Source organism: Thalia democratica, chromosome 6 (genome assembly GCF_965202585.1).
Source record: "Thalia democratica chromosome 6, ktThaDemo2.hap1.1, whole genome shotgun sequence".
Lineage (NCBI taxonomy): Eukaryota > Metazoa > Chordata > Thaliacea > Salpida > Salpidae > Thalia > Thalia democratica.
The window spans coordinates 50,324,124-50,396,212 of NC_139170.1; the positions used below are offsets into that span (position 1 = coordinate 50,324,124).

Below are 72,089 nucleotides of genomic sequence, written 5' to 3' on the forward strand. Positions count from 1 at the left end.
AAAAAACTAGTTCAGGTGATAGGGACGGTTAATATTTAGTATTTAGTTAATACAAAGTACAACACTTAGTGTATAGCTAATACAAAGGGTATAAATATATTTCAAAACAACTGTTTATAACAACGACTTGGTGGCATAAAACAACAATTTATGCAAAAAAAAAAAAAAGGTTTTAAGCCAAAATGAATAAGGAAGTCATAAACAAATAAGAAATAAAAATCTGATAGTTAGATATGTTTTCTAATATATATGAAAATTAATGAGCTTTATAATATTCTCACAACAAACTAATTTAATTTTTTAATTAAGAAGCTTTATATTTCAAATGTTAATAGTTTATTTTAAAACGGCTACTGAACGTAACGTAATATAAAATCAACTAACTTAGTTATTTTGATGCTATGTTTTTGTCAACAAGAGCTAACATTGTAACAAATGCAGGTACATGATATCTCTTAAAAATGTTTAAAGTAGAACGTTTTAAAGTTTACATGAAGTAATTAACATCACAGAGTTTGGAATAAAGATTCCTTTCTAAGGTAGTACAATCGTCTAAATTAAAACTATTGTTCTCAGAAATATAAAAACTATGTTTAATTATAAAACGAGTTCTTATTTTTGCACTTCTAGCTTATGTGTTTTAGTTAAACTTTAATAGTATATACTGGCATTACAACTGATTGGAATACTTTTTTTATTAATTTTATATGTAAAAAAATATAGATTTTTGTATAAGATATATACAGCGCAGTATGAGCGTGGTATGAAAACTGCGATTATCAAAACTTGCTACTTGCTATTTGAATATAAATAATACAATTAAGCAATTTTTTCTAATAACAAACGGTTACAAATAATCTTTATTTTTCAAAAACAAAACTGCTCTTTATTTTAAAACTTTTAGATAGCAGTTTACTCTTGCATGTGACTTTTTATAAAGTTTAGGATTATTTTACACAAATTCTACACTTTAAATGAAACTTTTTCTAATAAAGTTGATCACAAAACAATGTTTCTTCATTGTTGTTTTTATTTTTTTAAAATGCTACACACCTCTGATGTAAAATTATTAAAATTATTCAAAACTGTTTTAAATTTTGTTCTTCAAAAACTTTGCTAATTTAGTGTTATGTTTTCTAGAAACCAGTTGAAATGCGTATGTTTTTATTCTTGAAATATGAACTGATAAGCCACTGAAAACTAAGACTTTATGATGTTTTAATAAGAAATACAATGATAACAGTGCTTTCAACAGATAACTATAATAAAACTTATAAGCAAAACTGTCAAATATATTTCGATGCTGACATGTTTAGAAATATCTTGCAATGTTTTAAAGTTTTATTCACAATAATATTGAAATACTTCACATATAAAAGTTAACACTGTTAAACCAAAGAAAAACTTTTAATATAATGTTCTCTAGTACATAAGTAAGTATATATAGTCAATTGACAATACTGTACGCTAAACAAAACTTTTATCATATAAATTTGATTTACGTGTTATTTTAATTATGTATACAAAAAAAAATTAAGTTTTGTATAAAAAAAACAAAAGAATCTTAATATTTAATCTGCATTGAAATAGTTTTTGCTGTTGCAAAAAGAAAAAAGCATTATTAATTCAAATTTCAAAAAATTAGTGTTAACGTGCTTATTAAAAATAAAACAGAGTTAAATAAAAAGTAAAATATGAATTTTTTTTTATTTTAAAACTATAATATTGATAACTATTTGAACTTTATAAAAAATAATAACTCGTTTATTGAACTAGTCAAGTTGTATGGAAAAGTAATATACAAAAAAAATATTTTAATCGATTACAAACCAGTTTTCGAAATCACAACTTTTAGTTTTCACAAACAAATTCACGTTGTTCAACTTCTGTGTAGTCCCACAGCTTTCCGATATTTTCAGGGCCTTGCGTTGGGTGACTTCTAACTCTCATGTAGTTGTCGTTTCTGTTACCATAACCAGGATACCATATATATTCCATGGGTGGAGTTATAGTAGAACCATCAACTCTCACCCAAACACCATTGACTCTTCTTACCCCTATAGTGTAGTCTGTATTCTGCATGTTGAACTGTGCGGCCAACATTTTTCTAGCAGCGAGTGTCTCAAGGCCATGGCTGGCAAGATTGCCTTGAAACACATCTTCACAATACTGCTGCGATTTAAGCCAAGACAACTTCTTGTTAACAAAGTGGTACGTTGGTTTCTTACAAACCACGTGACTTAAATCAACACGCCCGTCGCGGCAGTACACGCTAGACACGTTACTTAACAAGTACCCAACGTCGCATTTCATGACCGCTTTTTCCCCGTGGACCAGCGGCAACTGCACTGTGCCTCTGTCGAAGTTTTGGTCGACGGAAGTGCAATCGGCGTGGCAAACGAGAGGCTCTTCTTCGAAAGACGGAGCGATTTCGCTGCCTCGACAAGTTCTTTCGACGACATCGCTCGTCGTATAGCCGGCGTCGCACGAGTAAGTGATCGAGCTGTCAGATTTTACGTGGGTTCCCTGAGGGGCGTCTGAAGAAGCGTGGTTGATACCGGTTACCAAGCAACCTTGGATGCACACCAACGGGTAAAGATACAATGAAGGGACCAACCTACCCATGAAGCATCTTCTTGTTTTGATGCTCTCAGTGAAGTAACCGGAAACGCATTCATACGTCACAGCTTCGTTATGACGTATTAAAGAGGAAGCGTTATGGTTGGCGTTTGTTATTTGTTCGATCAGGCAACTGGAAAGATGCAGAATTTGCGCTTCGAACTCGGCAGTTTTGGCGAGACAGTCGCGGGCGGTGCAGGTTGTCCCAGGCTCCCCTTTTTGACCGGGCACGCCTTTGGGACCGGCTTTTCCGATGGCGAGCGGTCTGTTGTCGTCATGGTTGCTAGGAAACGATGTAAGTTGCTTGTTACCATCGCATCGCACTTCAAGTCGACACTGGTTTTCTGAATCGTAATCAGTAGGTGTCGCTCTTGAAGTAACGAAAACTAATGGTAACAAGAACAAGAACTTTAACTGAGTTTTAATTATATTCATTTTTGTACCTAAAATAATATTGATGTTTTAAAACTATAAAGGAATAAAAATTAAAATTAGGTATTTAAAATAGCAGTTGAAACAAAATAAAAACTATTCTTTAAAAAAGTTTAAGCTGTTTTTCATAACATTAAAGTTTTCAACTTTTTATCTAAATCTACAAAAACAACTTTTATTGTTAATAGATTAACAATACTTATTTTAATCTTAATATAACTGAAAGTATGATCGTAAAAAGTAATATTTTAAAAAATGAAAAAAAAACTTAGAGTTCATTTTATTGCAGACTTTTTAGTTAACTATATAATTTAATAAAAGAAATCTATTATTAGAAAACAAAAGGGTTGATCATGCCAATTTGATCATCATAATACAAGTTTCGGTAGACTGAGACCGGTTTCGTCCCTATTAGGACTCATCAGTCATTCACAAACGAAAAACCTGCAGTCGTCAATCTACAAACGGTTTATCATGCTTTCACATGAAGCAACCATTTGCTGGCAATGATCATTGACGTCAGCATTGTCTTTGCCGTGCAACGTTTAAAACATTGTCCACTAGGCAAGACATCTGGTACGCTCGTTTTAGTACGATCAAAAAAATCATCAGCGAAATTCTGCAGAGCAGAAGTCCGGACTTTCGTTTGCCGTGAGACAAGCTCAACGACTGCAAGTTTTTCGGTTGTGACTGACTGATGAGTCCTAATAAGGACGAAACTGGTCTTGGTCCGAAACTTGTGGTCTGATGATCGAATTGGCATGATAAACCCTTTTGTTAAACTTGAGCTTGGCTCACGGCAAACGAAAGTCCGGACTTCTGCTCTGCAGACTTTCGCCGATGTTTTTGTAAGTCTTTTACTATTGATATTTTTATTTTTACATAGTAGTAACTGAAATTTATTGTTTTAATTTTTAATTATAAGTTTATTCTAAGTTTTTCTTCTTTAATGGTTGTACAAAAAAAGCTTTAAGATTTAAAAAAATTGTTTGTAAACAGAAAGAAAAAGTTTGGTTTAAGTAAAACAATTAAAAGAGATAAACAATTTTATCAAGTTTAAAAAAAAAACGAAAAGTAGTGCTAACAAGAAATACAAATTTAATTGAGCTTTATTTTTAAACAATACTTTAGGCCTGAGCTATTATTTATAGTTAAAGACGAGTTGTTTTTCTACTCTCATGGTTTATTTAAGTTTGTACATACAATAGCGATAATAAGTAATATTTTTATAAGGAAGTTTCTGTTATAAGTTTATAATGATATTAGAATGCATAAATTTAACGTTAAGTAATTTTTTTTCTAAACTTTTACATACATTTCAATTAAATTGAAAAAGAAAACGATTGCTTAACATAGTTTAAATGTTTTTTTTTGTAATACAATGTCTAAAATGTTTAGTTAGTTAATGTATTTTTTAAAGAATTTTTTTTGACTTATTCTTTAAACATAAAAAATTTTAAAGTTGAAAAAGTTTTTAAAGTACCTATTTATTATATGTGTACAGTAGGTAACAAAAGTTTTAAAAATTATTCTGCGAATGTTTGTTTAATACTAAAATAAATAAAAAACTGACACTATTTTCCTAAAAATAAGCTTTAAAATACCAAATTAGTATGTAATACAATCTTTAAGTCTAAAAAAATAAATACGTTTTTGATAAAATGAAAGATATACATCAAATAATAGTAGCTAAAATTACTAGCATAGTTTATAAAATATTAATACTTTTAAACAAACTTTTTTATTCAAGTAAACTACTTAAATTTATTGTTGTATGTCATTAAAACTTTAAAAGAAAAATAGATATTAAGAAGAACATATAAAAAAATAGTAACTAACATGATAACATATTAAGTTTATTCAAAAATTTTATTAACATGAATCTAATTCTATTTATCAATACAAATTTATGCTTAAAGCGCTTTTGAAGTGATTAATAATGCTACTATACATGGTTAATAAACTTAAAACACGACTTTTTTAACTGCTTTAATTAATGATAAAATGTTTTAATAGTTAAATATCATTAAGGCTCAAAGTAAAAAGCAAATCCTGCCAAACAATTTATAAGTACTTACGTAACTAAATGTTATAAATAAACTAGTCTAAATAAAAACTTTAACTGATTTTAATTTGATTTACTTGAGCAGTTCACAAAATACTTATATATGCAATAAATTGAGCATGAGTTTTTATAAGGTTTTCAAAGTTGCTCGTTTATAACAACTATTAAAACAAAACAGTTTAATTTAACTAAATTATTTAAGAGTAAGTTTAAGTTCGATTATTAAGTATAATAAGAATTCCTAAATTTACTATTATTACGTTGCTTTTTATTATTCACCAAACAATTAACTTTAAACTATAAACATAGGTTATATTATACTCAGTTTTATTTTTTTTAGGGAACAATAGTTTACTTATAGCTCCAGCTACTTATTTACATTTAAAAATAATTAGAAAATGGTACTGCTTAAATTTTTTATCACTTTGACACATATGAATATAAGCATATATAGTTTTCGTGTAACTGTCTTTTTTTATCAAAAGTTTAGAAATTATATACAAATGTATGTGTTGAGCTTCAAATTACAGTCTTGTTATTTTTTTGTTAACATTCTTAATGATATTTATGTTCATGATTTTTAACCAAACTATTATAAAAAATTTGCAGTTAATTTTATAAATAAAGTCTATAAATCGTTTATTTTAACAAAATTTGGCCTAGGACTATGAATTCTAAAAAAAATCTGATGTTAAACCTAACTTATTGTTTAAACCGTAGAAATAGTAATACTAAAATAACAATATCAGCTACAAAATAATGTTTATTTGTGCAGAAATACTATACGACATAATATATTAAATACAATATTAAAAAAAACTCTATTAATATAAAAAAAACTCTAAAAATCAAATTTTGATGAAAAAGTATGCTGTTATAGAATTACCTTTTGTCAAATTAAACCAAAATCTAAGTTCTTAAAGCAGACGTAAACAAAACTATTACATTTACTTAAACCTGAAACAACGCGACTTAACTATTGGCTATTAAAGTACAAAAATAGAACATTCTGCTTCAAATTATTTCGTTAAAAAATTCCCTTTTTAAGTTTTCTGCAAAGTATTGCGGCGAAAAGAAACAAGTATCTGTAAAAAAGTTATTGTTTTTAAGAATTTAGGGTTAAATTGTTTCGATTTGGGCAGCTTAAAAAAAGATATGGATAAAATTTTTTAGACTATAGTATTTAGCTTCTGATTAACTGAAAATTACTAAAAAATAATGTTTTTAAAAAAGTGACATAAACAAAAATACACTTAATATTTACCACTTTTCCTGTTAAACTTACATTGTATATTTTTATTCTCTTTGCTGACAAATATTAACTTATCATTTTATTCGCTGTTTAATATAAGGGAATGAACTAATTTTAGGTTTTAAAACGATTACTTTTTTATGTGTTCTTTACATTAAAAATAAGTTTGCGTTTAACATGTTTGCTATAAATTTTTCATTTTTCTCTAGAAAAAAATCAATTTAGTAGTACAACCTATCACTTTGTAAGAGACACAAGTAAGAAACAATTAAACCCAAAATGTTCATAACAATTTCAAAGTCTTTAAAAAGTTTTATTTCTTTCTAATCTACAATTAGACACTATTTTCAGCTAGGTCTAGAACTTTAGCAATAATTCAGTTGTATTGACCTTATATTATTCATAATAGACAATGAACTTCACCGCAAGACCAACAACAACAGCATCCGAGACAACCTACAACTGATTTCGTCCTTTTTAGGACTCATCAGGCAGGCTTATTCGCAAGAAACTGCTGTTGTGATCTTAACCAAGCGTGCTTAAGTGCTTAATTATACAACAATTGATTGGTTAGAATAAACTCAATATTAAACGATTTTAGCTTAAAAAATAATGAGCTGTTCGTTTATTAAGTATGTTTTTTGAAATGTAATTTCTAAATAAGTTGATTATATCAAATTGGTATTGTGTATAATAGATAGCAATGAGTTTTGGTTACTGTTAAAAGTTTGTTTTTTATAAAAGTTTTAAGTAATTTATACTATAGAATAGTTAAAACTAGTTGTTATTAGATTTTTCAAGTAGTAGATTGTATACACAGTTTTTACTTATTTAGAAAGTTTGTTTGTTTTTACAAGTTTTAATGTGTTTGCTGTACTGCATAAACAAGCTTAGCCTTTGTTAATTTCCTAGTAATCTATTTAGCTTGGAAATAGACTAAGTTACTTTTTAGTATTAACATTCACTTAATAGTTCATAGTTGTCTATGCAGTTAAAATACTGTTAAATGTATGCTTGTTTTGCTTCAAGAAGCTTAATATTAACATGTTAATAAATAATTTTAAAACGTTTACTGAGTGCTTATAAACTTAAGTACACTGACTTGTGTAATTTGATAGTATGTTTTTTTCTACAACAGCTAAAAAATGTAACAAATGCAGATAAATTATAACTTTTAATAAAGTTTAAATCAACTTTTCAAAATTTACAGAAATTTACAGAGTTTGGAATAAAGTTTTCTTTTTAAGGTAGTACAATGGTCGATCTTAAATCGATTACTTTTAGAAATTTAGAAATTATGTAAAATCATAAAAAAAGTTGTTATTTGTGTTCTACTAACTGATATATTTTAGTATTTTTTGCTAACTTTAGTAACACTACAACTGGTTGGAATACTTTTTTTTCTATTAGTATGATAGGTAGAAGAATAGACTTTTATGTTAAACATTTACAGCGCAGTATGAAAACTGCGTTTAAACAAAATTTGCCATTTGCTATCTATCTAAAAATAAACATTATAGTTAAGCAAACTTAAGTTTTTTGATAAAAAGTGGATACAAAAACATTTTTTGTGTGAATGTTTTTTTAAAATATTTTCGATAGCAAATTTACTCATGTATGTGACGCGATATACAATTAAGGTGATTTTATAAAAGTACTTCATTCTACATGAGACTTTTTCTTACACAAAAGATCACAAAAGATTATTTTTTTTCAGTATTATATAATTCCTTTTAAAGGCTACACACCTCTAATGTAAAATTATTTAAATGTTCAAAACTGTTTTTAAAATTTTTTAAACATAAATTTTGCTTGTTTAATTTTGATTTTTCTAAAAGTTAGTCGAAATGTGTTTGTTTTTATTCTTGAAATGTCAGTTGTTAAGACAATGAAAACTAAGACTTGTTTATAATTATTGTAAGAAATACAATGAAAATTGTGCTATAAACAAACAATTATAGTAAAACTTATAATTAAATAATCAAACATTTAGATTCTTTTACATATTTTGAAATAATTTGCCATGTCATAAAGTTTTAATCACAACAAAATTGAAACACTTTCCATAAAAATTTTAATACTGTTAAACTACAAAACACTTTTTATAGAATGTTTTACAGTACATAAGTAAGAATATATAATCAATTGATAAAACTATACATTTAACAAAACTTTTATCATATTAATTTGTTATACCTATCCTTCTAATTTATATATACAATAGAAAAGTTAGTTATGTATAAAAATAAATAAAAACGAAGGAAGCTTAATGTTTAGTCTGCATTAAAAAAACTTTTTGCTTTTGCAAAAACAAAAAAGCATGGTTAAGTAAAGTCTCAAAACTGGTTAAACGTGCTTAATTAAAATAAGAAAAATATAGAAAAAAATAAAACAAAGTTTACTAAAAATTTTAAATACTTTATTTTTTATCTACAGTTTCGACTAACTGTTTGATTTTTGTTAATTTTTTTTTATTAAACTAGTCAAGTTGTATGGAAAAGTAATAAACAGTTTAAACAATAATAAACAAGTTTTTGTAAACATAACTCTTAGTTTTCACAAACAAATTCACGTTGATAATGCTCTTCGTTGTCCCAAAGCATTCCAATTCGTTCAGGGACTGATCTTGGGTGACTTCTAACTCTCATGTAGTTGTCGTTTCTGTTACCATAACCAGGATACCAAATAAAGTCCATGGGTGGAGTTATAATAGAACCATCAACTCTCACCCAAACACCATTGACTCTTCTTACCCCTATAGTGTAGTCTCCATTCTGCATATTGAACTGTGCGGCCAACTTTTTTCTAGCATCGAGTGTTTCAAGGCCATGGCTGGCAAGATTGCCTTGAAACACATCTTCACAGTATTTCTGCGATTTAAGCCAAGACAACTGTTTGTTAACAAAGTGGTACGTGGGTTTCTTACAAACCACGTGACTTAAATCAACACGCCCGTCGCGGCAGTACACGCTTGACACGTTACTTAACACGTACCCGACGTCGCATTTCATGACCGCTTTCTCCCCGTGGACCAGCGGCAACTGCACTGTGCCTCTGTCGAAGTTTTGGTCGACGGAAGTGCAATCGGCGTGGCAAACGAGAGGCTCGTCTTCGAAAGACGGAGCGATTTCGCTGCCTCGACAAGTTCTTTCGACGACATCGCTCGTCGTGTAGCCGGCGTCGCACGAGTAAGTGATCGAGCTATCAGATTTTACGTGGGTTCCCTGAGGGGCGTCTGAAGAAGCGTGGTCGATCCTGGTTACCAAGCAACCTTGGATACACACAAACGGGTAAAGATACAACGAAGGGACCAACCTACCCATGAAGCATCGTCTTGTTTTGATGCTTTCAGTAAAGTAACCGGAAACGCATTCATACGTCACAGCTTCGTTATGACGTATCAAAGACGAAGCGTTGTTGTCGGCGTTTGTTATTTGCTCGATCAGGCAACTGGAAAGCTGCAGAATTTGCGCTTCGAACTCGGCAGTTTTTGCGAGACAGTCGCGGGCGGTGCAGCTTGTCCCAGGCTCCCCTTTTTGTCCGGGCACGCCTTTGGGACCGGCTTTTCCGATGGCGAGCGGTCTGTTGTCGTCATGGTTGCTAGGAAACGATGTAGGTTGCTTGTTACCATCGCATCGCACTTCAAGTCGACACTGGTTTTCTGAATCGTAATCAGAAGGTGTCGCTCTTGAAGTAACGAAAACTAATGATAACAAGAACAAGAATTTTAATTGAATCTTACTTATTTTCATTTTTTGTACCTAACATAATATTGATGTGTTAAAAGTATAAAGGAATACAAATTAAAATTAGGACTGTAAATGCAGTAGAAACTAAATAAAAACTATACTCTAAAAACATTTAAGCTATTCACGACACTAAAGTCTTAAACTTTTTATTTAAAGCTACAAAAACACCTTTTAATGTTAATAGATAAAAAACACTTATTTTTAATTTATAATAATTGAAAATATGACCATAAAAACTAATATTCTTAAAAAACTAAAAATAAAAGCTTTGAGTTCTTTTTATTGCAGACTTTTTAGTTAACTATATTATTTAATTAAACAAATCTGTCACTACTGTTTTTTATATTTTTACATGGTAGTAACTGAAATTTATTGTTCCAATGTTTAACTTTAAGTTTGTTGTAAGTTTTTCTTCTTTAATGGTTGTACTAACCAAGCATTAAGATTTAGAAAATTTGTTGGTAAACAGAAAGGAAAAGTTTGGTTTAAGTAAAGAAATTAAAAAAGATAAATAATTTTATCAAGTTTTTTCAAAAAAAAAACAAAAAGTAGTGCTAACAAGAAATACAAATTTAACTGAGCTTTTTTTTTAACAACACTTTGAGCCTCAACTATCATTAACAGTTAAAAACGAGTTGTTTTCTACTCTAATGGTTAATTTAAGTTTGTACATACAATAGCGATAATAAGTAATATTTTTATAAGGAAGTTTTGTTTGTAAGTTAATACGTAATAAAGGTATAAAAAAATATTTTGTGAATGTTTTTATGATACTTTAACAAATAAAAAATTGTCACTATTTTCCTAAAAGTATGCTTTAAAATAACAAATTAGTGTTTAATACAATCTTCAAGTTTAAATAATAAAAATGTTTTTGAAAAGATAACAGATATACATCAAACAATAGTAGCTAAAAGTACTAGCATATTTTATAAAAAATTAATTCTTTTACTCATTTTATTTTTCAAGTAAACTACTTAAACTTAAGGTTTTGTATGTCGATAAAACTGTAAAAGATAAATATATATCAAGAAGAACATACAAAAAAAATATTAGATAATATATTTAGTTTTTTTTAAAATTTCATTACATGAATCTCTTTCTGTTTATTTATTAAATTTATGCTAAAAGCGTTTTTGAAGTGGTCCATAATGCTACTATACATGGTCAATAAACTTAAAACACAATTTTTTTAACTGCTTTAATTAATGATAAAATGTTTTAGTAGTTATATATCATTAAGACTTAAAGTAAAAAGTAAATCCTGCCAAATAATTAAAATGTACTCACGTAACTAAATATAATGAATAACCTAGTCTAAATAAAAACATTAACTGATTTTAATTTGATTTACTTTTGAAATTCAAAAAATACTTATATATGCAAAGAAGTGAGCATAAAGTGTTAATAATTTTTTTAAATGGGTCGTTAAAAACAACTATTTAAGTATAACAACTTAATTTAACTAAATTATTTAGCAGTAAGTTTAAGTTAATATGTATTAAATTCCTAAATCTTAGTTTAAAATAAATTAAAGTTGAGTTTTAATTGTTTAACTAAACTAACTAGTTTTAGTTTTTTTTTATATTAAAACACAGTGTTTAAATTAAAATTACAACAAGTTTAAACAGTACCCTTTCTTTATTAAACTTTTCATGTTTCATGTTGTTAAAGAATGAGTACTGTTTAAACTTGTTATTATTATATATTCTAGTGAACTCTTTTCGCTTGAATCTTTATCAGAAAACAATTAACTTAAAATTATGAATAGAGCTTCAATTGTAACCATTTTAAATTTTTTAGGGAACAATAGTTTACTTATAGCTCCAGCTACTTCTAAACATTAAAAAAAAAGAAAATGGTGTTGCTTAAATTTTTTATCACTTTGACACATTTGAATATAAGCATATATAGTTTTCGTGTAACTGTCTTTTCATCAAAAGTTTAGAAATTATATACAAATGTATGTGTTGAACACAAAAAAAATCATAAATAAAGCTTCAAATTACAGTCTTGTTATTTTTTTGTTAACACTCTTAATGATATTTATATTCATGGTTTTTAACCAAACTATTATAAAAAATTTGCATTTAATTTTATACATAAAGTCTATAAATCGTGTATTTTAACAAAATTTGGCTTAGAACTATGAATTAAAAAAAAATCTGATGCTAAACCTAACTTATTGTTTAACCCGTAGAAATAGTAACACTAAAAATACAATATCAGCTAAAAAATATTTAAAAAGAAAAAAATACTGTTTGTTTGTGCATAAATACTATAATAAATAATACATTTAACACAATACTAAAAAAAAACTCTATAAATATATAAAAACTCAAAAAATCAAATTTTGATGAAAAAATATGCTGTTATAGAATTACCTTTTGTCAAATTAAACTAAAATCAAACTTCTTAAAGCAGTCGAAAACAAAACTACTACATGTACTTAAACCGGAAAAAACGCAACTTAACTATTGGCTATTAAAGTACAAAAATAGAACATTCTGCTTCAAATGATTTCGTTAAAAAATTCCCTTTTTAAGTTTTCTGCAAAGTATTGTGGCAAAAAAAATTAAGTATCTGTAAACATGTTATTGTTTTTAAGAATTTAGGGTTAAATTGTTTCGATTTGGGTAGCTCAAAAAAAAGATATTGATAAACCTTTTTAGACTATAGTATTTAGCTTTAGATTAACAGAAAATTACTAAAAAAATAACGTTTTTAAAAAAGTGACATAAACAAAAATACACTGTAGAATTTACCACTTTTCCTGTTAAACTTACGGTGTTTATTTTTATTCTCTTTGCTGACAAATACCAGTCTTATTTATCATTGCTTTTAAGTATGTTGACATCGCTTTAAAAGTTATGTAACAAGGTACATGATGATAAGTGATATATTCACATGTTTTTTATCAGTAGTTTTTCAGTACAAGTGTATGCTAAAAGCGCTTTTAAACTTATGCAACAAAATACCATACACGGTCAATAACCTCAGTTCACAAGTTTTTAAACTGTTTAAATTAATGAGAAAATGTTTTAGTGGTTAAAGATCAATAAAGCTTATTGTATAGAGCAAATTCATTGTATTTAAATTATGTTTAGCTAACTTTTATAACTCAACAAGATTGAGATTAATCTAACACTAAAAAAAGTGATTAAATGTTATTTAAAATATTTTATAAAATATCACAAAATATATAATATGTAATATATAATACATAAACATCATTTTAAAACAAATCACTTAATTCAAGCTATTGCTACAACAATGCAGTTAATTTAAGCATTGAAAATACAACATTTAATTATACTCAACTATAAACATTAGGTCTTCAATAAAGAGAAAAAAAGCTTATTTTAGTTATTCTTTTTTAAGTTTTTTTAAACTGAAGTTTACAGTTATTTGTAAGTTACAAAACTGTTGATCATTTTAATTTTTTATTTTATTTAGTAAGCACTTAATTTATATACTTACTGCTAGTTTTTAAAATGTAGAAAATTATTATATTTACGTGAATTGAAAACTTATTTTAATTTAAATAGATCGACGTTGTCCGTAACTTTCTTTTTTGTGTAAAATTAATTAGAAAAAAACTATTTGTACTTGTGTACAAAGAGAATAAGTTAAATTTTTTGATATTTTCATATAAATAAAGTTAACAATCATGGGTATGTCAAACCCATTAAAATTTTATATTTGTATTTTTTTACTAATTTATCAAAATAAAATTGAAACAAATGTTTTATTTAAGTTTACAAAATACTCCTTCCTTACAAAACTTGGTTTAAAACATTATAATTTAAAAATCTTGCTGATGTTTTACCTAAACAATAACATAACGAAATTTAAAAGCTTTTGTAACTAAACTTCAATACACTGTTGCAAACTTAAAATAAAAACATAAGTCAACTTTAAATAGAAAATACAAGTGCAAAACTTTTATAACATCATATGTATAGTAACAAAATATGAAGTTATATGTACTTGATGAAATTACTTGATTTATGTTTGTTTCCCATAAAAAAAAATGCTTGTAAATTAATGAAAAGTTCAATAAAAAAATATATCGCCTTATTACATTCATTTCAAAACAATATATTTAAATTTAGTTTTAGATATAGTAATTTGAGGAAATATTTTTTTTCTTATTATTAAATTTGTCTAGATTTGCTTTATACTGTTTATGTTTAAAACAAGTTTTAAGTTTATTTAATTTCAGATAAAAAATTTTTCTATGGTTGTTATATAATCTTACAGTTAGTTTTCTAATACATCCTACGTTTATTAATGAAAAGTAAAAATTTTAAAGCTTACAGAAATAACTTTAGCTAAAAGTTATTATGTATTTGTAAAAATTGTATGTTAAACATTGCATTGTAAGTTTTTGGCTAACTCTAAGAAGTTTTTTAAATTCATAAAATCATAAATACATATTGAAACTTTTATAGATTTAATAAGAGCTTTATCTATCAGTATAATGTTTGATGTCAAAGTGATAAAATAATATAAATAGTTTTTAAGTAGTATTAGTTTCAAAAGTTTAAAAAATGAATTCCTAAACAATGTAATAACAACGAAATTTAATGAACTCTAGTAGGAAATTGTGTTTATAAAAGTAAGTACTGATATATATACTTAATCTGCCAACAAGACTATGAACGTCGTCGAAACAATTAACAGCTCTGTTTCAACTTATTATATACTAATAAAGGCAATAAAGCACAACAAAAGTATTAGCTTTTTATTTTATGCAGAAGTCAGTGAACATTTGATTTTTTTAAAAACTGGTTCAGGTGTTAGGGACGGTTAATATTTAGTATTTAGTTAATACAAAGTACAACACTTAGGGTATAGCTAATACAAAGGGTATAAATATTTTGAAAACAACTGTTTATAACAACGACTTGGTGGCATAAAACAACAACCTATACAAAAAAAAGGGTTCTAAGCCAAAATGAATAAGGAAGTCATAAACAAATAAGAAATAAAAATCTGATAGTTAAATATGTTTTTTAATATATATGAATATTAATGAGCTTTATAATATTCTCACAACAAAGGAATTTAATTTTTTAATTAAGAAGCTTGATATTTCAAATGTTAACAGTTTATTTTAAAACGGTTACTGAACGTAGTATAAAATCAAATACACTAACTTAGTTATTTTGATGCTATGTTTTTGTCAACAAGAGCTAACATTGTAACAAATGCAGGTACATGATATCTCTTAAAAATGTTTAAAGAAGAAAGTTTTAAAGTTTACATGAAATAGTTAACATCACAGAGTTTGGAATAAAGATTCCTATCTAAGGTAGTACATTCTTCTAAATTAAAAATATTGTTCTTGGAAATATAAAAACTATGTTTAATTATAATAAAAGTTCTTATTTTTGCACTTCTAAATTATGTGTTTTAGTTAAACTTTGATAGTATATACTGGCATTACAACTGATAGTAATACTTTTTTTATTAATTTAATAGGTAAAAAAATAGATTTTTGTATAAAATATATACAGCGCAGTATGAGCGTGGTATGAAAACTGCGATTATCAAAACTTGCTATTTGCTATTTGAATATAAATATTACAATTTAGCAATTTTTTTTAATAACAAACGGTTACAAATAATCTTCATTTTTCAATAACAAAACTGCTCTTTATTTTAAAACTTTTAGATAGCAATTTACTCTTGCATGTGACTTTTTATAAAGTTTAGGGTTGTTTTTCACAAGTTCTACACTCTGCATAAGACTTTTTCTAATAAAGTTGATCACAAAACAATGTTTCTTCATTGTTATTTTTATTTTTTTTAAATGCTACACACCTCTGATGTAAAATTATTAAAAATATTCAAAACTATTATAATTTTTGTTCTTCAAAAACTTTGCTTATTTAGTGTTAAACTTTCTAGAAACCAGTTGAAATGCGTATGTTTTTATTCTTGAAACATGAACTGATAAGCCACTGAAAACTAAAACTTAATGATGCTTTTATTTAGAAATACAATGATAACAGTGCTTTAAACAGATAATTATGATAAAACTTTTAAGCAAAACTGTGAAATGTATTTCGATGCTGACATGTTTAGAAATATCTTACAATGTTATAAAGTTTTATTCACAATAATATTGAAATAATTCACATATAAAGGTTAATACTGTTAAACCATAGAAAAACTTTTAACATAATGTTCTATAGTACATAAGTAAGTATTTATAGTCAATTGACAATACTGTACGCTAAACAAAACTTTTATCATATAAATTTGATTTACGTGTTATTTTAATTTATGTATACAAAAAAAAAGTTTTACGTTTTGTATAAAAAACAAAAACGAAAGAAGCTAAATATTTAATCTGCATTAAAAAACATTTGCAGTTGCAAAAATAAAAAAGCATTATTAATTAAAATTTCAAAATATTAGTGTAAACGTGCTTATTAAAAATAAAACAGAGTTAAATAAAAAGTATAGTATGTATTTTCTTTATTTTGAAACTATAATTTTGGTAATAGTTTGAACTTTATCAAAAAAGAATAATTCGTTTATTGAACTAGTCAAGTTGTATGGAAAAGTAATATACAAAAAAAATATTTCAATCGATTACAAACCAGTTTTTGAAATCACAACTTTTAGTTTTCACAAACAAATTCACGTTGTTCAGCTTCTGGGTAGTCCCACAGCTTTCCGATATTTTCAGGGCCTTGCGTTGGGTGACTTCTAACTCTCATGTAGTTGTCGTTTCTGTTACCATAGTTGCAGCATGGATACCAAGTATATTCCATGGGTGGAGTTATAGTAGAACCATCAACTCTCACCCAAACACCATTGACTCTTCTTACTCCTATAGTGTAGTCTGTATTCTGCATGTTGAACTGCGCAGCCAACTTTTTTCTAGCAGCGAGTGTTTCAAGGCCATGGCTGGCAAGATTGCCTTGAAACACATCTTCACAGTATTTCTGCGATTTAAGCCAAGACAACCGCTTGTTTACGAAGTGGTACGTGAGTTTCTGACAAACCACGTGGCTTAAATCAACACGCCCGTCGCGGCAGTACACGCTAGACTTGTTACTTAACACGTACCCAACGTCGCATTTCATGACCGCTTTTTGCCCGTGGACCAGCGGCAACTGCACTGTGCCTCTGTCGAAGTTTTGGTCGACGGAAGTGCAATCGGCGTGGCAAACGAGAGGCTCTTCTTGAAAAGACGGAGCGATTTTGCTGCCTAGACAAGTTCTTTCGACGACATTGCTCGTCGTGTAGCCGGCGTCGCACGAGTAAGTGACCGAGCTATCAGATTTTACGTGAGTTCCCTGAGGGGCGTCTGAAGAGGTGTGGTTGATGCTGGTAACCAAGCAACCTTGGATGCACACCAACGGGTAAAGATACAACGAAGGGACCAACCTACCCATGAAGCATCGTCTTGTTTTGATGCTTTCAGTGAAGTAACCGGAAACGCATTCATACGTCACAGCTTCGTTATGACGTATCAAAGACGAAGCGTTGTGATCGGCGTTTGTTATTTGCTCGATCAGGCAACTGGAAAGCTGCAGAATTTGCGCTTCGAACTCGGCAGTTTTGGCGAGATAGTCGCGGGCGGTGCAGCTTGTCCCAGGCTCCCCTTTTTGTCCGGGCAGGCCTTTGGGACCGGCTTTTCCGATAGCGTGCGGTCTGTTGTCGTCAATGTTGCTAGGAAACGATGTAGATTGCTTGTTACCATCGCATCGCACTTCAATTCGACACTGGTGTTCTGAATCATAATCAGAAGGTGTCGCTCTTGAAGTAACGAAAACTAATGGTAACAAGAACAAGAACTTTAATTGAACTTCATTTGTATACATGTTAACCTGAAAAAATAAATTAATATTTTTTAGACTTTATATACTGGTTTTAATATTTTGACATTTGTTAACAAAAAACGGTATAAGTCATAAGTTATTAAGCTAATATTTTAAAAGTAATACTTTACTGAACCTTTTAAATGTTTACCTAAAGTGAAAAAATTGACACCGCTAAATCATTCACAGCCCAACGTCTCAGACATTGTCCGCTTACAGTGAGGTTGTAGTCAGTACTTTGTACTTAACCCCGCTTGGTTAGATCACAACAGCGGTTTCACGCGACAATGCCTGCCTGATGAGTTCTAATTAGGACGAAACCGGTCGTAGGTTGTCTCGGATGCTATTGTTGTTGATCTTGCGGTAAACTATTATTATTGATGGCGCGAAATATCTCAACTCTTTCGATGATGGCCGTAATAACTACTGGTTAAAACTGATCAAACGAGCGCAGACTATAATCTCACTGTAAGCTGACAATGTCTGAGACGTTAGGCTATGAATGATTCAGCTGTGTCAATTTTTTCTATAAAATTGTTATGTAAATGTTTATCTACAAGTATTTGATTTGATTTTAAAAAATCAAAACGAATTATAAAAAACTACAGAAATACAACACTTTTAAAGTTTTAGTTCAACTAAAAGGTTGAAAAATGCATACATACAGCTTTTTTCCTATACATTATGTGTTTTTACTTTTTTAGTAAACTATTTTTTCAGTCTAAAACTTTAATTCTATTTTAATATTAATATATAAAAGTTGTTCTCAATAAGTAGTCGTTTAAACTAATCTTTCATTGAATACTAAAAACACCATTTGTTAAGATAAGAGTCGAAACAACGTTTTTAAAACCTGTTGAAAGGTCGTAGCTCGTTACGCTTGTAATAAATACGAACAGACAATACGAAAAGTATAACGCTTCCACTTAATATTTTACTTGGAAACAAATATATAACACCACAAATTTTTTTTTAAAACTAAATTAAGCATTACAAAGTAAAATGAAAATAAATAAAACTTTTAATTTTAAAACTCCTCTTAAAAGCTGCTTGTAATTTGTTTTACGTTGCCAATTTTTTTTACTAAATTTACAACTAAGACTCCGTTGAAATATATTCTAAATAAGCTTTACAGATTGTTTTATTCATTTTTATAAAATTGTATTTAAATGTTAAGACCGAGTTTGTAGATGAAGGTTTATAACAGTTTTATATAAAACAGCTATTATCAAAAGATATACAAATTGTACTCATAAAATAAAGTGGTAATAGTTTTGTTAGAACTTGATTTAAACAAATCTAACTTTAAGTGAAGTATTTTAGTTCATTTAAGAGGTCTAATGATTAATTGAAAACTTGTTAAGAACAAGTAAAAGTAAGCTACAGTAAAAAATTTATAATTCATATTTTTATTTTAGTTTTCTTAGCAATAAAGTTTTAACAAAAAAACTTTTAATGTTATGCAATCAGTGTTAAATTGTATAAAATAGTTAGAGAAAAGAAAAACAACTTTTTAAAGTAAATTGTATTCAGTAATGTAGTAAATTAAATATTTTTCGAAGGACAACCTGTACATTTACCATAAAATCTAAACCGGGGTTTCCCAAACTTTTTTCAAAAGGTCCCCTTTAAGGAACTTAAAAAAGATATGGCCCCCTACAACAAGATTTCTCCAAAAACTACCGTTAAAATTACTCCTTAAACCTTTTTTTGCTCTTCATAATCAACTCAGAATATCTAGTGTAAGAAGTTTCAAATTGTAGCCTTTTGGCTCCCCCTTTTACGGCTTGTGGTCCTAATTTTACCAATATTTTTCCATAAGTAATGGTAGTAAGCTTTGGACAGACATACCTATTTGATTAAAAGACCAAAGTCATATTGGAAGGTTCCAGGTTGAACTAAAGGATAGTTTATTAAATGATCAACTAGTTAAATAGAGTGTACATAAAATGAAAATATTTTTTTTTAATAAACAGTAGACTAGTATTAATGTTTCATCTGAGGTAATTATATTTTTTTGAGTGTACTAATTGCGTTTTAATAGCATTAGTCCAGTCTAGTTTGTAGAAAGTTGTAACATGTCTGTTTTTTGTTTATACTTTGTTAGTGTACTATTAAACAGTTTTAATAAATAGTCTGCATTTTATCTATGTAAATTAACTTATTAATTAATCTCTATATGTATTTTGCTAAATGTAAAATATTTAAACCATAAGCTGAAATTACTGATAACGTTTGTAATTAGTAATAGGTTGACTTTTTTAATGATTATTATTGTTTTATTTAATGTTTTACAAAGAAAAATGGTTTACTATTTTAAGTGTTTTTGTGCTTGTTTACATTATTATTATGGTTTGATTAAACTCTTATGTTTAGATTTTTGTTCAAATTTGTAAAACCTGATAGTTTTAATTAAAAGGGTAAATTTATTCTATTCTTTTTGTTTAGTTTAGGCATAGTTTTTTTTTTGGATACAGCTTTACTTTACTACTTTTATATATATTTATTTATTTTTATTGCAGCTTTACTTTATTTTATTATTTTTTCTTTAAAACTTTTACGTTTATTTTATGATTTCTTATTTTTGATATCAAAAAAAGTACATAGTAGAATACAAATTCATAAAATTATTTTTTAAACTTAAAATTTATTTCTAATTTAATTCTTTTTTAATAATATAAAATATTAAAATTGTTAAGTTAATTGCAAAAATTAATGATAAATTTTAAATTAAAAAACATTTAAGTTCAAAACTTTACCTTCTTATGTAAAGTTCAATTTATATTTAAAGAGGATTAATGTTAGATACTATTGTATAAACTTTTTTATACAGTTAATTTTTGATATCTTTGTTAAGGAAAATATTTAACGTTGTAAAGTTTAATAGTTTTACTCTTCATAGAGTTGTTCGTTTTAATGTTTAAATTTAACTTTTGTTCATGTTTTAGCTCAATATATTTTTGATTAAAGTTGGGTATTCAATTCGATGGGCAGGTCTTTTTGTGTACCCAGGTACTTGAACGGAAAATTTATGAGATTTATTTCGTTTTTTTTTCCGTTTGTTCAATAATATCTAGTAAAAATTTCAAAATATTCATAAAAAACGCCTAAACGCATTAGACTTTTTTTTTGGTTTATATCATCAACTCTAAAAATATCTAGTGTAAGTTTCAACTTATGACGTCATGGCTGACCTGTGGCCCCTTTGCTGCTCATGACCCCTAATTTCTGTAATGACCCCCAAGATGGCCACTTGGGGCAGTTTGGAAAACCCTAATGTAAACTGAATGTAAACTGAATTTATTTTATAAAAATAACCACTTTGTAAAGTTTTAAAATAAGAATCTAAAATAAGTAGATACGAAAAATATTAGTGCATAAATAAAGTTAGCTTCGTTTAAATGTAACATAAGTTGTTACAAATCAATAAAAACTTTTAAGTGAGTTTTATGAAAAACCTTTTGTTTACAATGATTTGAATGATTTGAAATTAAATATTTTGTAAATGATGTTTTTCTTAAATTTTACATTTTATAGTTACAGGTTAGGATGTATTACTAAAATTTACAAACTTTTATAACTATTTGTTTACATATTAGAATAAAGTGTAAAGTTTTAACCATAGCTATTTATAAAATAGCTAAAGTATTTTTGCAAAGGTTTGCTTCTAAAAAAGTTTCAGTAATTGATACTAAAAATAAAAACTTATCAAAATTATAACTTTTTAACTACAGATTTGCATTTCAAACAAAAGCGATTTAGATTTCACCACTGTTAGCTTAACAAGCTTTCAAATTTTTTTCTGATGTTTACTTTTTTATGCATACATTGCAAAACGTTTTGTAATTAAGAAGGAAAATTATATACAATTGCAAACTGTGAAAATAGTAAGTCAGGTTTTCAAAAGTACTGGTTTTTAATATTTATAAACATAAAAAATCTAAGACATGATTTCTAGACAAAAAATATACAAAACAATCTGTTATTTTATAAAATAAAAACATTCGAACTCGTTCATTAAATTGGCAGTAACAAGTTCTGACTGAAACAAAGTCTAAATCTTGAACTTAAGCTCGTTTAATTTTTCAAACACAAAATATTTTTTCAACAACAAAGCATGAACTGACTTAAGCTTCATCCAGTTAAGCTTTGAACCAAAATGTGATTATCAGTGGATTTAGCAAGCTTTAATATGCAGCTGATTGCAAAGTAAACATTTATTTGAATTGCAATAAATCGTAAAATTACGATAAATTTGTTTACTTTTCGGCTGAAATGTTGACAAAATACTTTCAAATTGAATGCAATAAGATAAAAGCAGACAACCTAATCTAGAAAATAAAGTAAATATGGAAAATATATTAAATTAAAGTGATATAGGTGTATTTAAAAAAATCCGTACTAATCAAATGATTTCTTAGTACAAGTCTTAAGTTATATGGAAGTTATTCTTTGTTGATTTTTTATGATAGTGTAGACTTTAAGTTAAAACATAGTACATATCATACAAAACAAAATGATTAATCAATATATTTTATACAGAACAGATGTGAAACTTCATTGAAAAATTTTAATTTTTATATTTCCAATTTAAAGCTAAAGTTGTCAATATGACATCTCCCAAAAATTTGTTTTTGAATTAAAAAAAAAACTTTGAGAGTTTTATTGAACTCTATCACAAAAAAAGTAAAGACTTAAAAAATAATAATGATCTTAGAGGTTTATATATTATCTTAGTTGATACTGAAATACAAAATATTTGTTTCCAGTTTAAGTTTTTGTTGCAACTTTTTACTTTTTGATTTGATTAAAGTTGTAACGATAAAAAGTTGCAATCGCATGATTTCTGCGAATGCAAACAATTTCCAACCGCTTGATCAGAAATGTAATTGTTTTCGAAAAATTTAAAATAAACATGGACTTTGCTAAACTGTATTTGTTTGTGAAATACCAATTGAGCAATTGTTTGGTTTAATATAAAGTTGTTTTCGAATAATTTAGAATTTACGTGAACTTTGATTTACGATAAAAATTAATTTACACGAACATCAGTATAATTTGTAAATAAACATTATTATTAAATTTTTTTTTGTTTTCGATAATGTTTACTAAATTTAAAAAACAATGAGTTAATAAAGTAACATGATGCATTAAGGATTATTTAACTTAAGTTATTTATTTATGTCTACATCCATCTAATAATATATTATAATTATTAATTTTTAATCTGTTAATTTCTTCTAATTATAACTTTTATATTAAACCATTTAATACATACAAATACGTACACATAAAATAAGCTAAAATGTGGTGCTAAAATGGGATGGTATACCGATTTAATACTTTATTAGTTTTGTTGTACTTTTATCAAATTTGATAAAATTTTAAAACATACATTAAAACTAGAATTAAACTTTGTTTCTATGCTAATTAATATTCACATTAAAAGAGTCACAATTGCCATTTTATTGCATTTAGCTTCGAACTATCAAAAGTAAACATTTTTTTAATAGTTACTGAGTATTATTATTGTTTTTATTCTTTTTAAGTACTAAAAATTAAATTAAACGCATTAATAAAAAATCTGTAAAATAGTAATTTATATAGTGTTTACCTTTTTAGATTAAATTAATCCTTGAAATATTAACAATTGAACTAGTTTTTACTACAATTTTGCTTTAAATTATTTTTTTTTGTAACACAGTTTTCAAAAACAACACTGCCCGCTAGTGAAATTTTAAAACAACTCCTGCCCGCTATTTTTTTTTGTAAGTCTGTTCTGGTGGCTAGAAAAGTTTCTCAACGCCAATATAATTGTTCAAACTCTGGAACAAAAGTACAGTTAAGAGCAAAGGCAAAGAACCGACTTAGAAAAGTTTTAGTTGTGCACTGAATAGTCAAAATATGAACGTTTTAAAATTTAATCTTGGTTTTTACAAAAAAAATAAGGTGTTTGATGTAGTTAATATAGTCATATAAGTCATACTGCTTATTTATTTTAGAATTTAAAAATTAACGGATTACTTGGTATTTCAGCCTGTTGATTAGAAAAAAACACTATAAATAATTTAGTTTTAACTTACTGTTTTTAATCTTTAAAACACTTGAAGTTTTTTAAGCTTAAATTTTATTATGAAAAATCAAAAAAAAATCGAATAATTTCGTAGTTACTGGTGAGCTAGTGAAATTTCTTAGCCGAGTTTCGACAATAAACTAATAAATTTTAGAGTTTACAACTCTAAATAACCAGAGTGTCTTTACAGTATCAAAAAAAAAGTTTATCTAAATTGTATTTGTTTAAAACTTCATAACAACTAAGTACTGGTTGTAAATTTTTATTTGGTTAAAATAATTTACTATTTCGACTTTTCACCTAGACATGCTATGTATTCAACCAAAGTTTTAAAGTTTAAACCAGAACCCAAACAGTAAAAAACAAAATAGTGCTAACTAGATTAACACCTGAAAAGCTAATAATATATTTTTAACTGGATGTAATTTAAAATAAACGAGTATTAAAACATTCATTTTTATCAAAGGAGTTATTCTTTAAAAAAATATTTTTTTAGTAAACATATGAAATTAATGCCAGCTTTTCCAACACGTAAGTTTTATTGTTTAAGCTGATATAATTGTAAATTAAAGTAAAAATTGTTTAATCATCAGTATTTGTTCAAAACACTCCTTTGCGCTTAGCAACAAAACACAAAAGAAATTTTATTTTTTGTAACAATTGTAACCCTATTCAAGTTATATGCTTGTTCTCAAATGAGAAAAATCAAGTTTTATTAATCACGCTTTTTTCTTTTTGTAATAGTTACAGAAGTTTTTTAATGCAGTTTCAATTTTTTTTTGCGTAATTTAAACATAAACTATTGATTTAAAAATTATCTTACTACTTGTAGAATTTTATACTTTGTACATAAGTAATAAATGTACGAAGTGCAAGTATATATTAGTTGTTTGTTTTATTTTAGTAAACTAAAACTTTTTTATAAAACTAAATATTAAACAAGATTACAAAAGAAGAATTAAAAACAAATACTAAACGTTATTTCACACCTCATATTTGACAATTAATACCAATTTTACGCGTTTCGTACTCATCTGTAACGAAAAAAATATATCAAACAAAAGATAGTACAATTAAGAGTTTTTAAGTAAACCTCGGATCCTAGTTTAACTACAAAAGTTACGGTAGCTCTTAATACAAAGTCACTGTTTAGCAAACGTGCTTGTTTTTTGAAGTTGCATTATTGTTTACCAGAACGTTCGTTTAATTTCAAAGTAACTTAACAACGATTAATGAAAATAATTCTAATTCAGGTATTAAAGTTAATTTTGAAACCGTACTAAACAAAAACTAAGCTAAAAAATTGTTATCAGATTTTGTTTTAATTGCATAGTTTAGTGCGGGCAGTTATATCAAGTTTAAATTGTTCCATGCAAGAATTATCTCCAACACCAACTTGACTGGCTGCAAACTTACAGTTTCAACTAAATACTTTGAGGACTTCCACCAGCATAAAATGTCGGTGAAGCATTGTTTGTACAAACTGTATGTTTTAAACGCAAGTCGTAGTCAAGTTAAAGCAAAACTTGTAAAAGTTTGAAATTGAATTTGTTCGCATTTTTCAATTTAAGATGTCTTTCAATGTATATTTGTACGAAACCTTATTATCAATGACGTATTCAGGGCCCCGCTTAGATACTGGGATGACAACGACGGCGGGGAAATTTCCGACGGTTGCCAAGACAACAGCGACACCGACGGCAAGCTGACCCCCGACGACGACACGCCGGTCAGCGACGACTCCTTCTACCTCCCCAGCGACCACGACCGTCCCCACAAAAACTTCCCCCAACAAAAATCCCCCGAAAAAGGGATCGAGTCGAGCCTGCTCATCAAGCCCCTCCTTCAGCCCGAAGCCAAAAAGGTCAAAACCCCGAAAGTTCCCTTCAAAAATCCCCTGAACTTCCGGGCTCACACGGCGCAGCCCAGGATGCGCCACCCCAAGGCGGTCTCCAAGCTGCACCAGAAAAAAATCCCCCAGATCGAGACGAATTTGTTCCGGGTGAGCAAGAAGGCGCTGGGGTGCAGGAACTCCCCCAACAGCTTCCCGCGGCCCTTCGAGTCCGAGGGGAAACCCCTGGTTAGAAACAATTCGAAAGGGGAAGCACCTAAGTTGAGGAAGAAAGACTCGATTTGAAGTCTTTTTTAATTTTTTATATGTAGGTTTTAAGATGTTGCAAAAAATTTTAATGTAAAGTATTTATTTTGTTTATGTGGTTTATTTTCAGTTTGTCGATATATTTTTAATATTTTTCTGGTACTGTGAGTACATATATTTTTTAGCTTTTACTCCAACTTCAGTGCATTTATTAATCATATCAGTGCAAATAGCATTTTATAACTTAAATAATTTTTATCTACTTATTTTCAACCTCACATTAATATTGATTTTTTTTTTAATTGTCGATGTCCTTAAGTTTCATGTGCTTAAAAGTTCAATGCACTTTATTTTCTAGCTTCAAGATAAATTAACGCGTTTTAGCTGTTAAACGCTAGAAAGTAAGAAAAATAAACAACTTTAAAAGTTAATTTCGTGTAATTTATATTTATTAAATAATTAATTTATAACTTCAGCACAAAAAAAAAACCAAATAAAAGTTTTTTAGCATTTGAAAAAAAAATATAACGAAAAGGTGTTTTGTCGAATATTTAAGTTTCAAAATTAAAAAACCTAAAACTAATTGTTAGTCTTATTCTTTTATAAATATATATTTAAAGTTTCTAAATACTACAGCGTAAATGACTTTTTTGATTTTTCACTTTAAAATTAGTTAGATTTAAACTTTTTAAATGATAAAACTACAAATTTACTATAAATAAAAACAGTATTTTGTTTATTTGTAAAATATTTGCTTAGAAATTTTTCTTTTGAAGATTTTGCGAACTAATTTAAAAAAAATACTTAAAGTTAATTTAAACACGCATCAAAAACTATAATCCTTTTAAAAATTCTTATAGGCATAAAACAAATTTAAACTCTCTTTGTAAAGAAAAACATATAGAATTGATTGACAGAATACTATTTTTTGGTCCGATTATGTTTTTTTTAAAAGAGTTTTAATAATTGTTTTTAGTGACAACATAAAATGGACTTATAACAGTCTGTATTTTATGCCACTATACATACGATATTGACAAAGATAAATTCTGGTCCAATATTGAATTAATAAATAATTTTTAGTTTAGTTTATTTAGTTTCGCACTTGGTTCGAAAATAGAAATAAACTAGTGCTTTAAAAAGAATAATAAATTTAATACAATTTTTATAAAAAAAGCTACAGTGAACAGCTCAAATAAAACACAAGTTACTTAAAAACACAGCATTTAAAAGTGTTATTGAAGATTATTAAACTACTGTTATTAAAATAAACTATTGTATAAATTATATAAGTTAAATTTAGATAATTCTTGTACCTTACACTTTTAAATATTAAACTTTGTAAAGATGATCACTTTTCGTAAATATAACTGTTCAATTTCATCTGATTTACTATAAAACATAGGTTTAAATGTTGTTTCTTGAAAGTTAAATATGTAATTTACATAAAATATTTTTTTAACCAAGTTAAGTTTAAACTGAACATTTCGAAAAAAGAAAAACTATCCCTTTGTTTATTTTTAATTAAAAATCATTAAGACTTTTGATAATTGAATGAAATTGAAATTGCTAGCATTTATTTTCAGTGTTATATACTGTAAGTAACTTTTAACTTTAAAGTTTTTTAATTGTAATTAATGTTAAACAACAATAAGGGTTTGGATCAAACTTAATATGATAAATATTTTTCTAAAGATATCTTAGCAATTAAAGTTTGTAAGATAACTTTGCATAGTAGTTTAAAAAGATTTTTTTTACAGTTTAAAATACAATAACTAATAAACAAACACGTTATGTATTGTTAGCAAAAACTGTTTAATTAAACACATTTTGAATTTAAAATTGAAAGATACACAATTTTATACGGTATATAGTTTGTAATTAAAGAAAAGTGTAAACACTTAGTTTTAGAATGAAACAAAACTATTTTGATTAAAAAAATTGTGGTTAAATTACTATAAAAAGTAAACATCTAAATAAAGTTTTAAAAGAAGTAATGTAAAACTTAAAAGGTACTTTAAAGAAAATGAACTTTTTTTGAATAAATAATGATTTTGTAAACGTAAATGTAGTTTTAGGATTAAATAAAGATTTGAGATAAAAAATAATTAAACGAAATACGATTAATTGCAACGTACTACTGTTAAGAAAAATTTCAAAGTGCGTGGACGAAAAAAATACTAAACTAGCATTTTAATGTTGTGCTAAACTTTTATGAATTAATAAGATACAGTTATTATCCTTTGATCACGTATTCTTAAATTAAACAAAAGAAAAAACTCACGCAAAACTAAAGCTGTACAGTTGTTTTTAGATGAATTCAGTTGAATCTACAGGAGTAATTGTATTTAAATAACTCAAAAACAACTTTAGTTTTCGCAGACAAATTCATAATGGTTTTCTTCATCCCAATCCCAGAGCATTCCAATTCGTTCAGGGGCTGATGTTGGGTGACTTCTAACTCTCATGTAGTTTTTGTTTCTGTTACCATGACCAGGGTACCAAATGAAGTCCATGGGTGGAGTTATAATAGAACCATCAACTCTCACCCAAACACCATTGACTCTTCTTACCCCTATAGTGTAGTCCCAATTCTGCATATTGAACTGTGCGGCCAACTTTTTTCTAGCAGCGAGTGTTTCAAGGCCATGGCTGGCAAGATTGCCTTGAAACACATCTTCACAGTATTTCTGTGATTTAAGCCAAGACAACTGTTTGTTAACAAAGTGGTAGGTGGGTTTCTTACAAACCACGTGACTTAAGTCAACACGCCCGTCGCGGCAGTACACGCTAGACACGTTACTTAACACGTACCCAACGTCGCATTTCATGACCGCTTTTTCCCCGTGGACCAGCGGCAACTGCACTGTGCCTCTGTCGAACTTTTGGTCGACGGAAGTGCAATCGGCGCGGCAAACGAGAGGCTCTTCTTCAAAAGACGGAGCGATTTCGCTACCTCGACAAGTTCTTTCAACGACATCGCTCGTCGTGTAGCCGGCGTCGCACGAGTAAGTGATCGAGCTATCAGATTTTACGTGGGTTCCCTGAGGGGCGTCTGAAGATGTGTGATTTATACTGGTTACTAAGCAACCTTGGATGCACACCAACGGGTAAAGATACAACGAAGGGACCAACCTACCCATGAAGCATCTTCTTGTTTTGATGCTTTCAGTGAAGTAACCGGAAACGCATTCATACGTCACAGTTTCGTTATGACGTATTAAAGACGAAGCGTTGTGGTCGGCGTTTGTTATTTGTTCGACCAGGCAACTGGAAAGCTGCAGAATTTTCTCTTCGAACTCGGCAGTTTTGGCGAGACAGTCGCGGGCGGTGCAGCTTGTCCCAGGCTCCCCTTTTTGTCCGGGCACGCCTTTGGGACCGGCTTTTCCGATGGCGAGCGGTCTGTTGTCGTCATGGTTGCTAGGAAACGATGTTGGTTGCTTGTTACCATCGCATCGTACTTCAAGTCGACACTGGTTTTCTGAATCGTAATCAGAAGGTGTCGCTCTTGAAGTAACGAAAACTAATGGTAACAAGAACAAAAACTTTAATTGAGTTTTATTTATAAACATGTCAATCTAAAAATACACAATTTTAAAAAACTTTAAGTATGTTTTTTGTAATATAGTAAATGGTACAAAGAACATCAATTTCAGTTGGTTTTTATATATAAACATTTAAGTCTAAGTTATTATTAATATGTACATTTTTTTCTAAAAAGTAATGAAGTTATAGTTGGGTTAACTTTCTCTAATTTAATTACAATGGTAATAACTAATGTCAATAAGCAAACAGGTTTTAACTTATTAGTTCAGTGCTTATTCACTTATCCGGACACGTTGGGCAAGATTTTTCTGTAAACATGTCCGGATAACTAAAAATCCGGATAACTACAAAAAATCATTTTTTTCATATAATAATATAACTGCTGCATATAATGCAATGCATAATAAAAGTGTTATGGTAAAAACGAATACATAGTAATTATGTGTTATAAATAACAAAATTATAAATAATAAAAGCTAAACTTTTGCCTAATTAATTCATTTTTTCTATGGTAGTAAAACATCAGACTTACTAACCCTCTGCAACTGTATACGTTTTTTAGGGGTCAAGCAAGTAAAATTCATCATTTGCAACTCCGCCTGCCCTAACTATTAATTTAGAGCAAATATAAACTAAATTTTTCTTTAAAAACAAAAAAATTAATGTAAAAATATCCCTTTAAATGAAATTAAAATTTTTTTTAATTAGTAAAAAAAACAGACAGAAAGAAAATGGGAAACTTTGACTAAGTTAAAAGTAAATTTAACGGAAAAATATCACTCCTAACAAACTAGTTTTTATTGGAATTATAACTATAAAAAGAAATAATAGACGTTTGTTTTATAGTTTTTCCACGTTTTTCAGCAGAAAACTCACGGAATTTAAAAAGTGGTGAAACGTTTTGAATGAATTTTGTGTTTACTATTGAAAATTTTTTGAATTTTCTTTTGACCGAAACTGTCCGGATAAGTGAGCGTCCGGATAAGTGAAGTCTGGATAAGTGAATAAGCACTGTACTGATGAGTATCTTATTTTAACCTAAATAACATTAACTGATTTATTGACTGTTTGACTAAAGTTGTAAAAGTATGGTTTAATCTTTTTTGAATAATATTTTTATAAAACTGAAGTATTTTTAATTTATAGTTATCTATAATATCAACCAGGTAAATATTTAAAAAGCAACTCATATGCAAATGTATGCATTAAGTTTCCTAGAAAATAAGTTTAAGCTAAATATAAACCTTGAAGTTCTTATTCTTTTTAACATAACGGTTTTATTAAGAAATACAAAATACTTAAAGAAAGTCTGTAATTCACTTATCTGTACTTCCAGTCTTATACTTTTAGCTAAATTTACAAACATCTAAGTCTCAAGTTACATTTTATTTTGTTTTTAATCACTTTTTAAACTTTGTTAGTCTCTTAAAACAGATTAACTGCAGTTTTTTTAATAAACAAAATTGTTATACTCATAAAAATAAAAAATATAAGACTTTTAATACTCCTTAAACTTTTTATAGCTTACAATTAAGTTAAAAATTAAAAAAATCGGCAAAAACTTGCTCATAAACAGTTTTACTGATATCTTTAAAGTTCAACATGCCCTTATTCTTGACATTTAACAAAGCAAAAAGTCTGGAAGTTGATTCTATTAAACAAGCCATTGGAAGTTATGAACAAACTTCATAACAACATTAGCTTATAGCAGCACTTGATTTTCTCATTTGAGAACAAACATATAACTTAACAAGGTTACATTTGTTACAAAAAATAAAATTTCTTTTGTGTTTTGTTGCTAAGCGCAAAGGAGTGCTTTGGACAAATACTGATGATTAAACATTTTTACTTTAATTTGAAATCGTACTAGCTTAAACAATAAAGCTTACGTGTTTGAAAAAAGGTGACGTTGATTTCATGTGTTTACTTAAGAAATCAATTTTTGTAAAGAATAGCAGAAAAACGCCTTCGAAAAAAATAAATGTTTCCATACTCATATATTATACGTTATATGCTATTTAAAATATAGTCTTAACAAGACGTTTAAAGATATCCAAATGGTGTGCGATTCGATAATCGAAATGTTCTTTGTGTACCAGGTCCAAAGACCAATTAATTTGAGGGTTTTTTGTCTTATTTGTCTAAAAAAATTTCAGCCCAAAGTTTAGCTACAAAAGCTGCAATAGCTAATCGCAAAGTCACTGTTTATAACCGTTTTTGTTTTATTCTCTGGTGTTATATTATTTTCAACAGTTTTTATATAACTAAACGGGCTTAAAAACAATTACTTAACAGATTTAGTTTTAAAGATTTACCTAAACTTGATTAAAAAATAGAGTCTTCATAAAAAGTCGTTTAAACAGAAAAAAAGAATTACTAAGCGAAGTGTTTAGTCAAAATGTTATATTTCAAAATACTTACTATCTAAGTCTGCCACTTGTTTGTACCAGGGTTACCTCATTTTCATGTCCGCCCCTTTATAAAGAAAATTAAAAAATGATTGCCCCTTTTTACCTCAGAATGTCTAGTTTTAGCTTCAGGTTTTCGTTCCTCATTGTTGCCCCTTTTGCTATTTTTTGTAATCTTATTGCTGAAATTTTTGAAATCGCTCCTTTTAAACTCTTTGCTAATGACTCACTCCGACGTACTAACACAAGAGGGCGATGTCGCCTCCTCCGAGAAACTCTGGTTTTTGCCGGAAGTTTTATACTTTTCTACAAATAGATTTTAATTATTACAATATAAAAGATTTTAGTAAGCCAGGGAAAATGCATATGAAAGGGGCTAAAAGCGGCAATTTTAGTTTTTGAGTGATAAGAGGGCGATAGTTAATAAGAGGGCAACTATGAGGAAAAACTGACAAAAAACTGAAACCTAAACTAGGTGTTAATGATTTGTTTTCAAGAAGACAGGTTAAAAACCATTTTGTATTTGTTATATATTTAATGTGTAGTTCTTTCGGTACAAAAACTAAGTATGTTAAAAGAAATCAAATAAAGTTTAGATAGTTTATAAATGTTAAGCGCAACAAATAGATTCGTTCTTATAACTAATTATATATTATAATTTTAGCTTTTGAAAAAAAAAAAACAATTATTATGTAATAAATTACTTTATTTTAAAAAATAACAACAATTTTCACTTATATTTAATTAAATAAACACAACTACAAAAAATAAATTGTAAAATTAAATTGCCGATAAAGATATATCTTCGGTTTGCGTAGTATTAAATTGGTATCTTAATAATAATTATTACTTCAAAATCAGAGTTTAGCTTTATTTCACCTAACAAAAAATATATAGCAACTAACTTTTAAACAACAGATAACTACTATTTAAAAAATTATGATGATTATAAAGTTTTAAATTTTAAACTAGTTAAATTTGTTTATGAAGGATTTTTTTTTAATTTCAAAACATATCAGATTAAGGTGTTTTTTTTAACACAAAACACTCTAAAAATTTCAGTTTGGTTTAAATAGTTTTACCCTGCAAAGTAAGTTTAAATTAAATAAAATATCCTAAATAAACAACACATAACTAAAATAGCATATGCTTATGGAGTTTCAACTGTTCTTTTTATGTTTTTATTAACACAAAATCTAAAGTTTTTAAAACAGTTTGTTAAAGTTTTGAGCACAACGGTCATACTAACAAAGAACATCATCGATTTTGGTAATTAACAGTCATGTAAGTTTAGGCTGACATAATTCACAGTAAGGTTTCTACTAGCATTTGACATAACTATCAGAAAGCATTGAAATAAGGGCTTAGTTTGTACAAAAAAAATTGCGGGCATGACATAAAAAATTTTAAGGGGCAACGTTATTTTGTAAAGTTTCAGAAAAATATTTAATAACTTTTCTAAAAGTAGTTATGTTAATGAGACTACCATTGAATAAGGACTCCTGTTCACTGAAGTAAAAATAAAGATAAAAAAAAGCTATTAAACGTTAATTTATTTATTTGCACAAGTGTTTTCAAGCTAATTGATACGTCATGGACCAGATTTAACCATTTGTTTTACGTTGCTCACATCTACATTAGGTAATGTTACTTACATCGTTACAATTAAAATATAAAGATTCAAGGTGTTGTGTTTATGGAAGTAGTGAATAAAAGTCGCAATTATTAAATAGAAGAGTTTAAACTTAACTTGCGATTTTGCTATTGTTTTGCAATTAAGGGTTATTTAGCTTGTTGTAATTCAATTTACGTGCCAATTCATTTGTTGTTGTTTTAAGTTCCTTTATTTATTACCAGAAAGTTTTTTTAATTTAAAAGCAATTTAACAAAGAGTTACCAAAACAAGTACGATTTAGACATAAAAGTTTATTAAAACTTAATGCTAAGCAAAAATTAAACTCTAAAATTTTGATCATTTTTGTTTTAATTGCACTTGCAAACATTTATATCCAATTCAAGTGTCCTGGGCAAGACATTAAATGGTATCCGCGGTGTGCGAGTCGATAACCGAAAGGTTCAAAAAACAATAATAAATTAATATATGCAAGAACTATCTCTAACATCAGGTTATCTAATAACAAATCCTTAATTCTAAATAAAGGTACAAATAATTCTAATATAAATCTACAATTTTTTATTTAACGTGGTAAAATTTGTGTGAATTTTTAAAAGTAAGAACCATTCGATTGTATTATTTTATCTGTTTTCAGTAAAACAATCACAATACATCATTGACATCTAAGAGTTATTTTATATATTAAGCTTGTCTAAAATTAAAAGATATAGCTTCTGAAGTGTTTGAAAAATAAACAAGGAAAAAATGTAAGTACTACATAAAGTTTTAAAAATAGCTTTATATATAAATTATTTTTCATTTAAATAATATTATTTGAGTCAATTTATCGAAACTGTATACTAGAAATTTTATAGACTATATATAAATAAGTTTAAAGTAAATCAGCTTAAATAAACATTGCTGATATAGCTTGTAATTTATAAGACTTGTTTCGAAAAGTAAGAAAATAAACAACTTTTTTGTCCAAATCAACTTAATTTGCCATATCACTCATTTTATTTTTGTTATAATAACAATTGTTTCAGTATGTAAAAAATATTTTACTGTCGGTGTTAACTTATATATTACAAAAAAATGAATAAAAATGCTTATACATGCTTATTTTATATTTGGATTTTCTGACAGTTTTTATTTTCTTGTATGTATATAGTTAAAGTTTTTGTTTATTTATGTGTTTAAACAGCTGTAAAACAACAACAAAATCAAAATATTAAAGTTAGCTTGTATCAATTTTAAGTAGTTTATTATTACATTTTATCTTAGTTTAATTAACTAGTATGTTCTAAATATTCAAAAAAAAAATTGATCAAGCTACTACACTTAATGTTTTTGGTCACAAAAATTATAAGCACTTTCTTCTTTTTACAAGAAAATTTTATGTTCTCATTCAAAACAATTATTAAAACTCTTTTAGCAAAACATAATCGAATTAAAAAATAGTGTTCTGTCAATCAGTTCTATATGTTTTTTTTTACAAAGAGAGCTTAAATTTGTTTTATGTCTGTAAGACTTAATTAAAAGGATTACAATTTTTGATGCGTGTTTACATTAACTTTAAGTAAAAATAAAAAAAAAAAATTAGTTCGCAAAATCTTCAAAAGAAAAATTTCTAAGCAAATATTTTACAAAAAAACAAAATATGTAGTGTTTTATGTTTTATAGAAAATTATTTATTTTTATCATTTGAAAAGCTTAAATCTAACACTTTTTAAGGTGAAAAATTAAAAAGCCATTTACGCTGTAGTAATTAAAAACTTTTAATGTATATTATTAAAAGAATAAGACTAACAACTAGTTTTAGGCTTTTTAATTTTGAAACTTTTATACTGGACAAAACATATTTTCGTTATTTAATTTTTTCAAATGCTAAAAAACTTTTTTATTTGGATTTTTTTTGTGATGAAGTTATAAATTAGCTATTTAATAAATATAAATTACACGAAATTAACTTTTAAAGTTGTTTATTTTTCTTACTTTCTAGCGTTTAACAGCTAAAACGCGTCAATTTATCTTGAAGCTAGAAAATAAAGTGCATTGAACTTTTAAGCACATGAAACTATGTGGACATCGACAATTTAAAATTAAAAAAATCAATAGAAATGTGAGGTTGAAAATAACTAGATAAAATTATTTAAGTTATAAAATGCTATTTGCACTGATATGATTAATAAATGCACTGAAGTTGAAGTGAAAGCTAAAAAAATATGTACTCACAGTACCAGAAAAATATTAAAAATATATCGACATATGAAAAAAATGCAACATAAAAAAATAAATACTTTACATTAAAATTTTTTGCAACATCTTAAAACCTACATATAAAAAATTAAAAAAGACTTCAAATCGAGTCTTTCTTCCTCAACTTCGGTGCTTCCCCTTTCGAATTGTTTCTAACCAGGGGTTTCCCCTCGGACTCGAAGGGCCGCGGGAAGCTGTTGGGGGAGTTCCTGCACCCCAGCGCCTTCTTGCTCACCCGGAACAAATTCGTCTCGATCTGGGGGATTTTTTTCTGGTGCAGCTTGGAGACCGCCTTGGGGTGGCGCATTCTGGGCTGCGCCGTGTGAGCCCGGAAGTTCAGGGGATTTTTGAAGGGAACTTTCGGGGTTTTGACCTTTTTGGCTTCGGGCTGAAGGAGGGGCTTGATGAGCAGGCTCGACTCGATCCCTTTTTCGGGGGATTTTTGTTGGGGGAAGTTTTTGTGGGGACGGTCGTGGTCGCTGGGGAGGTAGAAGGAGTCGTCGCTGACCGGCGTGTCGTCGTCGGGGGTCAGCTCGCCGTCGGTGTCGCTGTTGTCTTGGCAACCGTCGGAAATTTCCCCGCCGTCGTTGTCATCCCAGTATCTAAGCGGGGCCCTGAATACGTCATTGATAATAAGGTTTCGTACAAATATACATTGAAAGACGTCTTAAATTTAAAAAATTTGAACAACTTTAATTTCAAACTTTTACAAGTTTTGCTTTAACTTGACTACGACTTGCGTTTAAAACATACAGTTTGTACAAACAACACTTCACCGACATTTTGTGCTGGTGGAAATCCTCCTTCTTGAACCCGCCGCCGTCCAAGTACAAGATCCCCTCCGCGAACCCGGCCCCCATCCTCGCCATCATGCTCGCCCCGATGTGCTCCCCTCGAAACTGCCCCTGGTCGAAACCGCAGTAGGAGGACTCCATGGTGTAGGCGAGGGTGATGCCCAGCTGCGAGTAGGCCACCACCCGGGCGCACCCCTGCTTCGACTGGTCCATGGTGAACTGGCACTCGTCCAAGCTGAACATCGGGTTGGTGCTGTGCAGGATTCGCGGCAGCTTCTGTGACGTCACAAGTAAAAAACTTTGTGTTTGAAAAAAAAAATATATTTTAGAGTATAACTGTATTTATTATTTATATAGTTACTGTATATAATGTGTTATATAGAGTTATTTGTTCTATGAAGCCTTTGCGGCAGTTTCTGGAAAAATTTGAATGTGCAAAAGTTTATTGTTAAACTAATTATTTCAACTATTAGGTATTACGTGATTTTTTTTCCTGTGCAGGATTTTTTTCTTTGACGTGATAATGGGTTTTTCGTTGCTGAGATTTTATAATTTAATTATATACAAAACTTAAGATGGAAAAAAAACGTGAAAATTCTGTAAAAAATATCAACATTTTTTCTTTCAATTGACATTATAATAATTAATTTAAGAGATTCGATAGTTTAATCATTTTGTTTTTTATAGTTATAAGAATCTAAAACATTATTAAAAAAAACAAGCAAAACCAACAGACCTTGACGTCCACGTCATCGTCTTGTCGTCCCCACGCGTTGTCGCCATGGCAACCGTACAGGAAGACGTTCATCTTCCTCGAGTGGCCGTGGTAGTCGCAGTACAGCTTGGGGGTTTTCCCTAGATTGACCCTCATGTGTTGCATCAAACCCTTGGTGTGGTAGACGGTGGGGTGGAGGTGGGGGGTGGGGTCCCGCCACATCCGGTTCAGGTCCCTCCCCGACAACGAGCACCTGTGGCTGTTGCCATGGTGATTAGTTTTAAAAATGTTTTTTTGTTTTTGTTAGAAAATTTATCGGTTTATTACTTTGTGGTAACGAATCAAAGTTTAAGACAGTTTTATAAAAACTGTAGTTTGAAAAAAAAAGTATGCATTTTGAAAGTTATGTATTTTAGTTAGTTTTAAATATTTAACTAACACTTTTAAAAAACTTATTTTCAGCTATATTGATTTTGTCTAAACTTTGTTTCATGATACAATTTTATAATATTTAGCACACTATAAACTAAAAGAGAAAAAAAAAGTAGTTTTTACTTAAATAAACACTTGATTAAAAGTGTTTACACTTTCAACTGGTACAGAACGACTTTATTTTTAATCTAAGAGTTTTTTACTTGATAATTTTTTCCTATAGATCTTTAACAATAACAGTTTGTCCACTAGTAAGTTTTTTATTCAAGAAATCTAGACACTTTAAACTTACAACTCAATAAGTCTGGGAATTACAAAATAAGCTTTATATGTACTTTTTGCATATAGCGTATTGTAGGATTGTGTATTGGGTTGGGGTGTATCAAAATCCCGAAACCAAGGTCTGAAACTTGGAAAAGTCATAGTCATGAATCAACGAAACCCTGATTAAAAGGGTTCCTGAATTTTGGGGTTAAACACCATAGTTTGGGAATATAGACCAATGTTACAAAAAACGAGATAAATGTTTGTGAATGAGCATTAATGTTATCACAGCTATACTACTATTAGGTGATAAGATGACTTTTGCAGAACTTAAACTATTAAAACTCACACTTACTTATTGATAACGAATCATATCTTTTCTTATGACAGTAAACTTTTTAATTCTTACACACTAAATTGCATTATTTCAAACAAAATACTTTATAATCTTAACTTTTTAAATTCCCATTCACTTTAATCAGTCCTAGTTTTAGTAAGCTCACTGAAACTCACTGTCCGTTGATCACACCGTCCGGGTTCAGCATGGGCACTATCTTGAATATGTACTTGTCCCTCAACTCATCCGCGATTCTCGCCATCTCGCCGCGAAGGTGCTTTTGTGAATGGAGGAGCAGCTGGAGCGTGCCGAGCATGGTCCACGACGCGTTCGTCTCGCCTGGGTGAACACGCGCCGACAAGAATACGTACTGACGCGATCCTGTGAAAGTTAGAGTTAGTTGTTTGGTACTTGGGTAACAGTTGCGCTTTTTAAGTATTTGTTGCTATAATTTTTGAAAGGCTGCATACAATTTGTTGCTTGGGAGAAAAATCTGGTTTAGTTTCTATTCTTGGTAGTTAATTAAAGTCTAAATAAGGAAACGTAAATAAAAAAAAAACATTTTTCAGTTTGTTGTAATAACAAAAAATTTACACACACACAACTTTGTGCGTACACAAAAAAAAAGATATGTAAGCTTTATTATACAACAACAAAAAAATTGCACAAAATGGATCAACTTTTTTTGGGAGCTATCTGAAAATTTTTTTTTCACAAATTTTAATAAATTGACTTGCCAAAACAGCTGATTATAGCATCTAATAAACTACTTCTACTCCAAGTATACTCTTCAACTTATTTAAAAAAACGAACTGATGTCCCGCTTAACTTTTTCCACGTCATCGTGCCGGGGAATGTTGGTGATTGTGAGCACTGGCACGTCATTACCCGACAGCGTTTTGCACAGCGTCTGCCGCCTCACGTATACGCGGCTCCTGTCCGCTTGCGACACAAGCGTTTCTATGTCCATCTGGTGATTTGTAATGAAAAGAAATTAGTTGATACATGGATATATGCTATCAGTGTTTCTATGTCCATTTAAAATTATTCTTTTTAGTTAATTTTAAAGGACTTAAATAAAAGACTGTAAGTAGATTTAACTTATTACGTTAAAAAAAAAAATTTAGTTTGTTAGAATTGTAAAAAAACAATATGGCAAAATAGCTGTTATTAAGGTTTCTCTGTTTTAACTTATTTATTTTAGAAAAATTATACTTACAGCTATACTTAATTAACTCTTGATAACATATTAGTTTAAAATATAAAAAAAAATGTATTTCAAAATACTTAATTCAAATATGTATCCATGCGTTTATAAGTTTGTAGCAAATTTTAATTACTTAAAAACTAAAAATGATACCATTAATATTGGTAACTAATTCAATTAAATATTAATTTTAAAAAATCGAAAACATTAAATTTTTATACCTATAAAGTACAAGTTAAAATATTTTATATCTAATTAACATAATAGTTAATTTAAAACCTTAAAACACTAATTTTACTCGATAAAATTGTTTTCATTTGAAGTTTATATTTAAAAAAATTTCAGACTCTTACAATTGAATAAAATAATGTATAAACATAAATATTGAAAAAAAAAATATCAATTTTGACATTTTTCTACTAATTTAATTTAAAATTAAATAAATAAAGCTTTTTAAATTATGATAACAATCAATTGCCTTAAATTAAATCGTGGAAATTTCATTATGTATGGTGTAAAAAACTTTCTTAAATGTTGAATAATAAACCAACTTGTTTTATAAACTTTTAAACCTTTAGTACATTCAAAAGAAACGTTTGAGTTTTAAAAAGGGGTAAATAATTCATAAAAAGATGCTATCATCACAAAGAAAAATTTTTTCTTACACTTAAGCTTAAGATTGAAGGTATATTTATTTAGCGTAGTTTAATCCTTTAAAGTTTAGAAGTTAAGTGTACTTATTTTTAACTTTTATTTTTTAAACATATTTAAACTCAGCATTCAAACTAAAATACAAGAGACCTATTACTTACATTGAGCTACAAAATCATTAAGTACAAGTAAACTTTAATGTAATCTATCTAAATGTTGGCTCAAAAGATAAATTGTAGCTTGAACAACTTATTTAATTCAAAGTTAGTTAGTTCAAATAATCAGGACATAGATAATATGCTTTTTGATTGAAAGAGATTAACAAAAGTATGCTTAATGTTTTTTTTTACCCTATAACACTTTTTAATTCAACTTAACAATTTGTAAACCAATAAAAACATTTAACTGCAAACTATCAAAAATGATTGAGCTTAGAAAGCAATTAACAAATTGGAAAAAAAATCTAAGTATTACAAGTAATGTATTGGTGTTTGAAACAAGCATTCTACCAAATAAATAAAAAATAAAATAAGTGTACACACCTGTAAAAAAACGTACCAATCGACTAATCAACCCAACAATAAATTTTAAGTAGGTGTATTGGTAGAGGTACGGGGAACCGCTCAGTCCCATACCGCGCACAATTCCCATCCGATCAAATCCGAGAACCGCTTACCGATCAGGGTAAGGGTTGTGGGTAGCAGTGATGTTAAAAAAACGAAAAAACCAAATAACGAAAATTAAAGAAAAAAGGGGAACGGCTCTGTTTCAATCAAAGATCAATTTCCTCAGGGTTGCAACTCGATTTTTTTTAAATTTTTTCCAGGTTTTCCAAATTTCTTCCAGGTTTTATAAAAGTACACATTTTCTGGTCTATTTATAGTTTAGAGTTAAGTTAAAGGTAAGAAACTGTGTTAAATACTATAAAAACATTGAAAAGATACTGTAAAGCTACTTTAAATGTATTTTTTAATAAAAAAAATTTTTAATGATGAAATTTTTTTTTTATTTATATGATAAATATTTTGAGTCTAATCGAAATTTTACTACTAAACATGTGAAATTTGTTAAAATTCCAGGATTTTTCTTAAATTTCTCAAATTCCAGGTTTTTAAAGGATTTTCCAGGTAAAGTGGCAACCTTGTTTCCAGCAGTGATATAAAAAAAAAAAAAAATTGTTTAAAAAAAATGGATGGGAATTGTAGGTATACCGTGGTACGCCAGGTAGCAAAAATATACATTTAATACAAATAGTTGTTAAAAAAATATAAAATAAAAAAATATATGAAATCAACCAAACTAACAATTAATTTCGAGTAGGTGTACGGGTAGTGGTAGGCCAGGTAGCAGCAGTCTCCCTCGTGGGGAAACACCTGGGTGAAGGTGCACGTCATGTGGGTGTTCCCCCCGCCCCCGCTCTGGTTGCGGTACACGTTTCTGTAGTAACACACGTCGTCACCCGAGCGGAACCAGTAGGGTCTTCCCCTCCTCGCTTCCACGTGCGAGAACATCACCGGCTGCATTCCTGCGATGGGGGCAATGTTGCTTCAGTTTTTTTGCTTATTTATTTTAGTTGTTTATTTTTAAATAAAATTATAATATGTTTTTTTTTTCAATTTGATACGTCCGGTTGCTTTCCTGTTATTATATTTCCTGATAGGAGGAGTGTTTAGATTTTTTTTATTTTCAGGATAAATATCTGTGTTGTTTAGTCACTGTTATATGCTACATTTTGTTTTTTGTTTACTGTTTATAAAATTGCAATATGTTTTTTTAAAGTCCGATAAATACAGTAAATTTTTGTTTACCATAGTTTCATTCTGGGTTATTTTGACTTTGAATGACTAAATTGAAATATATTTTTTCCCTATAATTATTGCATTATAAATACGTTGTCAGAGTTTTTGCTAAAAATTAAAAGTTTTTGTTTTAGAAAAAAAAAACTATGCATATATTTTTAAAACTAGCTATCGAGGTACAAAAGTTTGCAAGACTTATAGATTACTTTTATACAGATTGATACGATTTTAATTTTTTAAAAATTCCATACTACCCAAACAGCTTTAACTCAAGTTTTCATTATCTGTACCAAAACAACCACACACCTTCACTGAAAGTGACATTTTGATAAGAAAAACAATACCATACCAGCCAAACAGCTTTAATATAATTTTTTGTTTTCTGTACCAAAACAACGACAAATCATTTAAAATCACCTTCATTGAAAGTGCTTCCTTTTTTTTCGCAGTTGACCATGTTGAACACGTACGGTTGGCCGGATTGCATGTTGGTCACCTGGAAGTAGAACCACTGGAAATGGTGGTTGGTGTTGCAGTCCGCGTTCATCATCAAATCGTACTCGTAATTTCCTTTCTGCGAATATAAATTAGTTATTTCAGTAATCGTAATTTCCTTTCTGTAAAAAATTAAATTTTATTAGTTATTTTAGTACTTGTATTTTCCTTTATGTGAAAAATTAATTAGTTATTTCAATACCCTTAATTCATTTTCGGTTTAGAAAACTAATTAGTTATTTTTGTACTTGTATTTTCCTTTTTTGTTAAGAAGATTTTTTTTAGCCATGTAACGAGAAAAATTATTTATTTAATTCGGTGAATTTGTTTGATCATGTTCGTACTAGCGTTCAAATAAAATCATAAAAGCCGTGCACAAGAGAATTTCAAATGATTTTGAATTTATCTAAGCTTGCATGACAACAGTTAGCGGAAAAATATTAAATCAACTTTTCTCAAAGATTGTGAGAAATTTACATATTAACTTCTTTTAGCAAATGTAGTGATCTTTAAGACCCAAAAATATGGATACTTCTAAACATTTTTTTCTAACTTAAACTCCGGCTGGATCATGTAGAACAGTGTGCAAAATTAATCACTGAAAACGCTAAAAACAAGCTAACAACTCCAACCAACCCTGACGGCGCACCTGAGGTTGCCGCTCTCAAAGTCCGAGTCGAACTCGAGCTGGGGAGCCGGCATCTGCGCGCTCGAGTCTTCCTCCAAAGAAGACGAGTCTCCGTCCGCGAAATTCGAGTCGCCGGTGGGCGCTCGCGAGTCGGGAACGACGATGGACTGTTTCGATTGGTTGGCCGACGCTCGTTCCGCGCTTTCATTGGACGGTCGGCTGTCGAAGACGATCTGGTGGCACTTTGTCTTCGCCTTCAGCGTCTGCTGGAGATCCTTCACTATCTTCGTCTTTATCAGCCTGTTGGTATTTTGATTAGTAGGTTTGAATATCAAATAACAATGCACTTTTGGCTAAATGTACTGGAAAAAAAAAACTGAATATAGTTAACAAATTTAAGTCTAGAATATTATAAAAAAAAAAAACTGTTTTTAAGAAAATAAAATGCTCTTAGTTAGAGAGTGATGAAACTCAAGAACTACTTACAACCGTTTTCAGCAAGTACGTTTAAAACACAAGTTCGTAGCATTTTAATTGTAAATATGTGTCATTTGCACATGAGAGTTATTATGATGCTTCTCAAACTAATTGTAAATTAACAACTCTATGCTAACAACTAAATTTTTTTAATGATAGTTGTAAATTACATATTCACTTATTGGGTTTAATTTTTTTCTAAATTCTACCTGTTAATGTGTCTTGTGTTTAGCAGTGGCTCGCCCTGTATCAAGTTGGGCTGCAAAAGTTGCTGGTCGGCGAGGGACAACCTGTTGGTGTCGCTCTTCACGGACACGGTGTTGTTGGCCGCGATGTCGCATATCTTCTGCTTGTAGGAACGCTGCATCAGCGCCAGTTGCACCGGTGACACTTCAAACGAGGCTGTTTCGATGTGAGGAGTGTTTTAAATACTTTTAATTAACATGAAATACTTCCAAACTTGCTATGTTAAAGGATGTTTAATATAATTTAAAAATTTTACAATAGATGGCTAAGAAATATTGTTATTATGTTACACTTCCAAACAGGCTATTTTGATATATGGAATATTGTTTTAATAACATTTTCATAGCTAATTAATGAGAATAAGTAAGAAGAATACTTTGATAATTAGTTAACAAGGTTTTGAAACAGAAAAAAAAAATGTTCTGAGAAACTTGTAAGGTAGCTTGCCTGTTTTGACAAAATTTGTAACAAAATTACTGTACAAACATTTTGCCCTTATGTGCAAGCTTGATGCCATAAAAGTATTAAAGAAAAAAAATATTAGTGAGAACGTATTACAAAACTATTTAGAATATAATAAGCCGTTTGTATGCCACAATATCGTGACACTTTAGGATAAAAGGTAATATTAGTGATTATTTTTTTTTGTTAAACTTTGATGTACAATTACTTTATCATAAGAATTTTTTATTTCTATGTCATTAAAAATGTTTTTTATATTTTAAATAAATTTTAGATGTTAATAAATTCCTATAAGCCTTATAAAAAATATAAATATATATCAGTGTTTTTATTTCTATTCAATCCTAAATATTACAACTATGTTACTTACACTCTTAAATCAAATAATTAGCTTTCCACACTGCATATTATAGTTCTAGTTTCGTACAGTAAATTTACATTTCTAAGGGGTATTTGCACACTTAAGCCATTTTAGAATACTTCAATTTTTATCATTTTACAAAGCTATGATTTTAGTAAGAAAAGCAAAAGAAATACAACTCACGTCCGTATGTGAACGATGTAGTGATCTTCGACGAAAGCGATTTGTACAGTTTTGCATCATCTTTAGTTGAACCTGAATAATTTTTCATGCTAAAATCAACTAAAGCACGTAAGTTCTGCCAAATACATATTTAATTTACAGAATTTGCAGTATGTTTAAAAAATATATCTACCATAACTATTTGTTAATCTCTTATTTCTTTAGCATTACTGTAGGAGTTAAACATTGTATTGCTTTTCAAAACCAGCAAAAAATTAAATCTATCAGCTAAACCAGTGCTTCTGAACCTTTTTCTTGTGGCGGAACCCTTTTCCTTAGTTCAACTTTTCCGCGGAACCCCTAATTTTAATTTTACATAAAATGTTTAATTAAATAAATGTTCTTTTTTAAATTTCGAAAGGCTTCGCGGAACTCCTGAGAGGCGTCGCGGAACCCTAGGGTTCCGCGGAACCCCATTTCAGAAGCACTGAGCTAAACAACAGTTAATGAAACAGCAAACCAATTCTAAAACAACGAACTCAATAAACTAGTTTATATTTATTAGTTATAAACAATATCTTATAATTTAGCTTTATTAAAAAAATGTTATTTTCAAAACTGAATAAATCATACTTGTCCTGAGAGCAGAATTTCTTTTACCGGGAGACGCAGTCTTGCAATTTCTGTGTTCAAATTTCACACTCTCATTCAAAACATCCTTGTCTGGAAGGCTTCTCGATTTCTTCTTCTACGTAATCAGGTTTATAATTTTGTTGCTTTTACCGTTTATAGTATCGTAAACGATAAAAAAAATCAAAAAAAAATGCACAATTTCACTAAATCTCTTATAAACTAATAGTAACAGCATCATTTTTGCTTTCTTTTTTATTTTTATTATCTCAAGCATGGTTAATACAGCCGAAAAGTTCAATAAGCAACACCATTCAAGCAACCTGATTACAGAGACTTAATTTTAAACCGCTAAAACTCACCTTCTTTTTCGCTTTGCACTTTTTATCCTTCCTGTCCCCATTCTCACACGACTCTTCGTCTTCGTTGCACCCCGGCGCGGTTCCCTGCTTTTCTATTGGTTTGGCGGAATGCAGGACCCGCTGATTCGTCGAAATCACGTTCTGGTTCAATGAACACGATCGTCAGTGTTTAGTTTGGTTAAAACAAACCGAAAACATAAAAAGCTTTTTTGAAACCTATACATCTTAAAGAGTGATTTAATAAGAATATATATGAGTATTTTTTATATTAATTTTAAACTTTTAGTCAGTACTAATTGTATTGTTAGTAAAAAAGTTACAAAACTTTGTTCATTAACTTTTAAAGTTTTTTTTTCTAGTTTTAGTTAGTTACAGATGTCAAACTTTAAATTTCATTCTATTTTAATTCTTTTAGGAAAGTATGCATAAACTTAGATATAATGTTTCTTTGTTTAGATAAATACCAAAGGTTATAAAATTTGTTATAAAAAAAGAGAACTACTCTTTTTTAGTTAAATTAATATTATCTTGGACACATGTTTTTTTTATTTATTATTAAAATTATTTTTTATTTCAGTTTATGGAGATGAAGATTTATAAAATTTTAAACTTGTTTAAATATAATTCAATAAAACATTACGTTCTTATCTTTACTATTTCCAGGAATCCGAACTTTGGTTTTTTTCTAAAACAACTCAAACTACATTATAAATTAGATAGAAGAAGAATACAGGGCAGCTTTATGCCCAAAAAACTTTCACAGTAAAATTATCAACAATATACTTCGAAACAACGTACATGGTAGGCCGCATGACCGAGGGCTTTTTCAACGTCAAACTCGATAATGTTGCTCAAGTTGTTCAAGTAGTTGTACTTTCCGTAATTTGCTATAAACTCCTCATTACTTCCTCCATCATTGATTTTTTTCAGGTTCAACTCTGATTTTTCAGGTTTAACAAGCACTCCTTCGAGCTGTTGAAATTTGTAGATTTAAATGTTTGTTGAAAATGTTAGGTATGCATCGCAGGGTCGGCAATTAAAACAAACGTGTAAATTTAAAAAATATGTCTGGATCTGTAATAAGCATACAAAAACTAAAAGGAAGGATTAGCAAGACAAAATGCAAAAACAAAAATTACATAAAACATTAAAAAAAACTTGGGGGTTACTTAAACGAATACAAAACATATAAACATAAATAAAAATCTTACAGTTTTTATAAAAAGTAACAAATTATATAAACAAACAAAGTAAAAAATGCACAACAAAACTCACGGGGTCATCGGTGAGTTCTTGGAAGAACTCCTCGTACATCCTCAGGTCCTCCCCGCACCTGGCAACGTAGTCCCTCCCCCCCTTCCCCTGCCCCTCCAGCTCCTCCTCCGTGGACGACGTTGTGACGTCACAGTCGGACAACGTGGGCTTCGAGTCGTCGCTAGCTGAAAAACACGACAAGTTGTAGCATTTCCTCCAAAACGCCAAAAACCCTCCTCGTTTTTCTGTTGACTTCTCGCCAGCGACTCTAGCGGCTACAAAACGGAAGCTTTCTCTACTTTTCTTTGGCAGTCCGAGGATTTATTTTGCAGGTTAAAAAAACAAAATGGAAAATTCTAGCTGCTTGTTTTAAGTGGTTTTCGTAGTAAACACTCATTTTTCATTAGGGTTACTACTCTTGGAAGCAAAAAAAAACCTTTAAGTATAAAAAACTACGCTAATATTTAGGAAAACACCAAAACTAGTCTGAGTTATCCTAAGTGTGTGGCAACCCTATTCTAAATTTGAAATATTCGATATTTTTCTACCTTTGTTCTGAAACCTGAGAAAATTTAACCATATCTGATTTTAATAAACTTAACTTTATGCCACTTAAGGTGGCAAAATTTTTCTAAATTCAGGTAATAAGTAAAAATATTTAATCAGCTTTTTCTAAAATCTACTGTGCTATGCTAAACTCTAACCCTAAAAGTTGTTATTTAGCTGCTTTATATCGCTAATTTTAAAGAGTAATTTTGATAAAAGTTATTTTAAGTTTTTAAATTTTTTTAGTTGTTTTTGTTTTAATAACTTGTATATTTTTAACAAACGTTTTTGTTAAAGCTTCGAAATTTAACAACGAAAATTTCATACGTCATAATAAAAACAAACCGGAATTGGAGCTAATATCATCTTCACAATTTATATCAAATTGAAAACTGCAAACGTGGCAATGAACAGGTAACTGCTGTTTCGGCTGACACCGTGTTATTATGTTGCTGCAGATACTAAACAATGACATTGTTGATGAGTCGCTATCTGTGTAATTTTTACGTTTGTTTTATTTTACTTATATTAATAAACATCTTGTTATTATGTGCTACAGATACTAAACAATGACATTGTTGATGAATCGCTATCTGTATAATGTTGTACGTTTGTTTTATTTTACTTATGTTAATAAACATATTGTTATTATGTTGCTACAGATACTAAACAACGACATTGTTGACGAGTCGCTATCTGTAAAAATATATTTATTGTTTTATTTTATTTATATTAATAAACATCTTGTTATTATGTTGCTACAGATACTAAACAATGACATTGTTGATGAGTCGCTATTTGTAAAAATATATTTATTGTTTTATTTTATTTATATTAATAAACATCTTGTTATTATGTTGCTACAGATACTAAACACTGACATTGTCGACGAGTCGCTATCTATATAAAGAAGTTGGTTAGTTGGTTTTTAATGATACTTAAACAGTCTGAAAACTTTTCAAGTATTACCTACAGTTAAATTTATTTAATAGTTTTTCAAGTCTCTTACTTTTTTATTAAATTGTTAATGCATAAATGTTAAAGTAAATATAACAAATTACTTAAATGTTAAAAGTTACTTGCATTAATACAGCATGTGAATATTAACCAATGAAGTTCAGTTAACAATGTTTTAATTAATGCGGGTTTTATATAACAAACAATGTTTGTTTTAAACTTATAAAATATACAAAAACTGCTGTATTTTAGAATATTATTAGTTTAAATAGGCATTTACCAGAAAAGCACTTATCCAATGGTACTTACTCTTAACGCGTATAAATTTAATGTTCTCATACAAAACTGCGGCAATATATTTTGCACAATTTTCTGTATATTTTGTTAACATAAGTGAAAAACTTAGATTATTTAAACAAGTTCTAAACTAATAATATAAGAACTATTGTAATTATACGTTTAAATTAAACATATTACATGTAGTATGGAAAGAACAAAAATGAAAAAAGTTACTGCATCAAAAAAAATTTTTTATTTGTAGATGTAATGAATCATAAAGAAAAATTAAACAAGTGTTAAAACAGTAAATATGAAATAAGATTTACAATGAATCATAGTAAAGTCTATTATAAAAATGTTGAATACTTGAAGTTTATTCTGTCTATTTTGGCTCAAAACATACAAACGTTTAAATAACTATTAAAAACAAACCCTACAGTTTAGAAAATTAACTTACCTGAAACTTAAATTTTTACTCTAAAATTATACTGCTACACAGCATCATTGTTTTGTTGTATATAGGGCTTTTAGTTTTATAAACACGTTGAAACAATTATTAAATAGTTTATTAAACAGTTTATATAATATATTTATAAAATTAGACAGTTTTACAACTAATTTTAAGTGAATTTGCATTCTCATGATATTTATGTAGCATGGTAACGTTTAAGATAAACTTGTTTAAAACAGAGAACTCACATTAAATATTAAAAAAACATTAAATATTAATTATAAAAACAAACTTTTGCTGTAATCCCTGCAAGTTTTGCTCAAACACTGGAGGCCGTTGGCTTCGGAAAACGCTACTCTACCACTTTCTTTAAATTAATTATTAAAATTACAAACAATAAACTTTCTAGTAGGCTAGCTATAATTTAGTTGAACTTATTTTGCATCTTTTGCAGATGAAAACTGTATTTTGAATTGATTGAAGCTTTAAAAAAACGTAAATAAGATATAAGTTACTTTTCAATAAAAAATATCGAAAAAAAATTGAAATATATTAGATACTTGTAACACTTTTGAAATATTTTAAGTAACTAAGATAATTTTAAAATCAACTACTAAGAAATAAAATAATAAAAGTATTGAAGCTATACAAAAAGTTTAGTAATAAAACTAAAACAATGAAAAAATATTTAAACAACTGAAGTTGTCACAAAAATGCAATATTTTATACAAAACAAAAAAAAAAGAAACACAATTACTTTCCAATAAACAAAATATGAGTACTTTGCATTTGTACAGCAAGTATTATGAATGAATAAGTGTTAACGATAGTAGACAAACATGAGTCATAGTTAAAAAAAATATTCATTGTAAACTTGAATACGTATGAAAAATTCTAATAATAAACTTGAAAATAAAAGTAAATTCAAAACTATTTTTAGTGGTATTAAAAACAAGTTTAATTAGTTTGTTATTGTAAACAACAAACAACACATGATGTTATTATTTTACAATATAACATTTTTTCACCTTTGATGGAAATTTTCATTAGGTTAAAAAACAAATTTAATAGTTCTACTAAAAAAAAACTTCAAAAAAAAAACGTTTGTAATTTAACACTGAACAAATTACTTGTTGAAACAAATTAATCATAGCAATTTACAATAAAAAATTGGTTTTGATTTCAAGGCGTAATGAACCAATTACATTAGTTTGCTGTTTGAAATTAATTTGTTTTCACAAAAAAAATTAATTTAAACATGAAAGTAAATACAAAGTGTAACTTTCACAACAGTTGGTTTGTAAATGAATTGAGTGTCAGCATTTAAATTGTTTTTATAGAATAAATTATCTGATGACTATAGCAGAGAATTGTTAAAAAAAAGGTAAACTTCACTAAGCCATTCAAAAATTTATTCTTCATAAGACTTTTTAAGTGATTTATAAACAAAAATATCTTGTTTTATTTGAAAAAAATAACTAATAAACAAACAAAAATATCTTAGAGCAACATATAAAATTATTGGTTTGAACATTGGTGTATTATTTATTATATCAATACAATTTAAACAAAAAAACTGAGTTTGTTTTTTGTTTATTTTATGACTAACATATTTGATATTTATGATATGTTTCTACTATATAAAAATAATTAATTAAACAAAACCAACTGAGATTGACGGAGTTCTTTATGATGTTGAGTATTGACTTTCTGGTGTTGATGTTTCTGTTTTCCTTGCTGAAATCGTGTTTATGGTAATCGGTGTGCATTACTAGCATCTTGGCAACTATACCGATGCCCACTGCTTTCGAGGCATTCGCTTCTAATGTATAAAAAATAAGTTTTTGTAGACTTTTTTTTTACAAAAATGATTCTAGTGACAAAATTAGTTGTAATGTTTTATAAAATTTTATACATATGTAAGAAATTTTTTAGTTCATAAAATATTTGATATAGTAAAATAGCCGATTTTAAAATTTTTATTCAAGTTTAAACTTTTTTTGCTTGTGTATTAATATCAAAACTTTGATTTTTTAAATATTCAGTAAAAATAAAATGTTAGAGTATATTTATGCTTAGTTTTGATTGAAGCTAAACTGATTTTTAAACAAAAATATTTTCTGCTAAAGTTTTTATGACAATAAAACAAAAATAAAGATTAAAAATAAATTTAAATAAAAAATAAATGTTTTGTAACACTTGTATGTACATAATTGATAAAGAAAAACTTTAATTATTTTTTTTCGGATTTCAGTCTGTTTTTGTAGAAGCTTGAATCAATTGTTTTTTTTCTTTCAAATCAGTAGTAAATGTTTTAATAAATTCCAAAATCAATGTTTTAGTGTGAAAAAAACATCATCAAGTTGTTTAAAAAATGCTTACTAACTCTTACAAACAATAAAGTTATATTTTTAATATAATCTAACAAACTTGAAAAAACAGAGAATTGATCTATGATCAGAGATTGTTGCAAAAAATGTTTCGAAAAACCTTACCACCTTAGTTATTAAACTTTAGTTAATATATGAACAATTAGGCTAAGCATAAAAGTTTCAAAACAGAGTAAATTAAAAATAATAGCTGCACATATTTATTATGCTAACAATAAGTAAACACCTAAAAACAAATGGGTTCAAACTGTAAAACTTTATCCTTATCAAATGTTTGCTTAAACTTAGTTTGCAGATTGCAACTTTAAACAAATATGTTCACAGGAGTTTAAATTTTACCGCCTTTTTTCAAACCCGCTTAAATCGATACTTGAGAAGATGCTTGACACTTTGAACACTAAACAAGTGCTTGAAGATATTTTTAGAAAAACCTAAATTGACTTTTAGTGAAGCCTTTTTATATTAAAACTATTTTAACATTGTTATGAGTACTTATAAGAAAAATGAAGACCACCCTTTTTAAAGCCGTTTTGAAATTATGCGTTTTTTAACATAATAAAAAATGTTTAAATGCAAAAGCAGCTGAAAAACAAAAGGTTTTGAATACAATACTTGTAAGATGTAAACAAAAGTGGAAACATGAATTAAAAGCAAATATAAAACAAAGGTAAACAAACTTGAATTTTTTATGAGAATGTTCAGGCTTGATAACGCGTTTCTGTAAACAATAAAATAAAATTAGAAAATTATCTTTTTAGTTTGTCTAACATATCAAAACTACAAAAAAAAATTAAAAAATCAAATTAAAAAAAAATATTATTTAATAAAAACTTCTATAAAAGTGACTAAACTTATTCATTTACGTTCTTAGGGAACATCAATAAAACCTAAACTTAAAACTATTTACTTTTGCATTGCTTAAATTTTGTACTCAGTATTTTAACTGTATAACTAAAAACCAAGTTTGAAATTTTTGAATAACAGAAAAAACAACAACTAAACTAAATAAATGCTATTTGTTTTTTTAGTTAAATTTCGAGACAAATTTGTCAAATGTTTAATATGTTTACTTGAGTGAGGACTGTTGTTTTCTCGACAGACTGGTGATTACTTTGTAGAAAATGTTCACCCCTCCGTGCCTGCCCACCACTTTTGCGTTCGTTGACGCTGTGACGTCATAATATATTTCGTAATAGTTTTCAGTAAAAATAAATAAGATTCATTATAAGTACAAAGTTTGATTTGTATTAATAAATTATATAGATAAGTGCTTCAGGGCGTAGAAGTTTTTGTCTGTGTTATTATTAAAAACTTGTACGTTGATGCTGTAACGTGACGTCATAATACAACGTTCGATTTATATCAAACAATCTACACCAGTGTCTTAAAGTGCGTACAACAACTTACACATTTATTGAATGGTAAACTAAATTATTTTTTCTTGATCTCAAAATAAACAATGTATTGAGTAATAAAACCTATAAATCATTGTTTTACGACCTTACTTGGTTGAAACATGCGTCATAAAAGTGCGTAAAACTTTTGACCCAAGTACAAAGTTGTTTGTTTTATAATTAATTTGATAACTGTGTCTTAAAAGGTGTACAAAGTACATACTTTTCTTTGTGCGCTGAAAACATTGTTTTTTATTAAAGCAAACAATAGTTCGTTGTTTTTGTTGTACGAGTGAAAAAAAATTGAAAACTGTTTCTTTAAGGGTCGCCACTGGTTTTTTATAAATTTCATCCAGACTTTTAAAACTTCAAGTGTTCTTGTATTTTTATAGTAGAAAGTCACTTTTAAAACATTTACAATTTAAAAACTTTTGTGGGAAGTATATAGCTTATAGGTAACATTTTGGCTTATTAAACTAAGTAACACAAACGTGCAAAATAAATTGGTGAGTTATAAAGAAAAACTACACTATATTTTATTAAAATTACCTCTGTTAAAACTTATAGTTAGTATTTTTTTCTGTTGAGAAATACTATTAAAAAGTATATCACAGTAGTGTACATCAAAAAACTAATAGTAATAGAATTTTAAGTTACTAAAAATGTTAAAGCTCAGCATTCTAGTTTCTTTAGCAGCTTATAACCCATTTCAAAGAGGCAAGAACAAACTACAAGGAATAAAGTAAATCCACTAAACTTACAAGGCAAAAATGTTATCAAGTTTTGAGTACAATAAGTATTAAGTAATACGTGACGTTAATACAAACCACAATGCATTGTTAATCTTGATAATTCAAGTTTTATGATAATAGAAAAATTTTATTGAATTTAACATTTTATTAGTATAACTTATAAAAGTTAAAACAGCTTAAAAACACGTTTGTACTGAAATATATTAATTTTATTTTAAAAAATTATAAACAAACTAAATAGTATTGTGTAAATAAAAATTTACAAAATACGTTTGAAAGAAAAACATATAACATATATTTCTGTTCAAAATAAGTCTAATCAGTAAAAATTTAACTGTAGATATCAAAAAAATTACAGCACAATCAATTTTGAATTGTTTTTGTTGTATCTATGACTATAGGTAATATAATAAGTACTTTAAATTACAACAATTTGTAGTATAAAAAGCTCAAACACAAAAACTAAATTTTTAGCTTGAGTTTTTTATTTTATTAACAAAAAAATACAATTCAAGAATGGTTAAAACAGTAAAAATATTACTTTGAGCTGTTTACAAACAGAATTATTAAAAGGTTTAGCGATGTATAATACATTGCTGAACAAGTTGAGAGTGTAAAACTGTAATATGCCATACATAATTATATTATAATCGTTAGTCAGTACTTATCTAAAGTTTTTGTATTCTGTTTGAAAATTAATATTGATCTTTATAAATTAATAAGAATAACACAGCATTTAAACTATAACTAATCTAAATAGTAGCAAATAAAGTTAATGAAAATACTTGAACCTGGACCTATAGTAAAAATTATTTCCAAAAGTCTTGTTTTTTACACTAAAAATTAAGCTACCAGTGGTTTTTTCCACTTTTTCAATTTAAGAGCTACTTTTGAGATATAAGTTTTCTAATTTAGAAACTCAATAAGTTCTTTATGGTAGTTGCAAACTTAAAAGGCAAATATAATTTCATTATAAAATTTTGTCTGCTCCTACACTTTTTGAGCAATCGTTTTTAAACTTTTTTAGTCTAGTCTTTATTAAATTATGAACAACTTATTAGAAAAGTTTTTTTTTAATTTATTACTTAAATTTTTTTATTAAATACACAAAAAAATCAACTATGTTTTTATATTTTAGTCATGAACTAGATAAGTTTAAAAAAAAAAACTTTTTCTACAACTTGTTTGTAATATTGAAAGCAACACTTAAGGCCATAAGGGGGTTGAACATGGTTTTACAAGTTGATCTTATTTTATAGAGTTTTTTCTAAGCTTCAATATGCTTTTTATTGCTTAAAAAGATTCCAATTATTTTTTGATATATGACCAATCAAAGTAGGGGCGCATAATAGGTTTGCTATGGGAAGGGAAAACTAAAACAGTGAAAAAAGACTATTTTATTTAAAATCTACTTCGTCCTGCATTTTTCAAGCAATCTTATTCAAACTTTCACAGTCTAATCTTTATGCAATAACAAAAAAAAATTACTATGGACTTAAAAAAAAAATTTGTAAATCATTTTTTCTTTTTTAATACTTTTATTTTTTATTTTTGTAACATTTTGTTTTAAATCATTAAAATTCACAAGTTATGTTTTTTTCATCTAATATAAGGAACATTTCCTGAAAATTTGAAGAAGATTGCTTGAAAAATGAAGGAGGAAATAAATTTTTAGTGATGTTTAAACTTTCTAGAAAATTGACCCCAAAAAATTTGCGGTCCATACATTTGTATTGGAAACTTTTTACAAAAAATAAAAAATCTCAAAAGTTTAATGATATTTTTGAATTCTATAAAAACTGACTTGTAGTTAGTACTTAAAGCTTTCATATAAAAGCCAATGTTAAATTTTGTAAAAATAAGTGTTTTACACCCCCTCCCCCGACGACCTTAACAAAATTTGAGGTAAGTTGTCGTAGAACTTAGAAAGAGATATCTCATTAAGCTATTTTGTTTAAATCAAAGAAAATTGATTTAAAAAAAAATCTTTTTTACTCTGCTTGTATTATTATCTTTTTACAAAACTTTTTATATATGATTTAATACTTTAAGCTTACCAATAAAAGTCAATTTAAATATTGTAAAAAATATATACACCCCATATTACCTTATTACAAGGTTCGGCAGCCTTTTATAAGTTACTACTCAATTTTCCTAAAAAAACTTGCTCGCGGACCGCATTGATTAAAAAAGTCTTTTGTGGACCACATTAATTTTCAAATATTTGCTTTCTAGGGTAAATGAACCTTTGGATGTTGGGTCACCAGCTCCCAGTGGTTTCATAGTAATCAACATAAAAATACTACATTAAACCAAAATTGTGATAAAACAAACGACGTAGGGCACTAACAATGAGAAGTTATTAAATAAAGGCCTAAGTTTAAGCATATACCATGAAAACCTTTCTTTTTATTGTTTTTAAAAAGGTATACTTTGAGATGAGCTGTACTTTGTGGTCCGCAGATTTTGGCTTTGAGGGTCACATTTGGCCAGCACTTAACAGTTTGCCTTATTAAAACATCTGAACTCAAATAGCAACCAAAAATTACAAGTTTAAAAAGTACAGCAACAACCAACATACAACATTACAAAATCAACCTCATAAACAAACAAACATATATAAAAGCAAACTAACAAGTACTGAGGCATATTCTGATGACATTCAGAGACGAACTGAGGAGCCTGTAGTGGTTGGAGCTGCTGTAAGAAGACCTTATAGTGGACAGTAAGGGAGCAAGTCCCCCTGACAACCTGGCCCGAAGTCCAAACTTCCTGTCTGTGAATATGCAACATAAACTTTATTTAAATGAATACTTAAAAAAAAACTACAAAATATAAGGTTTATTTAAAATTCTTAAGGCCGTAGGGTGTCTAATTTATGGGCAAACATTGGCTCTTTTTTGAAAACTAGAGTACATACTACAATATAAATTTTCAAGGACATAATTTTTAAAGTATAAGATATATCAGTTTTGTTAAAAAATCTAATATTCTAATACAACCAAACGGGATAAAATATCATTATGATTGATTTTCTCCAAATTTTGAAAACGCATAGAATCTATCTTTACCTTTGAAGAAAGATACTTACACATTTATTAATACTTTTTCCAGTATTACAAAAAACTTGTAGAGAGCTGATTTTTCTTATTTTTTATGACTAAAGTTTTATAATGATCAATTTAAAAAATAAATACACAACTAAATAATAGTATAATTTTTATTTTAAATATAAAAAAACACCTTTCTGTCCCAGTTTTCCCAACAGCATCATGATGCCCAGCAAAGTTTTGTACGAAAAGTCAAGTCCCTTGCCTGATACTACTGCAAACAGCGACCTTGTCACGTCGTTTCTCACCAGTTTCTTTGTGATTATGACCCCATCGTTTGCCAGCTCACCCAAGACTGCCACCAGAGTTTGAACTATGCACTGGTCGGAAGAAACCTGATTGTTTGAGACATTTTATTATTGTTTAAGTTATCTTCTAAAAAATATTTCATTAATTATATTATTGGTTTTTTTATTCTTTTCGTTTACATATTATTTTTTTAATCAAAGACCTGTTAAACATTTTTAAGAACTTGAAATGTCGCAATTTAAATTGCTTGAGTTAGAATTGTCATGTAGCTGGTCTAAGATGGGCTGGACACAATACCGCCATACAAAGTTAATTAGTTATGTTCAAGTAAAGATCAAGTGTTTTTGGTATACTAGATTTTAATTTAAAAAATTTTATCTTTGAAAAACTAAAAGGGTGCTTAATTATTTTAAAAAACTATTTGTGTTTGTATATTAAGTTTTTGAAGTTTTTGTGTCTAAAAATATATCTACTTCATATATAAATTTTCTTTTTTCTTACATTCATCTTTATCAGAAAGAAAACATTGACTCTATACCAGATTAAAAAAAATAAGCATAACTTTTGTATAAAACGAATTAAAGCAATATTAAAAGAAAAAAAAAATAAGCTGTGTAAAATAAAAACATCAAAAAGTATACATTTACTTTTTTATTATATAAATTTAAAATACTTTGTAAAACTAAAGAAACTTAATTTAAACCAAAAATTAGATTATAATTTAAATATTTCTAAAATAAAAATTTTTAGTTAGTAATGACTTTAATGTATTATGATCTAAGCAATACACTTAGAAAATGTTATTAATATGTACAAATAAAGCTACAAATATAAACAAACAAACTTCTAAAGCAGACAAAATAATTTCAAGTGAAGCTTTGTTTGCAATATCTCTAATGTTGTCATCTGAAATAAAATAAAAAAGTTTTGCTTTCAGTTACAATACGAAATCTTGAAAAATTATAACAACAGTAACAACTAATCAAGTATATAAAAAATTTATAAATATTGGCAAATGTAAATTATAATATCATATTCTTTAAAAGTTTTGGTCCTATAAAACAACACCTATAAAATACACAATTGAAAAAATAATAATAAACTAAATAAATAATCAAACCATCAGATCTGCAGCAGGCAAGCAGTTTTTGACTGAAAAGTTTTGTCTGCTCCTTGTCTGAACATTTTTCCAACCCGGACAGACATGTTTTCAATGTTGAGCTGAAACAAAACAAAAAACTTAACAATGTTCAATAACTTGAAAAAACTTTTTTTTTTTGATGCTTTCTGTTTAAATAAGACAACTTATTTGAAGATACTTTTTTTATTGTTTCACTCTTAATTCTGACTTATAAATAAAAAAATACAGTTATAAGTAGCAATTTGCAAGTAAAACATCAAAACTAAAACATATAGATAATTCAGATAAGTTGTTGTTATATCATAAGGCAACTGCTTTTTTGCAAACTTTGCAATAGATGTTTTTTGAAACTAGATTGAGAAAAATATTCAAAACTTGTTCTTTGAAACTTACAATGGATGATCTTCTGTGATAACTGTTTTACTTTTACTTTTTTTTCTAGACATATTCAGTAAGTTCAAGTCATGCTTTGTGTATAAGTTTTATTTAGTTACATTCTAAAGAAATTATTGTACACAATTAAAAAAGTTTTTTTCAGTTCCTAGAAATATAAATAAAGTCATAAATTATACAAACAGTTTCTAATATTTAATATTTTTATCAATTTAATTTACACCTCTAAAATAAAACTACTTTTAACTAAGTAGAGGACTCACTATAAAGAACAATTATTTAAGGGATTTCATGACTTAACATATACATATGTACATTATTTATATTATGTAGATTAGTAATATATATAAATTTAAAAACACTTTAGGCTCATAATGTAGTAAACTTTATCTAGTTTTAACTTCTTTATATTTTTGTCAGTCTTCTTTTTAAAAGTTAGAACATTATTAAAGTTCAGTTCTTACTATTCCTTTTTTTTATGCCACATCATAACAACTGCAATGATTAATTTACTAACTTCGAAGATTTTTTGCTTTTTTTTTTTTGGAAATATACAAATGTTTTCAAATTTCAAGTAAATTGCTAATAACTTAATTTTCAATAAAATTTCTTAAAAAAGAATTTTTTGAATAAAATTTTTAGTCTTTATGTGAAGTCATAAATACTGTTTAGATCATTTTAAATATAATTTTGAAGTGTGTTTAGGTCAGGGATGTCACTTTTTGATAAAAAAATCCAGACTGAATGACTAAAAATTATCCTTAGTTTTGAAAAAAAATTTTGAAGACATAATCACAAACTTAAAAAGTTTCCTGTTATTCAACTTTCAACACTAAAAAACACATAAAAATAACAAAAGTGTTAAGGGCATAGAAGGAATTCACAACTGTTTAACAATAAACATTGACTTTAAAATAGACAATTTAAGTATAAATATAACTCAGTTTTTAAAGTATATAAAAACTATATTATCTTTTAAGATATAATTGTTTTTGTAAAAATTTTCAAACACAAACTTCGAGATTACAAGTATTTCATAATCAATTTTACTACAAAAATATTCTTATTTTATGAGCTAGATACCCAAATATTTTAGGAAGTGATCTTTTAAATAGTTTTTTAACATGTGTGAACTAATTTTTCTTAAATCAAGATTTTAATGTTTTATATGTAACAATAAGCATTTTTTTTAGAAAAATTTGAAACTCACTTTTCTTATTTTAAAGAAATTAAGCTAAAGAATTCTAATATTAATTATCAAATATTAATAGAGGATATAGATTTTTCATGAAATATTTTTTTAGTTTGCAGCTCCTAAAAAACCTCCTATGATACTCAAACTTTAACTTCATATCTATATAAACTTTAAAAAATCACTGTTAGCTATTTATTATTGTAAAACTAAGACAAAACCAAAGTGATTTAATACAATAAATTGGATACAAAATACCCTTTAAATGGTTCAGTATTGAACAAAATGCCTACAAAGTTTAGTTTGGGATTATAAATAGTTGTTTGTATAAGAAGTCAAATGGTATATACCAGGGGTTGGCAGGTCAAAAAAGAACATTTTTTTTGTGCTTTAAAAAACATATTTACTGTTTTCTTTTTTGAACAAAAAAAATTTGACAATAGATTATTCTTTTAAGATAACACTATTTTTTAGTTTTTGTTTTTGAGAATATTAATACATTAAACTAGATTTAAAAAAATTCAAAGTGGCCCGCGGGCCGCAGTTTGCCAACCCCTGGTATATACAAACAAAATTGTAACTCAGGAAAATAAAGCTTAAAATAAACAATTATATAAAATAACTATGATAATTTGAGAAACTAAAATATTTTTAGGAGCTTGCTAAATATACCAAAGCAAATAAAATCCAAAAAATAAACCAAATTAATAATATTTTGTGTCCATATCTAAAAAGATTTTATGAAAAATTTAAGGGCATAGGGGGTGACACTTTCTTCACAATTTAATCTTATTTTATATAGTTTTTACTAAGCTACAAGATGCTTTTTATAAATCTTAAAAATTCAAAATAATTTTTGAGATATAGCTGGTCAAAGCTGGAGGCAACAATAGGTTCCTTATGAAAGGAGCAAACCAAATCTGCCAAAATAGACTTTTTTCGTATAATTTATCTTCTCCTATGTTTTTGGAGATAAATACCTTGAACTTTTAAAATATGTTCCTTGTAATATTTAGAAAATTCTATTGCAAGAATTTTTTTTATATAATAAAAAATTATTTAAAAAATAAACAAAGAAGACAAGTTTTTTTGTTTTTTTGTTATAAAATTTATATTTTCTAAATATTGCAAGAAACATTTCCTGAAAATTTGAGGTGGTTATCTTAGTAAACATAGAAGGATATAGATTTTTAGAAATTTATAGTTATTTGTAGTTTTAGTTTGCACCACCAATAAAGAAGCTATTGTTGTCTCCAACTTTGACCGGCTATATATCAAAAATGATTTTCAATTTCTAAAACCTGTAAAAAGCATCTTGTAGCTTAGTAAAAACTATATAAGATAAGATCAAATTGTGAAAGAAGTGTTTGACCCCTTATGTTTTAATGCATTTTTGTTTTTCTTGTTGCAACTCTGAAATAGCATTATAAGTTGTCAATGTTTTGCACAGTGTCAGCTAGTGGTTCGAATACTAATGAGGAGAAAATATGGGTTCTTATAAATAAAACATCACAGCTCAAGCACTTGCTTTAAAATATTGTAAACCTTAAATACTTTCCTTATATAGTCTATTAAAACATCCTTATAAAAAATTAAGACTAAATGATTCGCTCTGAAAATATAACCATTTTATTTTTTCTAAACTTTAAACGAAATGAGTCTATTTCACTCGTATAATTTTTAAAATATTAAAAATACAGTAGTACCTATAATTTTTGAAAATTTAAATAACTCATGAGTTTAAATATAATACATTAAACTAAAAATACTTTTTACTAATTCAAATTATTTCCACATGCAATTTACTTAGTAACTTACATAACATTGGTATTGATTTGTTACATATTAACAAAGGGTAAGTTCATAGTACTATAGACAGTAACTAATTCTATCGAACAAAAACGGAAATTGCTCTAAATACTAAGAAAACTAAAAAAAAGGTTAAGGAATCTAGGTGTACAAAGTTTTTCTCGGCATCGAAACGTTTAACCTTTTATCAAAAAATAAAATTAGCTAAAAAATAAACTTAACAGTCAGAACTAGAATTCTTTTTTTTTTTGCAATACCTTAAAGTAAAACAAATTAAAAACAAAAACCATAGATTATTTCAACTTAATATTGCGAAATAAAGAATATAGAAATTTTAGGGCTTCAGTTAAAAAATATAAAGGTATTTTTAAATTGATTACTTAAAAATTTAGTAAAAAATTATATAAGTTTTGATTCGTATTATACACTTTAATCTGAATAAATACTTTTACTTATTTATTTCAATTCACTTTTTTCTACTAAATCTATAAATATAATGATTTGTTATACTGAGTTCAAGTTTTAAAACCACTTAAAACTTAAAAAACTTAGATAAAATTAAAAACGTCCTTTAATTATTAAAAGTTAGTCCATGATTTTGAAAGCTTGAAATTTTGAAAAATGTGGTGTTGAGTGGAAGTAAAAATAACTGTACATTTTGTTACCCTTTATGCAATATTATTTTATATCTTTAATATTTACGTCACGGTTTGATAAAAGTAACTTATTTACAACTAGTTTATTTTTCAATCCTTGGTAACTTAGCTAATAGTACGATAAAGTTTAAACTTTAGGCCGCCTTATAGTAGCTGAAAAAATATTTTATCGATAGTATCAAATCAAACAAGTCAAATAACTTTTATCATTACGAAAACTAAAAGAAAGTAGTAAGAAAAAACGCTTAAGTAGTTTAAGTGAAAGAAACTTTTGTTTACGAGTAACTTTAAAAGCTTACTGTCAAAATAATTTAATAAACAAAACCTAGAAATTTATATTTAAGTCATGTTTACTTTATGTACTTTTTTTGCTTTTATCACATTACCGTATAACGACTGTATGAATGTTACAGCCTTTACTTGCGCCACTATGTATAAATTTAGTGAATAAGTTATAAGAGTTCTGTATATCTAAAACATATTTAGAAGTAATAAATTTATGTTGATCAATTGAAAAAACGCACTATATAAATTATGACAAGTACTTGAGAAACTTATTAAACTTGTAAACGTTGGTTTTAGACATTTTAAACTAGCTTACGTGGTGAAAAGGGTGTTATTTTATTTAGGGATGTTTTAAGGCTTTAATTTAACCTAATATATAAAGAAGTAATTAAATTATTAAATTATAGTAAAAAAATCATTGTAGTTATGAGTTTAAGTTCTAAAAAACTTAAAAATATCAAAAAAAAATTTTAAATGATATAAACTTAAAGCAGTTTTTTATAACTTTAACTAAAATATAGTAACGGTAACAACAAAAAACATAATGTAGTGCAAGGTATATAAATTTATCCAACTGTTCTATGGTTTTTTCTCTTTGAGTAGCTTTAAGTTATAACAGCTTTCTATTATATATTAGTTTACCATAAAAAAGGACAATTTATGAGGAGTTTTATACAGTTTATTGAAGCTACCAAACTTATTTTAAAGACATTTTTTTTTGTATAATTGCTATTGATAACGAAATATTTTAAATAGTTAAAGAAGTGAAGATATAATATTTCTTTCAAATTAAAATAAAATTTGTTTATTATTTTAGATAATAAATCTTTAAAACATTGTATTGTTAGTATTTTTGACTGTATTCATCATTTACTTATTAAGATTTGAATTGAAACACCTCAGCTATTACGCTTAAATAAGAAAATAAAAACATATCTTATTATAGTGCATATAAAAGCTGACAGTTAAAAACGTTTGTTAAATTGAAAAAACCAAATTATTTTACTTCATAAATAATTATAACATAATTTTGGTATTGATAAAACTTACTTTATAGTAAGTTGTAACACAAAAAAAAAATACTTTATTTAAAAAAAGTGTCTTTTTTTATCATGCAAAAATGTATTTAAAATCTTTTAATTAATGTTAATATAGAATTATATTAAGGTACTGGTAAAACTTTGGTTCATTTTATACAGTTTAACTTAATTTTTAAAATAATTAAGTTTCTTGTTAGTACAAATATAAAGTTTTTGATCTCTAGTTGATATTTAATAATTTTTTTAATAATTTTGAACAATAAGTAATAAATCAGAACTTTTCAGAAATAAAAAAAAGTGTTTCAAAACGAATATGTTAACAAAAATTGCTTGCTTTGTTAAAAGTCTTATAAAAAACATTATATAAAGTTACAAATCAATTTTGCTCTTAATTTAATAAAAAAAAATTCATTTTATGTAACAAATTACAAAGAGAAAAGTTGTAAGAAATCGTATAACTTCAGCTTTCATACTTTTAACTAAAAAACCAACTTTGTAAATAATACATAATAAATATCTAATGATGATTAAAAATTATAATTAGTTTATATGGTTTGAGATCATTAGATTACAAAAGATCACAGTTTGTTTCAACTTTAGCTGATTAAAAGTCGAGTATAAGATTATAAACAATATTTAAATAATTTGCCGTAGCAAAAGAAAACGAAAAGAAATAGGTCCACTATTCTTGACAATTAACCCCCATTAAGGCACAGGCCACTAATATTTCTTAAAATCCACCATTTCATGCTTCCTGTATATAAAAAATCGTAAGCTCGATTAAAGGGCGTCAGCAACAAAGCACGGCTCTTAATACAAAATTTATTATACAATTACAATACTTGATCTTTTACAATAAATTATTAACCATCTGTTATTTAGGATTTTGTTGTGTTGTTTCTCACTTACAAGTGTTAGCTTTATAAATGAATTAGATAAAGTTAGTTTTTTAAAAGTGAAATATAAACTTTTAGAGTTCGTAAAATTTTGACTTTTGTGCACTTTTTAACGCGCAAAACATTTTATTGTAAAAAAAATTTTACTAAGTTATACATAAAAAAATATAAGCAACAGTTTTTGGAAGTAACATAATTTAGCCTTGAAATTATGATTAGTGCAGTAAAAGGAAACAAGTTTTATTCATTCATCAATGTCATTGAATGAATTATGACACCTTAGATTAGTAATTGATAAAAATTCTTAAACGTATTTAAAGGTAAGTTAATGCGAAATAAAAGAACAAAAACCTAAAAACAGATGATAAACAATGAATTATAAAATTTAATTATTTATAAAAATAACTTAATTTAATTATTGACTAAGTTTTTTTTTATCTTTAATTGTTGAACACCAGTCTATTTTAATTTTATTTTTCTTCTATGTTCTGTTTATTCGGCTCGATTTTTATAACTAAGTCAAACATTGCACAATAGAAAATTTAATAATACAAATATCTAAGAGCTTTTCTGAATCAATTGATTAGAATAAGTTTATATAATATAAATATATAATACTTATCAAACTAACAGCTGGGCGTTGTGGCGGACTCCTGTAATCTAGCTGACGAATGTTTAGTCAGGAAGCTTGAAATGGTGGACTATAAAAAATTAATGTGCACGACCTGTTTTGAGAATAGAAGTTCTTAGTTGTTAGTCCAGTGGACCCTTCTATTTTACCTTCACTTGTTAAGACTATTGTTAAATAATGTTTTATAATTCTTTAGATTTAACAAAAAAAAACCGTCGTTTCACTATCTTAAAGCCTAAAATATTTTTTAGATTTCTAATCATTGGTAAAAATTTCATTCATACAATTTAAAAAGTTGCATTTAGTCAGCTGTATTTGAGCTAAAGTTATGCGTGTTTTTAATGTCAGTATAAAGTTTTCCTTTTAGTTTGTGACTTGAAATTGAAACTTTTTTTTTCTAACTCAACTCTATAGCAGACTTAGGTTCTTTATATTTTAAATAGTTTTTCATGTTATTTTAATAATTATTTTTAGTAGTTATTTCCTCATGAGGTTTAATAAGAATATATTCATTCTGATTCGATTACTGATATTTGATATTATAATCAAAACACTTTTAAAATGTTTCACTCTTTATTATTTTTGTGATAATTTAAAATATATCCAATTTATAAAAAATAATCGTACAAGCATATTAAGAATTCGAAAAGTTTACAATGAAAATTTAATACTTTTAAGTTTATAAACACGTATACAGAATCCATGTGTTATTTTAATAACTATTATTACTGTTTGTTTTTTGCTTCTTCAACATTTGCTTGTATCCGTTTGAGTGATTAACATAAACAGTAAAGTTAAATTTACTGAAGTGTGAACAACAATAAGCTGTAGTTTTTATTTGGAGCTGGTTAAACATTTGATCTAGCTTTATGTTAGATTAGGGGTGGGCAACGTAAATACTTGACGGGCCGGATCCAGAAAAATATAGTCCTCAGCGGGCCGGATCATTTCAACTTAGTGATCTTTTGGATTCAGCTGGATCCTTTTTTAGATTCGGATCCCATTTGAAACATATTATCCGGATCCGGCTAAATACTAATTTTAGACAAAGATCTGGATCCGAATGGAAGCTAATTTCAAAAAGATTTGGATCCGGTTAGATGCTTATTGATCGGGTATTTCAGAAATTTAAATCAATACATTACCAAGGTTCTCAAGTATGAAATTTTATGTTAAATTTAGTTATGTACTCATAATTATATATATGTTATAACTCTGGACCGAACTAATACTAGTTAGTCCTAAAAAAATTATAACTTGGTTACTAAAAGTTACTCGAGCTTAACATTTCAAGCTAAAACATAAAAAATTTGCTAACTATTCGAAATTAATTAATTTTGAAAATCCTTATCTGGAGTTTATATTGATAATACTTTTTCAAAAATTAACAAACAATACAATATTAAACTACTGTTATTTAATTTAATTAAACTGAAGAAGATTCATTACATTTTTTTGCATGTATGAAAGAAACAAAACAAAAAATAATTCTGATATAATAAACAGTTTTACCATAAAAAGCAAAAACAATAAATAAAAGATCTCGATGAAACCCTTAAGGTTGATCATGTATTAGAGTTGTTTAAATCTAGTTGCATAAAAGTTTTGGAAAATCTGCAAGTGCACTGAAATACCGATTAGATTTGAAGATAGCTTATCCTTGTTAATGTTTATGGTCGGAAATGTTTGTTTTTAAATGTATGAAGTATCGAACAACACAACTAGTTCCATGGTCATCTTTATAAGTTGACAAACTTTGGCTCGATAAATAATACATAAAATCTATCTATAAATCTTATAAAAGCAACAAAAATTATATGTTTGATTTCAAATTTTATTATTAACTTATGTATTTAAAAAAAAATAAGCCTAGATAACAAATTACTTTGGCTTGAAATTTTAACACTTTTGCTTTCAAAATATCAAATAGTTATAATAAACTTACGAAATTTAACAAAACTCTGTACTTTAAAAATATTAATCAAACAGTGCACCTAAAATACTTTAATAAGAGTACTAACATAAAATAACGAAATATTGAAACAAAAAAGAAATTAATAAATATTTTTAGCATAACAAACATTTTAGTTTAGTAGACTTTTAGATTAAGATCGATTTCACTAGTGGAAATATTACTAAAAGAAAAACTAAAAAATAAAACTGTCACATTATACTTTAAATGTTTAGTTTAAAGAATTTAGCAAGAATAGTTACACTAAAAGAAATCAATGAGATATTTTTGGATCATAAAAGTTTTTAACAAGTTGTTTAAAATCTGGAAATTTATTTGAAGTAGATATTCTCAGTAATAACTTCAAATTGGTATCAGTAAGATTTGAACGCAGCTTACTTTTGTTTATATACATGGTTAAGAATGTTTGTTTGCAAAAATATGTAGACTCAAACAGAACAAATAACTTCATTGTCATCTTTTTTAAATTAACAAACTTTTACTTGTTAAGTAAGTCATAAAATCTGTCATTTTTTCAGTTTTGAACTTTTCTTTTTGTGTACTGCCACATTGAAGTTCAACAGTTCTAATAATATTACTAAGTACATTTTCGATGTCAAAAGTCGACGGTGATGAAATAATGTCGAATTCTTCACTTAATTGTTAAAAGTCTGCAAAACGACGACCAAACTTACTATCAAGTGAAACTATTGTCATCAGTTGGTCATCACTAAACTTAACCATACAATTAATCAAAAAGTCCTTAATGAAAAAACAATAGCAGAAAAACTGCAAATTGTAGTCTAAACTTAAAACATTTGACAAAAATTTAAATTTGAGCAGTTTGACTTAAAAAATTTGTCGATGTTTAAAAAGATATATATATATTTTTTAAACATTTAAAATACAACTCAATACTTATCTGGAAAAGACAGCAATTTTTGACACGTCTATTTTTTATGAAAACATTATGGTAGGTAAGATCATCAAAGTTAGTTCAGCAAACAATTGCTTTTGGATAATTTTAGAAAGGATTACTTCAACTGACTTGAAACAGAACAAGATACTATAACAAAATAGTGTTTTACCACCACAAAATAATAAGCCATTTTAACAAACGTTTTCAGGGTCAAAGTCTTACAGTTTTGTTTAATGAAATAGTTCAAAAAAGGTTTTGTACAAGTTTTGTAATAAATAAATTGGCTTGCCGGATTTTATATAAATTTTGAAAATGCTTAGCGGGCCGGATCAATGTTGTCCGCGGGCCGGATTCCATTTAAAATTAAAAAAGGTTTGAGGGCCGGTTATTTTCACTCTTCGGGCCGGATCCGGCCCGCGGGCCGTACGTTGCCCACCCCTATGTTAGATGTTCTTTTTTTTACTGAAAAATATTTTGTGTTAGATTAAAGAATATTTTAAAATAAAACTATTAATCTAATACGTAATTGTAGTTTTAAATCCTTATTGTTTATTTTTTGTCTAGTCTAATTTCGTATTATTTTCACTTTTTTTAACAAAAAACAACATTCTGTTTAAGTTAATAAAATAAAAAATATACTATACAGTTACGCGAAATGTAAAAAACAAAATAAACTATAAGGAACCTGTTCAAAAATAGCACTTTTTTGATTTTAAATGACGCCACGATTAGACAAGACCAGAAAAAGTCCCCCGTGGGTCGTAGTTGTTAAAAAAATTTTTTAGTAGGTCGATTAATTTTAACTGTAAATTGTACTATGAAAATATAGAAATCTTTTTAATGTAAAACTTCAAATATACAGTTCTTTATTTAGCAGTACTTTACACTGCAAAAAAGGCTCATGTAAAAATTCCTGTTATATAAAAGCTTAAATTTTTTTGTTTTTCGAAAGGTTTCTTCAGTTAAAAACATGCCGTGATACAGTGATTTTAGTTAGCTGGCCATACGCTGCTTGACCCTATTGTACATGCTACAACAAAAAATACATTTTTTAATGCAGTAGTTTAAGTTAATACACAATATAATGCTTAAAATGCTTTACTTTATATATAAAAAAAAAGTTACTTTATATCAATGTGAGTACAACTGCTTGGCTTTTTATTTTGCTTAATTTTTTCAAAATAGATTCTAAACGTTTTAGAGCTACTTTTTGATTTGTACTTTTATTGTGCCATAATAAGGCAGCGTAAAATAATAACAATAGAACGGAAAACAGAGCTCTTTTAACAAACCATCTTTACTTAAAAAAGATTAATAAAAGTTTTCGACGTTTCTGTTTTGTTACGTCACTAATAACTTGAAGTGCAGCATTTTATCAAAGCTACTTGAACTACGCTGTGTTAAGCGTCAGTTTTCATGGCATTTAAACTTTTGCATTGATTTCTTATTAATAGTAGAAATAAAACATGTAATTATTTAATCTTTTTTTTTGAGAAAAAGCAAATTTCACTTTACAAGTAAAGTCATAAAAAAATAAAACAGTTTTATTAAGTTTTGATTTGTCAGTAACTCACATAATTTGATTTATAAGGTTTAAAACGTATTTTTGCATTAAAAATCATAACAGTTAAGTTTTAAAGGGACTTTTGCTGCAAAAATCAACTAAAACAAAATTTCTATCCTAGAACAGAAATTTTACTTTAGAGTTAAACTACGCAAAAAAGTCAGCACTAATAATTAACTTTGATAATTTAGATCAGTAGTTACCAAACCTACTTGGCAAATTGTGATTTTGTTTGATTTTGCAAAGCATTTTAAAATGCTAGTTTAAATCACGTTAAACATGTTAGATTAAATATTTTGCAAAAGGTTAAGTTTGTTAAAACCAATTTCACGCCAGTGCTAATTAAATTATATTCCATTGGAAAATAATAAAATTTACTTTATTACATTCTAATTTAAAATTAAACTTAAGAATGTTCGCATTATTTTAAATGTTTGAGAAAAAATTATCTAACTGTTTACTTACTTAAAAATTTGTCGGTATATTTAAACATTTTTATTATTTAAACATGTTAATGGTTTGGTATAAACCGTATAACTTAAGCTGTAATAATTTAACTAAAGAACCAAATTTGTAAATATTACATAATAAATATCTTATAATTATTAGTAAGTAATTGGTCTATATTTTTTAAGATCATTAGTTTACAAAAGATTACATTTTGTTTCAACTTTAGCTAATTAAAACTTAAGTGTAATATCAAAAATAATACTTAACAAGTTTTCGTAAAAAAAATACATCTAGAAAAAAATTAAATTTTTACATTCCATCACAGAACTTTAATACTTATACATATTTGAAATTTGTTTATTGTTTTAGCTATTATCTTGTTATTTTAGCTTAATTTATAAAATACAAATATGTTATAGCATTTAAATGCATAACTAATCTAAGCTGCAATGATACAGTTAATTACATTAAAAGACAACTTAAAGTTATTATCTTTTGCTCCGTTAACTTTACTTTAGGGCTTAACTTTGTATCTTTGTAAAAAATCTTTATTAAAATTTTCAATTGATTAGTACACTGTTGTTCCTAGTAAAAGTTTTTTTTTGCAATAGTTAAAGCTTTGCAAACTCTAAAAGTTTGTTTTTAACAAACAAAGTTTGTCTGGTATCATTTTAAAGTTCTTGTTAATTTATTACACTTGCTAATGTGAAACAACACATCAAAAACATAAAAACAGATAATAACAAATAAACAAAATAAAGTTCGAGTAATATAAATATCTAATAAATATGATTTAAACAGCTGGGCGTTGTGGCGGACGCCTGTAATCTAGCTGACGTATGTTTAGTCAGGAAGCTTGAAATGGTGGACGTTAAGAAATCTTATTAGCCTAACCAGTTAGGGGGCTAAATGTCAGTTACCTTGGACCCATTTCTTTTTACTTTCATTTGCTACGTAATTTTATTAAAATATGATTTATAACTTTTTACTTAACTATTACTAAGCTTAAGTTGAAACAAACCGTAATCTAGTGATCTAAAACCATACAAACGAATTAGTTTTTTATCTTAAGCAGATATCTGGTTTATGCTTTTTACCAAATTAGTTTCTAGTTGCTTGTATTGAAGCTAAGGTAACGTTTGAAAAAACAACTAAAAAATTACACAAAAGCTGTTTAACTTGAACTTTTAGTTTTTATAATTTGATATTAAACTCGTTTTGTAACTTAATAGAAATATTTCCTACTCATGTTTTTAAAAAAGTATTAGCTGATTCAATTACTGGTTTTTGATCCAAAATAAAACTGGTCTAAAATGTTTCATAGTAAATACTGTTGCTAAAACCTTCTTTTTGATTAAAAACTTTTTCGTCAAAAATACTTTTATGTGCAAAAAATTAAGAGCTCGATAGATATATATTTCAAATATTTTATATTAATAAAAATATTAAATTTATTAAATAGACACTTTTATGATATTCATGTGTAGTATGTACTTAACTATTTTTTATTAAAATCTTTTTTGATTATTTCGTAGTTGCTTTTGTGTGTTTAAATAATTAAAATATAAATATTAACGTAAAATATCACACAAGTTTAAACAAAACTAAATTGTTACTTATGTTTACAATTGATTAAAAAAATTTCTTTTGGTCTAATTTTGTATTTTATTAGATATTGTTGTTTTAAAAAAGTTGTTTTTTACCAAAGCATATAAAAATTTTGTAACACTATAAAATTAATCTTTGGAAATAATGATAATATTTTTGAAAATTGATAGTTTTATATCTAGTCTATACTGCT

The 72,089-nt window shown here is 27.4% G+C and overlaps 2 protein-coding genes across 2 annotated transcripts; one reads left to right on the forward strand and one right to left on the reverse strand.

The window, feature by feature from the left end:
• Positions 1-25,478: 25,478 nt before the first annotated feature.
• LOC145839422 (uncharacterized) lies at positions 25,479-26,189 on the forward strand. Its single transcript, XM_082946995.1, has 2 exons — positions 25,479-25,489; positions 25,655-26,189. Coding segments are annotated over exons 1-2 (516 nt in total). The 5' UTR covers positions 25,479-25,487; the 3' UTR covers positions 26,169-26,189.
• A 9,582-nt stretch (positions 26,190-35,771) lies between these two features.
• On the reverse strand, positions 35,772-58,998 carry LOC145839215 (cytosolic carboxypeptidase 1-like). The gene is made up of 24 exons (XM_082946820.1): positions 58,896-58,998; positions 58,482-58,582; positions 58,206-58,267; positions 57,246-57,447; positions 56,638-56,778; positions 52,927-53,023; positions 52,534-52,574; positions 51,136-51,288; positions 49,759-49,833; positions 48,125-48,271; positions 47,255-47,418; positions 46,778-46,951; positions 45,980-46,120; positions 45,621-45,735; positions 45,009-45,080; positions 43,966-44,158; positions 43,284-43,579; positions 42,574-42,726; positions 41,662-41,882; positions 39,313-39,469; positions 38,676-38,880; positions 37,488-37,725; positions 36,738-37,027; positions 35,772-36,571 (listed from the first exon to the last, which is right to left on the reverse strand). The coding sequence occupies exons 1-24, from the start codon at positions 58,946-58,948 to the stop codon at positions 36,058-36,060; spliced, it is 4,005 nt and encodes a 1,334-aa protein (XP_082802946.1). The 5' UTR covers positions 58,949-58,998; the 3' UTR covers positions 35,772-36,057.
• Between the last annotated feature and the right edge of the window lie 13,091 nt (positions 58,999-72,089).

What these genes read in the sequence shown, in the direction of transcription:
- LOC145839215 (XM_082946820.1), bottom strand. Translation starts at nt 58,948, where the DNA reads ATGTCTAGAAAAAAAAGTAAAAGTAAAACAGTTATCACAGAAGATCAT. An exon ending in TACATCGTTCACATACGGAC is followed by an intron (nt 44,159 to 45,008) that starts GTGAGTTGTATT and finishes ACATCGAAACAG; the next exon opens with CCTCGTTTGAAGTGTCACCG. An exon ending in CAGGTGCGCCGTCAGGGTTG is followed by an intron (nt 42,727 to 43,283) that starts GTTGGAGTTGTT and finishes ATTCGCAGAAAG; the next exon opens with GAAATTACGAGTACGATTTG.